Genomic DNA, 64,085 nt, shown 5'->3' with positions numbered 1-64,085 from the left:
GCTATATACAAGGGGTACCAGTACAGAGTCAGGCTATATACAGGGGGAGTCAATGTCAATGTGGAGGCTATATACAGGGGTACCGGTACAGAGTCAATGTGGAGGCTATATACAAGGGGTACCAGTACAGAGTCAATGTGGAGGTTATATACAGGGTGTACCAGAGTCAATGTGGAGGCTATATACAGGGGTACCAGAGTCAATGTGGAGGCTATATACAGGGGGTACCGGTACAGAGTCAATTTGGAGGCTATATACAGGGGTACCGGTACAGAGTCAATGTGGAGGCTATATACAAGGGGTACCAGAGTCAATGTGGAGGCTATATACAGGGGTACTGGTACAGAGTCAATGTGGAGGCTATATACAGGGGGTACCAGTACAGAGTCAATGTGGAGGCTATATACAGGGTACCAGTACAGAGTCAATGTGGAGGCTATATACAGGGTGGACCGGTACAGAGTCAATGTGGAGGCTATATACAGGGGTACCAGTACAGAGTCAATGTGGAGGCTATATACAGGGGTACCAGTACAGAGTCAATGTGGAGGCTATATACAGGGGGTACCAGTACAGAGTCAATGTGGAGGCTATATACAGGGGTACAGTACAGAGTCAATGTGGAGGCTATATACAGGGGGTACAGAGTCAATGTGGAGGCTATATACAGGGGTACCAGTACAGAGTCAATGTGGAGGCTATATACAGGGTGTACCGGTACAGAGTCAATGTGGAGGCTATATACAGGGGGTACCAGTACAGAGTCAATGTGGAGGCTATATACAGGGGTACCAGTACAGAGTCAATGTGGAGGCTATATACAGGGGGTACCGGTACAGAGTCAATGTGGAGGCTATATACAGGGGGTACCAGTACAGAGTCAATGTGGAGGCTATATACAGGGGGTACCGGTACAGAGTCAATGTGGAGGCTATATACAGGGGGTACCAGTACAGAGTCAATGTGGAGGCTATATACAGTGGGGCAAAAAAGTATTTAGTCAGCCACCAATTGTGCAAGTTCTCCCACTTAAAAAGATGAGGCCTGTACTTTTCATCATAGGTACACTTCAACTATGACAGACAAAATGAGAACATCACATTTAATGAATTTATTTGCAAAATTATGGTGGAAAATAAGTATATATATATATTAATTATTTGTTACTTTTTTCATATTTATTATTCTTATTAATATTGTATTTTAGGTACACCACATAAGTACAACAAGCTGGCAACATGATCAATAAACAGGAAAAGGACTGTTCTGTTTTAGACCACACTGCAAATCATAGACTTCAAAACAATGAGCTGAAGTCTTGGTGGATAAAGCAACAAAGGCCCAGAGGCAGGGCCCCCAGAGGCAGGGCCCCCAGAGACAGGGCCCCCAGAGACAGAGCCCCCAGAGACAGGGCCCCCAGAGACAGGGCCCCCAGAGACAGGGCCCCCAGAGACAGAGCCCCCAGAGACAGAGCCCCCAGAGACAGGGCCCCCAGAGACAGAGCCCCCAGAGACAGGGCCCCCAGAGACAGGGCCCCCAGAGACAGAGCCCCCAGAGACAGAGCCCCCAGAGACAGAGCCCCCAGAGACAGGGCCCCCAGAGACAGGGCCCCCAGAGACAGAGCCCCCAGAGACAGAGCCCCCAGAGACAGAGCTACAGCAGCTGTGAAGGGATATTACAATATTACAGTCCTACAGAAGCTCTCTAAATCACTCACAGTGATGTGGAACACACACACACATTACTCATTACAGTGATGTTCACACACACACACACACACACACACACACACACACACACACACACACACACACACACACACACACACACACACACACACACACACACACACACACACACACACACACACACACACACACACACACACACACACACACACACACACACACACACACATTACTCATTACAGTGATGTGGAACACTGTGCTATCTGTTACCAAGTGCCTAGAGCTCTTTAAAATACAGGAGACCTTGTTTTCCTCATGTCTCTCCCTCTCTCATTCCTTCCTGTCTCTCCCTCTCTCATTCCTTCCTGTCTCTCCCCGTCTCATTCCTTCCTGTCTCTCCCTGTCTCATTCCTTCCTGTCACTCCCTGTCTCATTCCTTCCTGTCACTCCCTGTCTCATTACTCCCTGTCACTCCCTGTCTCATTACTCCCAGTCTCATTCCTTCCTGTCACTCCCTGTCTCATTACTCCCTGTCTCATTCCTTCCTGTCACTCCCTGTCTCATTCCTTCCTGTCTCTCCCTGTCTCATTCCTTCCTGTCTCTCCCTGTCTCTCCCTGTCTCATTCCTTCCTGTCACTCCCTGTCTCATTCCTTCCTGTCTCTCCCTGTCTCATTCCTTCCTGTCTCTCCCTGTCTCTCCCTGTCTCATTCCTTTCTGTCTCTCCCTGTCTCATTCCTTCCTGTCACTCCCTGTCTCATTCCTTCCTGTCTCTCCCTGTCTCATTCCTTCCTGTCTCTCCCTGTCTCTCCCTGTCTCATTCCTTTCTGTCTCTCCCTGTCTCATTCCTTTCTGTCTCTCCCTGTCTCATTCCTTCCTGTCTCTCCCTGTCTCATTCCTTCCTGTCACTCCCTGTCTCACTCCCTGTCTCTCCCCGTCTCATTCCTTCCTGTCTCTCCCTGTCTCATTCCTTCCTGTCACTCCCTGTCTCATTCCTTCCTGTCACTCCCTGTCTCATTACTCCCTGTCACTCCCTGTCTCATTACTCCCTGTCTCATTCCTTCCTGTCACTCCCTGTCTCATTACTCCCTGTCTCATTCCTTCCTGTCACTCCCTGTCTCATTCCTTCCTGTCTCTCCCTGTCTCATTCCTTCCTGTCTCTCCCTGTCTCATTCCTTCCTGTCTCTCCCTGTCTCATTCCTTCCTGTCTCTCCCTGTCTCATTCCTTCCTGTCTCTCCCTGTCTCTCCCTGTCTCATTCCTTTCTGTCTCTCCCTGTCTCATTCCTTCCTGTCACTCCCTGTCTCATTCCTTCCTGTCTCTCCCTGTCTCATTCCTTCCTGTCTCTCCCTGTCTCTCCCTGTCTCATTCCTTTCTGTCTCTCCCTGTCTCATTCCTTTCTGTCTCTCCCTGTCTCATTCCTTCCTGTCTCTCCCTGTCTCATTCCTTCCTGTCACTCCCTGTCTCATTCCTTCCTGTCACTCCCTGTCTCATTACTCCTGTCTCTCCCTGTCTCATTCCTTCCTGTCTCTCCCTGTCTCATTCCTTCCTTCCTGTCTCTCCCTGTCTCATTCTCTTCCTGTCTCTCCCTGTCTCATTCCTTCCTGTCACTCCCTGTCTCATTCCTCCCTGTCTCCCCTGTCTCATTCCTTCCTCATTGTCTCTCCCTGTCTCTCCCTGTCTCTCCCTGTCTCATTCCTTCCTGTCACTCCCTGTCTGTCTCTCCCTGTCTCTCCCTGTCTCTCCCTGTCTCATTCCTTCCTGTCACTCCCTGTCTCTCCCTGTCTCTCCCTGTCTCTCCCTGTCTCATTCCTTCCTGTCTCTCCTGTCTCATTCCTTCCCACTCCCTGTCTCTCCCTGTCTCATTTCTTCCTGTCTCTCCTGTCTCATTCCTTCCTGTCTCTCCCTGTCTCATTCCTTCCTGTCTCTCCCTGTCTCATTCCTTCCTGTCTCTCCCTGTCTCATTCCTTCCTGTCACTCCCTGTCTCATTCCTTCCTGTCTCTCCCTGTCTCATTCCTTCCTGTCTCTCCCTGTCTCATTCCTTCCTGTCTCTCCCTGTCTCATTCCTTCCTGTCACTCCCTGTCTCTCCCTGTCTCATTCCTTCCTGTCTCTCCCTGTCTCATTCCTTCCTGTCTCTCCCTGTCTCATTCCTTCCTGTCACTCCCTGTCTCATTCCTTCCTGTCTCTCCCTGTCTCTCCCTGTCTCATTCCTTCCTGTCTCTCCCTGTCTCATTCCTTCCTGTCTCTCCCTGTCTCACTCCTTCCTGTCTCTCCCTGTCTCATTCCTTCCTGTCACTCCCTGTCTCATTCCTTCCTGTCTCTCCCTGTCTCATTCCTTCCTGTCTCTCCCTGTCTCATTCCTTCCTGTCACTCCCTGTCTCATTCCTTCCTGTCTCTCCCTGTCTCATTCCTTCCTGTCTCTCCCTGTCTCATTCCTTCCTGTCACTCCCTGTCTCTCCCTCTCTCATTCCTTCCTGTCTCTCCCTGTCTCACTCCTTCCTGTCTCTCCCTGTCTCTCCCTGTCTCACTCCTTCCTGTCTCTCCCTGTCTCTCCCTGTCTCATTCCTTCCTGTCACTCCCTGTCTCATTCCTTCCTGTCTCTCCCTGTCTCATTCCTTCCTGTCTCTCCTGTCTCTCCCTGTCTCATTCCTTCCTGTCTCCCTGTCTCATTCCTTCCTGTCTCTCCTGTCTCATTCCTTCCTGTCTCTCCCTGTCTCTCCCTGTCTCATTCCTGTCTCATTCCTTTCTCCCTGTCTCTCCCTGTCTCATTCCTTCCTGTCTCTCCCTGTCCTGTCTCATTCCTTTCTGTCTTCCTGTCTCTCTCTCTCCCTGTCTCATTCCTTCCTGTCACTCCCTGTCTCATTCCTTCCTCTCTCATTTCCCTGTCTCTCCCTGTCTCATTCCTTCCTGTCTCTCCCTGTCTCATTCCTCTCTCCCTGTCTCTCCCTGTCTCCCTGTCTCATTCCTTTTCCTGTCTCTCCCTGTCTCATTCCTTCCCTGTCTCTCCCTGTCTCATTCCTTCCTGTCTGTCTCTCCCTCCCTGTCTCATTCCTTCCTGTCTCTCCCTGTCTCATTCCTTCCTGTCTCTCTCCCTGTCTCTCCCTGTCTTCCTGTCTCTCCCTGTCTCATTCCTTCCTGTCTCTCCCTGTCTCATCCCTTCCTTCCTCCCTGTCTCTCCCTGTCTCATTCCTGTTCCCTGTCTCATTACTCCCTGTCTCATTCCTTCCTTCCCTGTCTCATTCCTTCCTGTCTCTCCCTGTCTCATTCCCTTCCTGTCTCTCCCTGTCTCATTCCTTCCTGTCACTCCCTGTCTCATTCCTTCCTGTCTCTCCCTGTCTCATTCCTTCCTGTCTCTCCCTGTCTCTCCCTGTCTCATTCCTTCCTGTCTCTCCCTGTCTCATTCCTTCCTGTCTCTCCCTGTCTCATTCCTTCCTGTCTCTCCTCCCTGTCTCATTCCTTTCTCATCTCCTGTCTCTCCTTCCTGTCACTCCCTGTCTCATTCCTTCCTGTCTCTCCCTGTCTCATTCCTTCCTGTCTCTCCCTGTCCTGTCTCATTCCTTTCTGTCTCTCCCTGTCTCATTCCTTTCTGTCTCTCCCTGTCTCATTCCTTCCTGTCTCTCCCTGTCTCATTCTCCCTGTCTCTCCCTGTCTCTCCCTGTCTCATTCCTTCCTGTCTCTCCCTGTCTCATTCCTTCCTGTCACTCCCTGTCTCATTCCTTCCTGTCACTCCCTGTCTCACTCCCTGTCCTCCTGTCTCATTACTCCCTGTCTCATTCCTTCCTGTCACTCCCTGTCTCATTACTCCCTGTCTCATTCCTTCCTGTCACTCCCTGTCTCATTCCTTCCTGTCTCTCCCTGTCTCATTCCTTCCTGTCTCTCCCTGTCTCTCCCTGTCTCATTCCTTCCTGTCACTCCCTGTCTCATTCCTTCCTGTCTCTCCCTGTCTCATTCCTTCCTGTCTCTCCCTGTCTCTCCCTGTCTCATTCCTTTCTGTCTCTCCCTGTCTCATTCCTTCCTGTCACTCCCTGTCTCATTCCTTCCTGTCTCTCCCTGTCTCATTCCTTCCTGTCTCTCCCTGTCTCTCCCTGTCTCATTCCTTTCTGTCTCTCCCTGTCTCATTCCTTTCTGTCTCTCCCTGTCTCATTCCTTCCTGTCTCTCCCTGTCTCATTACTCCCTGTCACTCCCTGTCTCTCCCTGTCTCATTCCTTCCTGTCACTCCCTGTCTCTCCCTGTCTCTCCCTGTCTCTCCCTGTCTCTCCCTGTCTCATTCCTTCCTGTCACTCCCTGTCACTCCCTGTCTCTCCCTGTCTCTCCCTGTCTCATTCCTTCCTGTCTCTCCCTGTCTCATTCCTTCCTGTCACTCCCTGTCTCTCCCTGTCTCATTTCTTCCTGTCTCTCCCTGTCTCATTCCTTCCTGTCTCTCCCTGTCTCATTCCTTCCTGTCACTCCCTGTCTCTCCCTGTCTCATTCCTTCCTGTCACTCCCTGTCTCATTCCTTCCTGTTCCCTGTCTCATTCCTTCCTGTCTCTCCCTGTCTCTCCTTCCTGTCTCTCCCTGTCTCTTCCTGTCTCTCCCTGTCTCATTCCTTCCTGTTCCCTGTCACTCCCTGTCTCCCTGTCTCTCCCTGTCTCATTCCTTCCTGTCTCTCCCTGTCTCATTCCTTCCTGTCACTCCCTGTCTCATTCCTTCCTGTCTCTCCCTGTCTCTCCCTGTCTCATTCCTTCCTGTCTCTCCCTGTCTCATTCCTTCCTGTCTCTCCCTGTCTCACTCCTTCCTGTCTCTCCCTGTCTCATTCCTTCCTGTCACTCCCTGTCTCATTCCTTCCTGTCTCTCCCTGTCTCATTCCTTCCTGTCTCTCCCTGTCTCATTCCTTCCTGTCACTCCCTGTCTCATTCCTTCCTGTCTCTCCCTGTCTCATTCCTTCCTGTCTCTCCCTGTCTCATTCCTTCCTGTCACTCCCTGTCTCTCCCTGTCTCATTCCTTCCTGTCTCTCCCTGTCTCATTCCTGTCTCTCCTGTCTCTCCCTGTCTCATTCCCCTGTCTCTCCCTGTCTCATTCCTTCCTGTCACTCCCTGTCTCATTCCTTCCTGTCTCTCCCTGTCTCATTCCTTCCTGTCTCTCCCTGTCTCTCCCTGTCTCATTCCTTTCTGTCTCTCCCTGTCTCATTCCTTTCTGTCTCTCCCTGTCTCATTCCTTCCTGTCTCTCCCTGTCTCATTCCTTCCTGTCACTCCCTGTCTCATTCCTTCCTGTCACTCCCTGTCTCATTACTCCCTGTCACTCCCTCTCCCTGTCTCATTACTCCCTGTCACTCCCTGTCTCTCCCTGTCTCATTCCTTCCTGTCACTCCCTGTCTCTCCCTGTCTCTCCCTGTCTCTCCCTGTCTCATTCCTTCCTGTCACTCCCTGTCTCTCCCTGTCTCTCCCTGTCTCTCCCTGTCTCATTCCTTCCTGTCACTCCCTGTCTCTCCCTGTCTCTCCCTGTCTCTCCCTGTCTCATTCCTTCCTTCCTGTCACTCCCTGTCTCTCCCTGTCTCCCTGTCTCATTCCTTCCTGTCTCTCCCTGTCTCATTCCTTCCTGTCACTCCCTGTCTCTCCCTGTCTCATTCCTTCCTGTCACTCCCTGTCTCTCCCTGTCTCATTCCTTCCTGTCTCTCCCTGTCTCATTCCTTCCTGTCTCTCCCTGTCTCATTCCTTCCTGTCACTCCCTGTCTCTCCCTGTCTCATTCCTTCCTGTCACTCCCTGTCTCATTCCTTCCTGTCACTCCCTGTCTCATTCCTTCCTGTCTCTCCCTGTCTCATTCCTTCCTGTCTCTCCCTGTCTCATTCCTTCCTGTCTCTCCCTGTCTCATTCCTTCCTGTCACTCCCTGTCTCTCCCTGTCTCATTCCTTCCTGTCTCATTCCTTCCTGTCTCTCCCTGTCTCATTCCTTCCTGTCACTCCCTGTCTCTCCCTGTCTCATTCCTTCCTGTCTCTCCCTGTCTCATTCCTTCCTGTCTCTCCCTGTCTCACTCCTTCCTGTCTCTCCCTGTCTCATTCCTTCCTGTCACTCCCTGTCTCATTCCTTCCTGTCTCTCCCTGTCTCATTCCTTCCTGTCTCTCCCTGTCTCATTCCTTCCTGTCACTCCCTGTCTCTCCCTGTCTCATTCCTTCCTGTCTCTCCCTGTCTCATTCCTTCCTGTCACTCCCTGTCTCATTCCTTCCTGTCTCTCCCTGTCTCATTCCTTCCTGTCACTCCCTGTCTCATTCCTTCCTGTCACTCCCTGTCTCTCCCTGTCTCATTCCTTCCTGTCACTCCCTGTCTCTCCCTGTCTCATTCCTTCCTGTCACTCCCTGTCTCATTCCTTCCTGTCACTCCCTGTCTCATTACTCCCTGTCACTCCCTCTCCCTGTCTCATTACTCCCTGTCACTCCCTGTCTCATTCCTTCCTGTCACTCCCTGTCTCTCCCTGTCTCATTCCTTCCTGTCACTCCCTGTCTCATTCCTTCCTGTCACTCCCTGTCTCTCCCTGTCTCATTCCTTCCTGTCACTCCCTGTCTCTCCCTGTCTCATTCCTTCCTGTCACTCCCTGTCTCATTCCTTCCTGTCACTCCCTGTCTCATTACTCCCTGTCACTCCCTCTCCCTGTCTCATTACTCCCTGTCACTCCCTGTCTCTCCCTGTCTCATTCCTTCCTGTCACTCCCTGTCTCTCCCTGTCTCTCCCTGTCTCTCCCTGTCTCATTCCTTCCTGTCACTCCCTGTCACTCCCTGTCTCTCCCTGTCTCTCCCTGTCTCTCCCTGTCTCATTCCTTCCTGTCACTCCCTGTCTCTCCCTGTCTCTCCCTGTCTCTCCCTGTCTCATTCCTTCCTGTCACTCCCTGTCTCTCCCTGTCTCTCCCTGTCTCTCCCTGTCTCATTCCTTCCTGTCACTCCCTGTCACTCCCTGTCTCTCCCTGTCTCTCCCTGTCTCATTCCTTCCTGTCTCTCCCTGTCTCATTCCTTCCTGTCACTCCCTGTCTCTCCCTGTCTCATTCCTTCCTGTCACTCCCTGTCTCTCCCTGTCTCATTCCTTCCTGTCTCTCCCTGTCTCATTCCTTCCTGTCTCTCCCTGTCTCATTCCTTCCTGTCACTCCCTGTCTCTCCCTGTCTCATTCCTTCCTGTCACTCCCTGTCTCATTCCTTCCTGTCACTCCCTGTCTCATTCCTTCCTGTCTCTCCCTGTCTCATTCCTTCCTGTCTCTCCCTGTCTCATTCCTTCCTGTCTCTCCCTGTCTCATTCCTTCCTGTCACTCCCTGTCTCTCCCTGTCTCATTCCTTCCTGTCTCATTCCTTCCTGTCTCTCCCTGTCTCATTCCTTCCTGTCTCTCCCTGTCTCATTCCTTCCTGTCTCTCCCTGTCTCATTCCTTCCTGTCTCTCCCTGTCTCACTCCTTCCTGTCTCTCCCTGTCTCATTCCTTCCTGTCACTCCCTGTCTCATTCCTTCCTGTCTCTCCCTGTCTCATTCCTTCCTGTCTCTCCCTGTCTCATTCCTTCCTGTCACTCCCTGTCTCTCCTGTCTCATTCCTTCTGTCTCTCCCTGTCTCATTCCTTCCTGTCACTCCCTGTCTCATTCCTTCCTGTCTCTCCCTGTCTCATTCCTTCCTGTCACTCCCTGTCTCTCCCTCTCTCATTCCTTCCTGTCTCTCCCTGTCTCATTCCTTCCTGTCTCTCCTCTCTCATTCCTTCCTGTCTCTCCCTGTCTCTCCCTGTCTCATTCCTTCCTGTCTCTCCCTGTCTCATTCCTTCCTGTCTCTCCCTGTCTGCACATTGTTAATATGGTATTAGAACTGACCCTGGAACTGACCCTATACAGTATATAGATTCTGCACATTGTTAATATGGTATTACTGACCCTGGAACTGACCCTATACAGTATATAGATTCTGCCATTGTTAATATGGTATTAGAACTGACCCTGGAACTGACCCTATACAGTATATAGATTCTGCACATTGTTAATATGGTATTAGAACTGACCCTGGAACTGACCCTATACAGTATATAGATTATGCACATTGTTAATATGGTATTAGAACTGACCCTGGAACTGGTATAGATTCTGCACATTGTTAATATGGTATTAGAACTGACCCTGGAACTGACCAGTATATAGATTCTGCACATTGTTAATATGGTATTAGAAACCCTGGAACCCTATACAGTATATAGATTATGCACATTGTTAATATGGTATTAGAACTGACCCTGGAACTGACCCTATACAGTATATAGATTGTATCCAGACATGTTGATTTGAAGAGGGACTCACATTGTATCCAGACATGTTGATTTGAAGAGGGACTCACATTGTATCCAGACATGTTGATTTGAAGAGGGACTCACATTGTATCCAGACATGTTGATTTGAAGAGGGACTCACATTGTATCCAGACATGTTGATTTGAAGAGGGACTCACATTGTATCCAGACATGTTGATTTGAAGAGGGACTCACATTGTATCCAGACATGTTGATTTGAAGAGGGACTCACATTGTATCCAGACATGTTGATTTGAAGAGGGACTCACATTGTATCCAGACATGTTGATTTGAAGAGGGACTCACATTGTATCCAGACATGTTGATTTGAAGAGGGACTCACATTGTATCCAGACATGTTGATTTGAAGAGGGACTCACATTGTATCCAGACATGTTGATTTGAAGAGGGACTCACATTGTATCCAGACATGTTGATTTGAAGAGGGACTCACATTGTATCCAGACATGTTGATCTCAATGCGTTGCTCGTTCTCTTTGCTGCCGCCTGGAGCGATCATGTTCAGCAGGTGATAGTAAGCCCTAGAGTCCTGCAGGGGACAGTCAGAGAGTTACTCTCCAGATAGGAAACACAGTGTTATTCTCCTCAGGACAACACACAACACATAAACATGCCGGAATTGAAGTCAGAGAAATACATTCAATTATAAGGAAGGACGTTGATGTCGCTCTGGATAAGAGCGTCTGCTAAATGACTTAAATGTAAATGTAATGTCAAAGAGAGTTCAACATTCATTACAGTACCTTCACTAAGTTAAAGAAGTCTGATACTGTCTGAAGCATGGCAGGAGACAGGTAGACAGGTAGACAGAGACAGAGAAATGATACAGAGACAGACAGGTAGACAGAGAAATTAGACAAAGACAGACAGGGAGACAGAGACAGACAGGTAGACAGAAATTAGACAAAGACAGACAGGGAGACAGAGACAGACAGGTAGACAGAGAAATTAGACAAAGACAGACAGGGAGACAGAGACAGACAGGTAGACAGAAATGAGACAGAGACAGACAGGTAGACAAAGACAGAGAAATGAGACCGAGACAGACAGGGAGAGAGAGACAGAGAAATGAGACAGAGACAGACAGGTAGACAGAGACCGACAGGTAGACAGAGACAGAGAAATGAGACAGAGACAGGAAAGTAGACCTATAAATGAGGCAGAGGGAGACAGACCAGGAGGCAGAGACAGATAAATGAGGCAGAGACAGGAAAGTAGACCTATAAATGAGACAGAGGGAGACAGACCAGGAGGCAGAGACAGATAAATGAGGCAGAGGGAGACAGACCAGGAGGCAGAGACAGATAAATGAGGCAGAGGGAGACAGACCAGGAGGCAGAGACAGATAAATGAGGCAGAGGGAGACAGACCAGGAGGCAGAGACAGATAAAGGAGGCAGAGGGAGACAGACCAGGAGGCAGAGACAGATAAATGAGGCAGAGGGAGACAGACCAGGAGGCAGAGACAGATAAAGGAGGCAGAGGGAGACAGACCAGGAGGCAGAGACAGATAAATGAGGCAGAGGGAGACAGACCAGGAGGCAGAGACAGATAAATGAGGCAGAGGGAGACAGACCAGGAGGCAGAGACAGATAAATGAGACAGAGACAGGAAAGTAGACCTATAAATGAGACAGAGGGAGACAGACCAGGAGGCAGAGACAGATAAATGAGACAGAGACAGGAAAGTAGACCTATAAATGAGACAGAGGGAGACAGACCAGGAGGCAGAGACAGATAAATGAGGCAGAGGGAGACAGACCAGGAGGCAGAGACAGATAAATGAGGCAGAGGGAGACAGACCAGGAGGCAGAGACAGATAAATGAGACAGAGGGAGACAGACCAGGAGGCAGAGACAGATAAATGAGACAGAGACAGGAAAGTAGACCTATAAATGAGGCAGAGGGAGACAGACCAGGAGGCAGAGACAGATAAATGAGGCAGAGACAGGAAAGTAGACCTATAAATGAGGCAGAGGGAGACAGACCAGGAGGCAGAGACCTATAAATGAGGCAGAGGGAGACAGACCAGGAGGCAGAGACAGACAGGTAGACAGAAATGAGACAGAGACAGACAGGGAGACAAAGACAGAGAAATGAGACCGAGACAGACAGGGAGAGAGAGACAGAGAAATGAGACAGAGACAGACAGGTAGACAGAGACCGACAGGTAGACAGAGACAGAGAAATGAGACAGAGACAGGAAAGTAGACCTATAAATGAGGCAGAGGGAGACAGACCAGGAGGCAGAGACAGATAAATGAGGCAGAGGGAGACAGACCAGGAGGCAGAGACAGATAAAGGAGGCAGAGGGAGACAGACCAGGAGGCAGAGACAGAGAAATGAGACAGAGGGAGACAGACCAGGAGGCAGAGACAGATAAATGAGGCAGAGGGAGACAGACCAGGAGGCAGAGACAGATAAATGAGACAGAGACAGGAAAGTAGACCTATAAATGAGACAGAGGGAGACAGACCAGGAGGCAGAGACAGATAAATGAGACAGAGACAGGAAAGTAGACCTATAAATGAGACAGAGGGAGACAGACCAGGAGGCAGAGACAGATAAATGAGACAGAGACAGGAAAGTAGACCTATAAATGAGACAGAGGGAGACAGACCAGGAGGCAGAGACAGATAAATGAGACAGAGGGAGACAGACCAGGAGGCAGAGACAGATAAATGAGACAGAGACAGGAAAGTAGACCTATAAATGAGACAGAGACAGGAAAGTAGACCTATAAATGAGACAGAGGGAGACAGACCAGGAGGCAGAGACAGATAAATGAGACAGAGGGAGACAGACCAGGAGGCAGAGACAGATAAATGAGACAGAGGGAGACAGACCAGGAGGCAGAGACAGATAAATGAGACAGAGGGAGACAGACCAGGAGGCAGAGACAGATAAATGAGGCAGGGAGACAGACCAGGAGGCAGAGACAGATAAATGAGGCAGAGACAGGAAAGTAGACCTATAAATGAGACAGAGGGAGACAGACCAGGAGGCAGAGACAGATAAATGAGACAGAGGGAGACAGACCAGGAGGCAGAGACAGATAAATGAGACAGAGGGAGACAGACCAGGAGGCAGAGACAGATAAATGAGACAGAGGGAGACAGACCAGGAGGCAGAGACAGATAAATGAGGCAGAGGGAGACAGACCAGGAGGCAGAGACAGATAAATGAGACAGAGACAGGAAAGTAGACCTATAAATGAGACAGAGGGAGACAGACCAGGAGGCAGAGACAGATAAATGAGACAGAGACAGGAAAGTAGACCTATAAATGAGACAGAGGGAGACAGACCAGAGGCAGAGACAGATAAATGAGACAGAGGGAGACAGACCAGGAGGCAGAGACAGATAAATGAGGCAGAGACAGGAAAGTAGACCTATAAATGAGACAGAGGGAGACAGACCAGGAGGCAGAGACAGATAAATGAGGCAGAGGGAGACAGACCAGGAGGCAGAGACAGATAAATGAGACAGAGGGAGACAGACCAGGAGGCAGAGACAGATAAATGAGACAGAGACAGGAAAGTAGACCTATAAATGAGACAGAGGGAGACAGACCAGGAGGCAGAGACAGATAAATGAGGCAGAGGGAGACAGACCAGGAGGCAGAGACAGAGAAATGAGGCAGAGGGAGACAGACCAGGAGGCAGAGACAGATAAAGGAGGCAGAGGGAGACAGACCAGGAGGCAGAGACAGATAAATGAGGCAGAGGGAGACAGACCAGGAGGCAGAGACAGATAAATGAGGCAGAGGGAGACAGACCAGGAGGCAGAGACAGATAAATGAGACAGAGACAGGAAAGTAGACCTATAAATGAGACAGAGGGAGACAGACCAGGAGGCAGAGACAGATAAATGAGACAGAGACAGGAAAGTAGACCTATAAATGAGACAGAGGGAGACAGACCAGGAGGCAGAGACAGATAAATGAGACAGAGGGAGACAGACCAGGAGGCAGAGACAGATAAATGAGGCAGAGACAGGAAAGTAGACCTATAAATGAGACAGAGGGAGACAGACCAGGAGGCAGAGACAGATAAATGAGACAGAGGGAGACAGACCAGGAGGCAGAGACCTATAAATGAGGCAGAGGGAGACAGACCAGGAGGCAGAGACAGATAAAGGAGGCAGAGACAGGAAAGTAGACCTATAAATGAGACAGAGGGAGACAGACCAGGAGGCAGAGACAGATAAATGAGACAGAGACAGGAAAGTAGACCTATAAATGAGACAGAGGGAGACAGACCAGGAGGCAGAGACAGATAAATGAGACAGAGACAGGAAAGTAGACCTATAAATGAGACAGAGGGAGACAGACCAGGAGGCAGAGACAGATAAATGAGACAGAGGGAGACAGACCAGGAGGCAGAGACAGATAAATGAGGCAGAGACAGGAAAGTAGACCTATAAATGAGACAGAGGGAGACAGACCAGGAGGCAGAGACAGATAAATGAGGCAGAGGGAGACAGACCAGGAGGCAGAGACAGATAAATGAGACAGAGGGAGACAGACCAGGAGGCAGAGACAGATAAATGAGACAGAGACAGGAAAGTAGACCTATAAATGAGACAGAGGGAGACAGACCAGGAGGCAGAGACAGATAAATGAGGCAGAGGGAGACAGACCAGAGGCAGAGACAGAGAAATGAGGCAGAGGGAGACAGACCAGGAGGCAGAGACAGATAAAGGAGGCAGAGGGAGACAGACCAGGAGGCAGAGACAGATAAATGAGGCAGAGGGAGACAGACCAGGAGGCAGAGACAGATAAATGAGGCAGAGGGAGACAGACCAGGAGGCAGAGACAGATAAATGAGACAGAGACAGGAAAGTAGACCTATAAATGAGACAGAGGGAGACAGACCAGGAGGCAGAGACAGATAAATGAGACAGAGACAGGAAAGTAGACCTATAAATGAGACAGAGGGAGACAGACCAGGAGGCAGAGACAGATAAATGAGACAGAGGGAGACAGACCAGGAAGAGACAGATAAATGAGGCAGAGACAGGAAAGTAGACCTATAAATGAGACAGAGGGAGACAGACCAGGAGGCAGAGACAGATAAATGAGACAGAGGGAGACAGACCAGGAGGCAGAGACCTATAAATGAGGCAGAGGGAGACAGACCAGGAGGCAGAGACAGATAAAGGAGGCAGAGACAGGAAAGTAGACCTATAAATGAGACAGAGGGAGACAGACCAGGAGGCAGAGACAGATAAATGAGACAGAGACAGGAAAGTAGACCTATAAATGAGACAGAGGGAGACAGACCAGGAGGCAGAGACAGATAAATGAGACAGAGGGAGACAGACCAGGAGGCAGAGACAGATAAATGAGACAGAGGGAGACAGACCAGGAGGCAGAGACAGATAAATGAGACAGAGGGAGACAGACCAGGAGGCAGAGACAGATAAATGAGGCAGAGGGAGACAGACCAGGAGGCAGAGACAGATAAATGAGACAGAGACAACCTATAAATGAGACAGAGGGAGACAGACCAGGAGGCAGAGACAGATAAATGAGACAGAGACAGGAAAGTAGACCTATAAATGAGACAGAGGGAGACAGACCAGGAGGCAGAGACAGATAAATGAGACAGAGGGAGACAGACCAGGAGGCAGAGACAGATAAATGAGACAGAGGGAGACAGACCAGGAGGCAGAGACCTATAAATGAGGCAGAGGGAGACAGACCAGGAGGCAGAGACAGATAAAGGAGGCAGAGACAGGAAAGTAGACCTATAAATGAGACAGAGGGAGACAGACCAGGAGGCAGAGACAGATAAATGAGACAGAGACAGGAAAGTAGACCTATAAATGAGACAGAGGGAGACAGACCAGGAGGCAGAGACAGATAAATGAGACAGAGGAGACAGACCAGGAGGCAGAGACAGATAAATGAGACAGAGGGAGACAGACCAGGAGGCAGAGACAGATAAATGAGACAGAGGGAGACAGACCAGGAGGCAGAGACAGATAAATGAGGCAGAGGGAGACAGACCAGGAGGCAGAGACAGATAAATGAGGCAGAGACAGGAAAGTAGACCTATAAATGAGACAGAGGGAGACAGACCAGGAGGCAGAGACAGATAAATGAGACAGAGGGAGACAGACCAGGAGGCAGAGACAGATAAATGAGACAGAGGGAGACAGACCAGGAGGCAGAGACAGATAAATGAGACAGAGGGAGACAGACCAGGAGGCAGAGACAGATAAATGAGGCAGAGGGAGACAGACCAGGAGGCAGAGACAGATAAATGAGACAGAGACAGGAAAGTAGACCTATAAATGAGACAGAGGAGACAGACCAGGAGGCAGAGACAGATAAATGAGACAGAGACAGGAAAGTAGACCTATAAATGAGACAGAGGGAGACAGACCAGGAGGCAGAGACAGATAAATGAGACAGAGGGAGACAGACCAGGAGGCAGAGACAGATAAATGAGGCAGAGACAGGAAAGTAGACCTATAAATGAGACAGAGGGAGACAGACCAGGAGGCAGAGACAGATAAATGAGGCAGAGGGAGACAGACCAGGAGGCAGAGACAGATAAATGAGACAGAGGGAGACAGACCAGGAGGCAGAGACAGATAAATGAGACAGAGACAGGAAAGTAGACCTATAAATGAGACAGAGGGAGACAGACCAGGAGGCAGAGACAGATAAATGAGGCAGAGGGAGACAGACCAGGAGGCAGAGACAGAGAAATGAGGCAGAGGGAGACAGACCAGGAGGCAGAGACAGATAAAGGAGGCAGAGGGAGACAGACCAGGAGGCAGAGACAGATAAATGAGGCAGAGGGAGACAGACCAGGAGGCAGAGACAGATAAATGAGGCAGAGGGAGACAGACCAGGAGGCAGAGACAGATAAATGAGACAGAGACAGGAAAGTAGACCTATAAATGAGACAGAGGGAGACAGACCAGGAGGCAGAGACAGATAAATGAGACAGAGACAGGAAAGTAGACCTATAAATGAGACAGAGGGAGACAGACCAGGAGGCAGAGACAGATAAATGAGACAGAGGGAGACAGACCAGGAGGCAGAGACAGATAAATGAGGCAGAGACAGGAAAGTAGACCTATAAATGAGACAGAGGGAGACAGACCAGGAGGCAGAGACAGATAAATGAGACAGAGGGAGACAGACCAGGAGGCAGAGACCTATAAATGAGGCAGAGGGAGACAGACCAGGAGGCAGAGACAGATAAAGGAGGCAGAGACAGGAAAGTAGACCTATAAATGAGACAGAGGGAGACAGACCAGGAGGCAGAGACAGATAAATGAGACAGAGACAGGAAAGTAGACCTATAAATGAGACAGAGGGAGACAGACCAGGAGGCAGAGACAGATAAATGAGACAGAGACAGGAAAGTAGACCTATAAATGAGACAGAGGGAGACAGACCAGGAGGCAGAGACAGATAAATGAGACAGAGGGAGACAGACCAGGAGGCAGAGACAGATAAATGAGGCAGAGACAGGAAAGTAGACCTATAAATGAGACAGAGGGAGACAGACCAGGAGGCAGAGACAGATAAATGAGGCAGAGGGAGACAGACCAGGAGGCAGAGACAGATAAATGAGACAGAGGGAGACAGACCAGGAGGCAGAGACAGATAAATGAGACAGAGACAGGAAAGTAGACCTATAAATGAGACAGAGGGAGACAGACCAGGAGGCAGAGACAGATAAATGAGGCAGAGGGAGACAGACCAGGAGGCAGAGACAGAGAAATGAGGCAGAGGGAGACAGACCAGGAGGCAGAGACAGATAAAGGAGGCAGAGGGAGACAGACCAGGAGGCAGAGACAGATAAATGAGGCAGAGGGAGACAGACCAGGAGGCAGAGACAGATAAATGAGGCAGAGGGAGACAGACCAGGAGGCAGAGACAGATAAATGAGACAGAGACAGGAAAGTAGACCTATAAATGAGACAGAGGGAGACAGACCAGGAGGCAGAGACAGATAAATGAGACAGAGACAGGAAAGTAGACCTATAAATGAGACAGAGGGAGACAGACCAGGAGGCAGAGACAGATAAATGAGACAGAGGGAGACAGACCAGGAGGCAGAGACAGATAAATGAGGCAGAGACAGGAAAGTAGACCTATAAATGAGACAGAGGGAGACAGACCAGGAGGCAGAGACAGATAAATGAGACAGAGGGAGACAGACCAGGAGGCAGAGACCTATAAATGAGGCAGAGGGAGACAGACCAGGAGGCAGAGACAGATAAAGGAGGCAGAGACAGGAAAGTAGACCTATAAATGAGACAGAGGGAGACAGACCAGGAGGCAGAGACAGATAAATGAGACAGAGACAGGAAAGTAGACCTATAAATGAGACAGAGGGAGACAGACCAGGAGGCAGAGACAGATAAATGAGACAAAGACAGACCAGAGGCAGAGACAGATAAATGAGACAGAGGGAGACAGACCAGGAGGCAGAGACAGATAAATGAGACAGAGGGAGACAGACCAGGAGGCAGAGACAGATAAATGAGGCAGAGGGAGACAGACCAGGAGGCAGAGACAGATAAATGAGACAGAGACAGGAAAGTAGACCTATAAATGAGACAGAGGGAGACAGACCAGGAGGCAGAGACAGATAAATGAGACAGAGGGAGACAGACCAGGAGGCAGAGACAGATAAATGAGACAGAGGGAGACAGACCAGGAGGCAGAGACAGATAAATGAGACAGAGGGAGACAGACCAGGAGGCAGAGACAGATAAATGAGGCAGAGGGAGACAGACCAGGAGGCAGAGACAGATAAATGAGACAGAGACAGGAAAGTAGACCTATAAATGAGACAGAGGGAGACAGACCAGGAGGCAGAGACAGATAAATGAGACCTATAAATGAGACAGAGGGAGACAGACCAGGAGGCAGAGACAGATAAATGAGACAGAGGGAGACAGACCAGGAGGCAGAGACAGATAAATGAGACAGAGGGAGACAGACCAGGAGGCAGAGACAGATAAATGAGACAGAAGGAGACAGACCAGGAGGCAGAGACAGATAAATGAGACAGAGGGAGACAGACCAGGAGGCAGAGACAGATAAATGAGGCAGAGGGAGACATGGAGAGAGACAGGGAGACAGACCATCACCTACAGAAAGATGAACCTGGAGAAGAGTCCCCTAAGCAAGCTGGTCCTGGGGCTCTGTTCACAAACACAAACACACCCTACAGAGCCCCAGGACAGCAGCACAATTAGACCCAACCGAATGATGAGAAAACTAAAAGATCATTACTTGACACATTGGAAAGAATTGACAAAAAAACAGAGCAAACTGGAATGCTATTTGGTCCTACACAGAGAGTACACAGTGGCAGAATACCTGACCACTGTGACTGACCCAAAATTAAGGAAAGCTTTGACTATGTACAGACTCAGTGAGCATAGCCTTGCTATTGAGAAAGGCCGCCGTAGGCAGACATGGCTCTCAAGAGAAGACAGGCTATGTGCTCACTGCCCACAAAATGAGGTGGAAACTGAGCTGCACTTCCTAACCTCCTGCCAAATGTATGACCATATCAGAGACACATATTTCCCTCAGATTACACAGATCCACAAAGAATTAGAAAACAAAACCAATTTTGATAAACTCCCATATCTATTGTGTGAAATACCACAGTGTGCATCACAGCAGCAAGATTTGTGACCTGTTGCCACAAGAAAAGGGCAACCAGTGAAGAACAAACACCATTGTAAATACAACCCATATTTATGCTAATTTATTTTATCTTGTATACCTTAACCATTTGTACATTGTTAAAACACTGTTTTTTTATAATATGACATTTGTAATGTCTTTATTGTTTTGAAACTTCTGTATGTGTAATGTTTACTGTTAATTTTTATTGTTTATTTCACTTTATATATTCACTTTATATATTATCTACCTCACTTGCTTTGGCGATGTTAACATGTTTCCCATGCCAATAAAGCCCTTGAATTGAATTGAATTGACAGACAGGGAGACAGAAACAGACAGAGACAGAGAGAGAGAAATGAGACAGACATGGAGAGAGACAGGGAGACAGAGAAATGAGACCGAGACAGACACAGAGAAATTAGACAGAGACAGACAGGGAGAGAGAAAAGGAGAGAGAAATGAGACAGACATGGAGAGAGAAAATGAGAGAGAAATGAGACAGACATGGAGAGAGACAGGGAGCCAGAGAAATGAGACCGAGACAGACACAGAGAAATTAGACAGAGACATACAGGGAGAGAGAAAAGGAGACAGAGAACTGAGACAGACATGGAGAGAGAAAAGGAGACAGAGAACTGAGACAGACATGGAGAGAGACAGGGAGACAGAGAAATGAGACAGAGATAAAAAGAGAGAGATAACTAGGTAATTCATCAGACTGACTGAGGCAGTTGACATTTACATACAGGCAGTTGAAGGAGAGGTGAAGGAGAAAGAGAGGAGAGAGATATATACAGCGCATTCAGAAAGTATTCAGACCCCTTGACTTTTTCCACATTTTGTTGCATTACAGCCTTATTCTAAAATTCCTTGAATTGTTTTCTTCCTCAGCAATCTACACACAATACCCCACGATGACATCACAATACCCCACGATGACATCACAATACCCCACGATGACATCACAATACCCCACGATGACATCACAATACCCCACGATGACATCACAATACCCCATGATGACATCACAATACCCCACGATGACATCACAATACCCCATGATGACATCACAATACCCCACAATAAAAAAATATATAAATTAGCAAATTTGTCAAACAGAAATACCTTATCTACATAAGTATTCAGACCCTTTGCTATTAGACTCGAAATTCAGCTCAGATGCATCCTGTTTCCATTGATCATCTTTGAGATGTTTCTATAACTTGATTGGAGTCTACCTGTGGTAAATTCAATTGATTGGACATGATTTGGAAAGGCACACAACTGTCTATATAAGGTCCCACAGTTGACAGTATGTCAGAGCAAAAACGAAGCCATGAGGTGGAAGGAATTATCCGTAGAGCTCCGAGACAGGATTGTGTCGAGAAACAGGAAGGGTAGCAAAACATTGAAGGTCCCCAAGAACACAGTGGCCTCCATCTTTCTGCAGCATTGAAGGTCCCCAAGAACACAGTGGCCTCCATCATTCTTTAATGAAAGCAGGTTGGAACCACCAAGAGCTGGCCGCCCGGCCAAACTGAGCAATCAGGGTAGAAGGGCCTTGGTCAGGGAGGTGACCATGAACCCGATGGTCACTCTGACAGAGCTCCAGAGTTCCCCTGTGGAGATGGGAAAACCTTCCAGAAGGACAACCATCTCTGCAGCACTTCACCAATTAGGCCTTTATGGTAGAGTGGCCAGACGGAAGCCACTCCTCAGTAAAAGGCACATGACAGCCCGCTTGGAGTTTGCCAAAAGGCATGTAAAGATTCTTAGAACACGAGAAACAAGATTCTCTGGTCTGATGAAACCAAGATTGAACTCTTTGACCTGCATGCCAAGCGTCACATCTGGAGGAATCCTGGCACCATCCCTACAATGAAGCATGGTGGTGGCAGCATCATGCTGTGGGCATGTTTTTCAGCAGCAGGAACTGGGAGACTAGTCAGGATTGTGGAAAAGATGAATGGAGCAAAGTACAGAGAGATCCTTGATGAAAACCTGCTCCAAAGTGTTCAGGACCTCAGACTGGGGCAAAGGTTCACCTTCCAACTGGAAAATGACAATAAGCACACAGCCAAGACAACGCAGGAGTGGCTTCGAGGCAAGTCTCTGAATGTCCTTGAGTGACCTGGCCAGAGCCTGGACTTGAACCTGATCGAACATCTCTGGAGACCTGAAAATAGCTGTGCAGCAACACTCCCCATCCAACCTGGCAGAGCTTGAGAGGATCTGCAGAGAAGAATGGGAGAAACTCCCCAAATACAGGTGTGTCAAGCTTGTAGTGTTATACCCAAGAAGACTTGATGCTGTAATCGTTGCAAAAGGTGCTTCAATAAAGTACTGAGTAAAGTGTCGGAATACTTATGTAAATGTGATATTTCAGTTATTTCATAAAAATATAAAATATAATAATGAGCAATTGTTTAAAAAAAATAGTTATTCCTTTTTCATTATGGGGTATTGTGTGTAGATTGACGGGGATGAAACAATGTGTTTTTTTTAGAATAAGATATATATATACATTTGGGTCAGAAGTTTAAATACACTCAATTAGTATTTGGTAGCATTGCTTTTAAATTGTTTAACTTGGGTCAAACGTTTCGGGTAGCCTTCCACAAGCTTCCCACAATAAGTTGGGTGAATTTTGGCCCATTCCTCCTGACAGAGCTGGTGTAACAGAGTCAGGTTTGTAGGCCTCCTCGCTAGCACACGCTTTTTCAGTTCTGCCCACAAACTTTCTAGAGGATGGAGGTCAGGGCTTTGTGATGGCCACTCCAATACCTTGACTTTGTTGTCCTTAAGCCATTTTGCCACAACTTTGGAAGTATGCTTGGGGTTACTGTGCATTTGGAAGACCCATTTGCAACCAAGCTTTAACTTCCTGACTGATGTCTTGAGATGTTGCTTCAAAATATCCATGTAATTTTCATTCCTCATGATGCCATCTATTTTGTGAAGTGCACCAGTCCCTCCTGCAGGCAAAGCCCCCCACAACATGATGCTGCCACCCCCGTGCTTCACGGTTGGGATGGTGTTCTTCGGCTTGCAAGCCTCCCCCTTTTTCCTCCAAACATAACAATGGTCATTATGGCCAAACAGATACATTTTTGTTTCATCAGACCAGAGGACATTTCTCCAAGAAGTACGATCTTTGTCCCCATGTGCAGTTGCAAACCATAGTCTGGCTTTTTTTATGGAGGTTTTAGAGCAGTGGCTTCGTCCTTGCAGAGTGGCCTTTTAGGATATGTCGATATAGGACTCATTTTACTGTGGATGTAGATACTTCTGTACCTGTTTCCTCCAACATCTTCACAAGGTCCTTTGCTGTTGTTCTGGGATTGATTTGCACTTTTAACACCAAAGTACGTTCATCTCTAGGAGACAGAACGCGTCTCCTTCCTGAGCAGTATGACGGCTGCGTGGTCCCATGGTGTTTATACTTGCGTACTATTGTTTGTACAGATGAATGTGGTACCTTCAGGCATTTGGAAATTGCTTCCAAGAATGAACCAGCTTTGGAGGTCTGCAATTTTTTGTTCTGAGGTCTTGGCTGATTTATTTTGATTTTCCTATGATGTCAAGCAAAGAGGCACTGAGTTTGAAGGTAGGCCTTGAAATACATCCACAGGTACACCTCCAATTGACTCAAATGATGTCAATTATCAGATTGATTTGATGAACGTGGTACTTTCAGGCGTTTGGAAATTGCTCCTAAGGATGAACCAGACTTGTGAAGGTCTCCAATTTTGGCTGATTTATTTTGATTTTCAGGTGATGACAAGCAAAGAGGCACTGAGTTTGAAGGTTGGCCTTGAAATACATCCACAGGTTGACTCAAATTGACTCAAATGATATTACTTAGCCTATCAGGATCTTCTAAACCCGTGACATCATTTTCTGGAATTTTCCAAGCTGTTTAAAGGCACAGTCAACTTAGTGTATGTAAACTTCTGACCCACTGGAATTGTGATACAGTGGATTATAAGTGAGATAATCTGTCTGTAAACAATTGTTGGAAATATTACTTGTCATGCACAAAGTAGATTGCCAAAACTATAGTTTGTTAACAAGACATTTGTGGAGTGGTTGAAAAACATGTTTTAATGACTCCAACATAAGTGTATGTAAACTTCCCGATATCAACTCTCTCTCTCTCTCTCTATATATATATATTTAATACGAGAGAGAGAGAGAGAGAGAGAGAGAGAGAGAGAGAGAGAGAGAGAGAGAGAGAGAGAGAGAGAGAGAGAGAGAGAGAAAACTGAGCAGGGCAGGCAGTAAGGGAGATATTATAACATACTGTTGAGAGCCCTTTGACCATAAAGCAATGAGCAGGTTGGTGAATCAGATCATTTAAAGATGTTGAACTTGGGTTAGGATTGTTTTGGAAAAGAGGTCAGGGAAAAAGGTCAGAGGTTACCTTGATGTCAGTGGAGAGGTTGTTGATCTTGCTGAAGCCAGCATTCTCTAGGTGAAAGTTAGCCCAGCGGAGCAGAAGCTCTTCAGGAGACAACTTCATCAAATCCTCCAGACTCTCTCCCGCACGCAGCAACGCAGCTAGGGCTACACACACACACACCATACACACACACACACACCATACACACACACACACCATACACACACACACACCATACACACACCATACACACACACACACCATACACACACCATACACACACCATACACACACACACACCATACACACACACACACCATACACACACACACACACACCATACACACACACACACCATACACCATACACACACACACACACACCATACACACACACACACACACCATACACACACCTCACACAGCACACACAGCATACACACACACAGGGCATACACACACACACACCATACACACACACACACACACCATACACACTCCACACACACACACACCATACACACACACACACACCATACACACACTCCATACACACACACACCATACACACACACACACACACACACACACACACACACACACACACACACCATACACACACACACACCATACACACACACACACACACCATACACACACACACACCTTACACCATACACACACACACACACACCATACACACACACACACACACCATACACACACACACACACACACACCATACACACACACACACCATACACACACACACACCATACACACACACACACACCATACACACACACCCATACACACACACACCATACACACACACACACACCATACACACACTCCATACACACACACACACACACACACACACACACACACACACACACACACACACACACACACACACACACACACACACACACACACACACACACACACACACACACACACACACACACACACACACACACACACACACACACAGAGATGTTATCACTACCCTACCTGTGTCTGTGTCTGTGTGTGTGTGTGTGTGTTTGTGTGTGTGTGTACCTTCGTTCCTACTGAGTTCTATATCAGCGAACAGCCCTATCTTGATGATTTGCCACAGCAGGCCCAGTACCAGATGTGGTTTCCCCTCTCTCAGATCCAGAGCTCCGATGTTCACTACATGACAACCAATAGCAGAGGCAGAATTCAGAGCCAGGTTGAGATTCTCCTGTAGGAGAAAGGAGTGAGAGAGAGACAGAGAGAGAGAGAGAGACAGAGAGAGAGAGAGAGAGAGAGAGAGAGAGAGAGAGAGAGACAGAGAGAGAGAGAGAGAGAGAGACAGAGAGAGAGAGAGAGAGAGAGAGAGAGAGAGAGAGAGAGAGAGAGAGACAGAGAGAGAGAGAGAGAGACAGAGAGAGAGAGAGAGAGAGACAGAGAGAGAGAGAGAGAGAGACAGAGAGAGAGAGAGAGAGAGACAGAGAGAGACAGAGAGAGAGAGAGAGAGACAGAGAGAGAGAGAGAGAGAGAGAGAGAGAGAGAGAGAGAGAGAGAGAGAGAGAGAGAGAGAGAGAGAGAGAGAGAGAGAGAGAGAGAGAGAGAGAGAGAGAGAGAGAGAGAGAGAGAGAGAGAGAGAGAGAGAGAGAGAGAGAGAGAGACAGAGAGAGAGAGAGAGAGAGAGAGAGAGAGAGAGAGAGAGAGAGAGAGAGACAGAGAGAGAGAGACAGAGAGAGAGAGAGAGAGAGAGAGACAGAGAGAGAGAGAGAGAGAGAGAGAGAGAGAGAGAGAGAGAGAGAGAGAGAGAGAGAGAGAGAGAGAGAGAGAGAGAGAGAGAGAGAGAGAGAGAGAGAGAGAGAGAGAGAGAGAGACAGAGACAGAGAGAGAGAGAGAGAGAGAGAGAGAGAGAGAGAGAGAGAGAGAGAGAGAGAGAGACAGAGAGAGAGACAGACAGAGAGACAGAGAGAGAGAGAGAGACAGAGAGAGAGAGAGAGAAAAAGAGAGAGAGAAAGAGAAAGAGAGAGAGAGAGAGAGAGACAGAGAGAGAGAGAGAGAGACAGACAGAGAGACAGAGAGAGAGAGAGAGACAGAGAGAGAGAGAGAGGTCATGAACAGATTCACAGAAATTTTCAGCATGTTTTTACAAAAAAAGAAAAAAGATAGATTTAGAATTGGATACATCACAACCTTCACTACAAATCAAAACGCCAAACCGACAACCTGATTTTGGACAAAATGACCTGGAAGGATTCCTCCTACCAAAGACTCTTATTCCCATACAGCAAATGATCTGGCAAACCAAAGACCAGCAAAAGAAGCACAACAGAAACCTGAAAACACCATCCAACCTGGGTCTGAGTGAGTAATGTTTAGTCTGAAACTACTTTTAAACCCAAGGAGAAAAAATATATCACAACAATCAATTCTACTTTATAAGGACTGAATGTTAAGCTAAGGCTACCAAGCTGGCTAGGACATAAAAGATAAGGCTGCAATTAGAGGAGAGGTGTCAAAGCCCTTGAGCCCAACAAGGGCAGCAGAGTTTCCTCCCTCAGTCAGCGGCCCTGCTCCATGGCTTCCCAGAGGTCATCTCAACACGGCGCCCCTTGGATGTAAAAATGAGAAGCTCAGAAAGACGACAAAAAGAAGCTCCTCATAGACAAGAGACATGTTTTCCTGACGACTGCAAAAATGGGAACGTAAGAAACCTCATCTACCAGACCATCCCCTGGTACAGTGTTATATTAACCAGACCATCCCCTGGTACAGTGTTATATTAACCAGACCATCCCCTGGAACAGTGTTATATTAACCAGACCATCCCCTGGTACAGTGTTATATTAACCAGACCATCCCCTGGTACAGTGTTATATTAACCAGACCATCCCCTGGAACAGTGTTATATTAACCAGACCATCCCCTGGTACAGTGTTATATTAACCAGACCATCCCCTGGCATGGCACAGTGTTATATTAACCAGACCATCCCCTGGTACAGAGCTATATTAACCAGACCATCCCCTGGTACAGTGTTATATTAACCAGACCATCCCCTGGTACAGTGCTATATTAACCAGACCATCCCCTGGCATGGTGTTATATTAACCAGACCATCCCCTGGTACAGTGTTATATTAACCAGACCATCCCCTGGTACAGTGTTATATTAACCAGACCATCCCCTGGTACAGTGTTATATTAACCAGACCATCCCCTGGAACAGTGTTATATTAACCAGACCATCCCCTGGTACAGTGTTATATTAACCAGACCATCCCCTGGTACAGTGTTATATTAACCAGACCATCCCCTGGAACAGTGTTATATTACAAATATTAAAAGTTCATTTGTGGAAATTCTTTCCTTCTTCATGCATTTAGAACTCTTAAACCCCCCCCGTATGGTGAAGGGAGTTAGAACTCTTAAACCCCCGTATGGTGAAGGGAGTTAGAACTCTTTAAACCCCGTATGGTGAAGGGAGTTAGAACTGAAGGGAGTTAGAGCTTAAACCCCCCTGTATGGTGAAGGGAGTTAGAACTCTTAAACCCCCCGTATGGTGAAGGGAGTTAGAACTCTTTAACTCCCGTATGGTGAAGGGAGTTAGAACTCTTAAACTCCCCGTATGGTGAAGGGAGTTAGAACTCTTAAACTCCCGTATGGTGAAGGGAGTTAGAACTCTTTTAAACCTGTATGGTGAAGTGAACTCACCTGTATGGTGAAGGGAGTTAGAGCTCTTTAACCACCGTATGGTGAAGGGAGTTAGAACTCTTAAACCCCCCGTATGGTGAAGGGAGTTAGAACTGTATGGTGAAGGGAGTTCTTAAACCCCCGTATGGTGAAGGGAGTTAGAACTCTTTAACCCCCGTATGGTGAAGGGAGTTAGAACTCTAAACTCCCCTGTATGGTGAATGGTGGGAGTTAGAACTCACCTGTATGGTGAAGGGAGTTAAAGCTCCCCCTGTATGGTGAAGGGAGTTAGAACTCTTAAACTCCCTGTATGGTGAAGGAGTTAGGCTCTTTAACTCAGTGGTAGAACTCTGTATGGTAAACCTCCCCTGTATGGTGAAGGGAGTTAGAGCTCTTTAACTCTGGTGAAGGGAAACCTTTAACTCCCTGTATGGTGAAGGGAGTTAGAACTCTTAAACCCCCTGTATGGTGAAGGGAGTTAGAGCTCTTTAACTCACCTGTATGGTGAAGGAGTTAAGCTCCCCCTGTATGGTGAAGGGAGTTAGAACTCACCTGGTGAAGGGAGTTAAGCTCTTTAACCCCCTGTATGGTGAAGGGAGTTAGAGAACTCACCTGTATGGTGAAGGGAGTTAAACCTTTAACTCCCTGTATGGTGAAGGGAGTTAGAACTCACCTTAAACCCCCTGTATGGTGAAGGGAGTTAGAACTCACCTGTATGGTAAAGCTCTTTAACTCCCGTATGGTGAAGGGAGTTAGAACTCTGTATGGTGAAGGGAGTTAGCTCTTTAACTCACCTGTATGGTGAAGGATGGTGAAGGGAGTTAGAACTCACCTGTATGGTGAAGGAAGAGCTCTTTAACTCACCTGTATGGTGAAGGGAGTTAGAGCTCTTAAACTCACCTGTATGGTGAAGGGAGTTAGAACTCTTAAACTCACCTGTATGGTGAAGGGAGTTAGAACTCTTAAACCCCCGTATGGTGAAGGGAGTTAGAGCTCTTTAACTCACCTGTATGGTGAAGGGAGTTAGAGCTCTTAAACCCACCTGTATGGTGAAGGGAGTTAGAACTCTTTAACTCACCCGTATGGTGAAGGGAGTTAGAGCTCTTTAACTCACCTGTATGGTGAAGGGAGTTAGAGCTCTTTAACTCACCTGTAATGGTGAAGGGAGTTAGAGCTCTTTAACTCACCTGTATGGTGAAGGGAGTTAGAGAGTATGGTGAAGGGAGTTAGAGCTCTTTAACTCACCTGTATGGTGAAGGGAGTTAGAGCTCTTTAACTCACCTGTATGGTGAAGGGAGTTAGAGCTCTTTAACTCACCTGTATGGTGAAGGGAGTTAGAGCTCTTTAACTCACCTGTATGGTGAAGGGAGTTAGAGCTCTTTAACTCACCTGTATGGTGAAGGAGTTAGAGCTCTTTAACTCACCTTAACTGGTGTATGGGAGTTAGAGCTCTTTAACTCACCTGTATGGTGAAGGGAGTTGAGCTCTTTATGGTGAAGGGAGTTAGAGCTCTTTAACTCACCTGTATGGTGAAGGGAGTTAGAGCTCTTTAACTCACCTGTATGGTGAAGGAGTTAGAGCTTTAACTCACCTGTATGGTGAAGGAGTTAGAGCTCTTTAACTCACCTGTATGGTGAAGGGAGTTAGAGCTGAAGGAGTTAGAGCTTTAACTCACCTGTATGGTGAAGTTAGAGCTCTTTAACTCACCTGTTAGTTAGAGCTCTTTAACTCACCTGTATGGTGAAGGAGTTAGAGCTCTTTAACTCACCTGTATGGTGGTGAAGGAGTTAGAGCTCTTTAACTCACCTGTATGGTGAAGGGAGTTAGAGCTCTTTAACTCACCTGTATGGTGAAGGGAGTTAGAGCTCTTTAACTCACCTGTATGGTGAAGGGAGGAGTTAGAGTTCTTTAACTCACCTGTATGGTGAAGGGAGTTAGAGCTCTTTAACTCACCTGTATGGTGAAGGGAGTTAGAGCTCTTAACTCACCTGTATGGTGAAGGGAGTTAGAACTCTTTAACTCACCTGTATGGTGAAGGAGTTAGAGCTCTTTAACTCACCTGTATGGTGAAGGGAGTTAGAGCTCTTTAACTCACCTGTATGGTGAAGGAGTTAGAGCTCTTTAACTCACCTGTATGGTGAAGGAGTTACCCCCTGTATGGTGAAGGGAGTTAGAGCTCTTTAACTCACCTGTATGGTGAAGGGAGTTAGAGCTCTTTAACTCACCTGTATGAAGGGGTGAATGGTGGAGTTAGAGCTCTTTAACTCACCTGTATGGTGAAGGGAGTTAGAGCTCTTTAACTCACCTGTATGGTGAATGGTGGGAGTTAGAGCTCTTTAACTCACCTGTATGGTGAAGGGAGTTAGAGCTCTTTAACTCACCTGTATGGTGAAGGGAGTTAGAGCTCTTTAACTCACCTGTATGGTGAAGGGAGTTAGAGCTCTTTAACTCACCTGTATGGTGAAGGGAGTTAGAGCTCTTTAACTCACCTGTATGGTGCTCTTTAACTCACCTGTATGGTGGGAGTTAGAGCTCTTTAACTCACCTGTATGGTGAATGGTGAGTTAGAGCTCTTTAACTCACCTGTATGGTGAAGGAGTTAGAGCTCTTTAACTCACCTGTATGGTGAAGGGAGTTAGAGCTCTTTAACTCACCTGTATGGTGAAGGAGTTAGAGCTCTTTAACTCACCTGTATGGTGAAGGGAGTTAGAGCTCTTTAACTCACCTGTATGGTGAAGGGAGTTAGAGCTCTTTAACTCACCTGTATGGTGAAGGGAGTTAGAGCTCTTTAACTCACCTGTATGGTGAAGGGAGTTAGAGCTCTTTAACTCACCTGTATGGTGAAGGGAGTTAGAGCTCTTTAACTCACCTGTATGGTGAGGGAGTTAGAGCTCTTTAACTCACCTGTATGGTGAAGGAGTTAGAGCTCTTTAACTCACCTGTATGGTGAAGGGAGTTAGAGCTCTTTAACTCACCTGTATGGTGAAGGGAGTTAGGAGTGGTAGAGTTAGCTCTGTATGGTGAAGGAGTTAACTCACTCACCTGTATGGTGAAGGGAGTTAGAGCTCTTTAACTCACCTGTATGGTGAAGGAGTTAGAGCTCTTTAACTCACCTGTATGGTGAATGGTGGGAGTTAGAGCTCTTTAACTCACCTGTATGGTGAAGGGAGTTAGAGCTCTTTAACTCACCTGTATGGTGAAGGGAGTTAGAGCTCTTTAACTCACCTGTATGGTGAAGGGAGTTAGAGCTCTTTAACTCACCTGTATGGTGAAGGGAGTTAGAGCTCTTTAACTCACCTGTATGGTGAAGGGAGTTAGAGCTCTTTAACTCACCTGGTGAAGGGAGTTGAGCTCTTTAACTCACCTGTATGGTGAAGGAGTTAGAGCTCTTTAACTCACCTGTATGGTGAAGGAGTTAGAGAAGCTCTTTAACTCACCTGTATGGTGAAGGGGAGTTGTATGGTGAAGGGAGAGCTCTTTAACTCACCTGTATGGTGAGTGAACCTGTATGGTGAAGGGGGAGTTAGAGCTCTTTAACTCACCTGTATGGTGAAGGGAGTTAGAGCTCTTTAACTCACCTGTATGGTGAAGGGAGTTAGAGCTCTTTAACTCACCTGTATGGTGAAGGGAGTTAGAGCTCTTTAACTCACCTGTATGGTGAATGGAGTTATAGCTCTTGGACCCACCTGTATGGTGAAGGGAGTGAGCTTCTTCTTATTGATTGTCCTCTCATCAATGGTGTCTGGGACTGACAGGTTGATCATTTTACTGCAGGACAACAGGAGAGACAGACATTGCAGTCAACTGGTGGGGATGGTGATGTGTGGCACTTAATTGTTCCTGTAAGTTGCTGTGGATCAGAGCTAAGATGACAGAAAAACCATGTGTTCTCACCAGAGGATGATGCCGTCTCCTACAGCAGTGAACAAACTGTTGGGGGTGTTGGGGTTCATAGGGAGGACGTGTTTACAGTCAGGGTCCTTCTCCAGCGCTGCATTGATCCAGTTAACAAACGCGTAACGCTCCTCCTCTACAAAACACAACCACACTGGGTTAATAACACAACCACACTGGGTTAATAACACAACCACACTGGGTTAATAACACAACCACACTGGGTTAATAACACAACCACACTGGGTTAATAACACCACCACACTGGGGGTTAATAACACCACCACACTGGGTTAATAACACAACCACACTGGGGGTTAATAACACAACCACACTGGGGGTTAATAACACAACCACACTGGGGGTTAATAACACAACCACACTGGGGGTTAATAACACAACCACACTGGGTTAATAACACAACCACACTGGGTTAATAACACAACCATACTGGGTTAATAACACAACCACACTGGGGGTTAATAACACAACCACACTGGGTTAATAACACAACCACACTGGGGGTTAATAACACAACCACACTGGGGGTTAATAACACAACCACACTGGGGTTAATAACACAACCTCACTGGGGGTTAATAACACAACCACACTGGGGGTTATTAACACAACCACACTGGGGGTTATTAACACAACCACACTGGGGGTTAATAACACAACCACACTGTGGGTTAATAACACAACCACACTGGGTTAATAACACAACCACACTGGGTTAATAACACAACCACACTGGGGGTTAATAACACAACCACACTGGGTTAATAACACAACCACACTGGGGGTCAATAACACAACCACACTGGGGGTTAATAACACAACCACACTGGGTTAATAACACAACCACACTGGGGGTTAATAACACAACCACACTGGGGGTTAATAACACAACCACACTGGGGGTTAATAACACAACCACACTGGGGGTTAATAACACAACCACACTGGGTTAATAACACAACCACACTGGGTTAATAACACAACCACACTGGGGGTTAATAACACAACCACACTGGGGGTTAATAACACAACCACACTGGGGGTTAATAACACAACCACACTGGGGGTTAATAACACAACCACACTGGGGGTTAATAACACAACCACACTGGGGGTTAATAACACAACCACACTGGGGGTTAATAACACAACCACACTGGGGGTTAATAACACAACCACAATGGGGGTTAATAACACAACCACAATGGGGGTTAATAACACAACCACTCTGGGGGTTAATAACACAACCACACTGGGGGTTAATAACACAACCACACTGGGGGTTAATAACACAACCACACTGGGGGTCAATAACACAACCACACTGGGGGTCAATAACACAACCACACTGGGGGTTAAGAACACAACCACACTGGGGGTTAATAACAACCACACTGGGGGTTAATAACACAACCACATTGGGGGTTAATAACACAACCACACTGGGTTAATAACACAACCACACTGGAGGTTAATAACACAACCACACTGGGGGTTATTAACACAACCACACTGGGTTAATAACACAACCACACTGGGGGTTAATAACACAACCACACTGGGGGTTAATAACACAACCACACTGGGTTAATAACACAACCTCACTGGGGGTTAATAACACAACCACACTGGGGGTTAATAACACAACCACACTGGGGGTTAATAACACAACCACACTGGGGGTTAATAACACAACCACACTGGGGGTTAATAACACAACCACACTGGGGGTTAATAACACAACCACACTGGGGGTACTACCTGAGAATGAGTGTTGTGTTCCTTCACTGGACAGCTCACTGGTTCCTCCTATAGCCAGAATCCCCTCCTTCCTGTTGATGGCCTTCCGGAAGCTCTTAGCTATGTCATCACCCTTCAGCTCCTTGGCGATCTGTATAAACACACGTTACACATGTCTCATGTCTGATAGGACGACCTCAACACCAGACCATGAGCCTGTCTCATGTCTGATAGGACAACCTCAACACCAGACCATGAGCCTGTCTCATGTCTGATAGGACAGCCTCATCACCAGACCATGAGCCTGTCTCATGTCTGATAGGACGACCTCATCACCTGACCATGAGCCTGTCTCATGTCTGATAGGACAGCCTCATCACCAGACCATGAGCCTGTCTCATGTCTGATAGGACGACCTCATCACCTGACCATGAGCCTGTCTCATGTCTGATAGATCCTCATGCTGTGGATCAGTAGGTAACGGAAGAGCTGAATCACCTTCCGTTTTACCTCTGTGGTCACCCTCTCTTCACATTCCTGTGGTCACCCTCTCTTCACATTCCTGTGGTCACCCTCTCTTCACATTCCTGTGGTCACCCTCTCTTCACATTCTGTGGTCACCCTCTCTTCACATTCCTGTGGTCACCCTCTCTTCACATTCTGTGGTCACCCTCTCTTCACATTCCTGTGGTCACCCTCTCTTCACATTCCTGTGGTCACCCTCTCTTCACATTCCTGTGGTCACCCTCTTCACATTTCTGTGGTCACCCTCTCTTCACATTCCTGTGGTCACCCTCTCTTCACATTCCTGTGGTCACCCTCTTCACATTTCTGTGGTCACCCTCTTCACATTTCTGTGGTCACCCTCTCTTCACATTCCTGTGGTCACCCTCTTTTCACATTCCTGTGGTCACCCTCTTCACATTCCTGTGGTCACCCCTCTTCACATTCCTGTGGTCACCCTCTCTTCACATTCCTGTGGTCACCCTCTTCACATTCCTGTGGTCACCCTCTTCACATTCCTGTGGTCACCCTCTTCACATTCCTGTGGTCACCCTCTTCACATTCCTGTGGTCACCCTCTTCACATTCCTGTGGTCACCCTCTCTTCACATTCCTGTGGTCACCCTCTTCACATTCCTGTGGTCACCCTCTTCACATTCCTGTGGTCACCCTCTTCACATTCCTGTGGTCACCCTCTTCACATTCCTGTGGTCACCCTCTCTTCACATTCCTGTGGTCACCCTCTTCACATTCCTGTGGTCACCCTCTTCACATTCCTGTGGTCACCCTCTTCACATTCCTGTGGTCACCCTCTCTTCACATTCCTGTGGTCACCCTCTCTTCACATTCCTGTGGTCACCCTCTTCACATTCCTGTGGTCACCCTCTCTTCACATTCCTGTGGTCACCCTCTTCACATTCCTGTGGTCACCCTCTTCACATTCCTGTGGTCACCCTCTTCACATTCCTGTGGTCACCCTCTTCACATTTCTCACTGTCAATCGTGAATCATAATTCTTCCAGCTTTACAGTTTAAAATTCCATCTGCATTCCAACCATTTGATTTAATCAGTTTGACGGGGATCTTCTTGAGTTATTCCGTGTATATTCAGTTCTGTTATTTTCAATAATATCTTCAAATATTTCAGCCATGATCTAATTGTATTAAACCAGCACCATTCACCAGAGTAGCCTGTTCTCTACGAGTAGAACAGAGACTGAAGAATTCTGCACAGAAGCTTCAGGACCTTAGCTGTCGGGAACAGGGATCCAGAAAAATGGGATCGGAAGCCACTCTGAAAAAACAAATGCAAATGCAAACTAATGACTATAAGTCTCATGAACCCTGGCTGCTACACTGACAGCCTATAAGACGTGTGTGTGTGTGTGTGTGTGTGTGTGTGTGTGTGTGTGTGTGTGTGTGTGTGTGTGTGTGTGTGTGTGTGTGTGTGTGTGTGTGTGTGTGTGTGTGTGTGTGTGTGTGTGTGTGTGTGTGTGTGTGTGTGTGTGTGTGTGTGTGTGTGTGTGTGTGTGTTTGGAGGTAATCATATTAAGTGGTGCAATGTAAGGACTCAGTCCAAGATGGCAGCCTGCCAGACATCAGATCCTAACTCATCATGACCAACAGAATGGAAGCTGTTTAGTGACTCATCATGACCAACAGAATGGAAGCTGTTTAGTGACTCATCATGACCAACAGAATGGAAGCTGTTTAGTGACTCATCATGACCAACAGAATGGAAGCTGTGTAGTGACTCATCATGACCAACAGAATGGAAGCTGTGTAGTGACTCATCATGACCAACAGAATGGAAGCTGTGTAGTGACTCATCATGACCAACAGAATGGAAGCTGTTTAGTGACTCATCATGACCAACAGAATGGAAGCTGTTTAGTGACTCATCATGACCAACAGAATGGAAGCTGTTTAGTGACTCATCATGACCAACAGAATGGAAGCTGTGTAGTGACTCATCATGACCAACAGAATGGAAGCTGTTTAGTGACTCATCATGACCAACAGAATGGAAGCTGTTTAGTGACTCATCATGACCAACAGAATGGAAGCTGTTTAGTGACTCATCATGCCCAACAGAATGGAAGATGTGTAGTGACTCATCATTCTCAACAGAATGGAAGCTGTTTAGTGACTCATCATGACCAACAGAATGGAAGCTGTTTAGTGACTCATCATGACCAACAGAATGGAAGCTGTTTAGTGACTCATCATGCCCAACAGAATGGAAGCTGTTTAGTGACTCATCATGCCCAACAGAATGGAAGATGTGTAGTGACTCATCATTCTCAACAGAATGGAAGCTGTTTAGTGACTCATCATGACCAACAGAATGGAAGCTGTTTAGTGACTCATCATGACCAACAGAATGGAAGCTGTGTAGTGACTCATCATGACCAACAGAATGGAAGCTGTTTAGTGACTCATCATGACCAACAGAATGGAAGCTGTTTAGTGACTCATCATGACCAACAGAATGGAAGCTGTTAAGTGACTCATCATTACCAACAGAATGGAAGCTGTTTAGTGACTCATCATGACCAACAGAATGGAAGCTGTTTAGTGACTCATCATGCCCAACAGAATGGAACCGGTTTAGTGACTCATCATTCCCAACAGAATGGAACCGGTTTAGTGACTCATCATGACCAACAGAATGGAAGCTGTTTAGTGACTCATCATGACCAACAGAATGGAAGCTGTTTAGTGACTCATCATGACCAACAGAATGGAAGCTGTTTAGTGACTCATCATGACCAACAGAATGGAAGCTGTTTAGTGACTCATCATGACCAACAGAATGGAAGCTGTTTAGTGACTCATCATGCCCAACAGAATGGAAGCTGTTTAGTGACTCATCATGACCAACAGAATGGAAGCTGTTTAGTGACTCATCATTCCCAACAGAATGGAAGATGTGTAGTGACTCATCATGACCAACAGAATGGAAGCTGTTTAGTGACTCATCATGACCAACAGAATGGAAGCTGTTTAGTGACTCATCATGCCCAACAGAATGGAAGATGTGTAGTGACTCATCATTCTCAACAGAATGGAAGCTGTTTAGTGACTCATCATGACCAACAGAATGGAAGCTGTTTAGTGACTCATCATGACCAACAGAATGGAAGATGTGTAGTGACTCATCATTCTCAACAGAATGGAAGCTGTTTAGTGACTCATCATGCCCAACAGAATGGAAGATGTGTAGTGACTCATCATTCTCAACAGAATGGAAGCTGTTTAGTGACTCATCATGACCAACAGAATGGAAGCTGTTTAGTGACTCATCATGACCAACAGAATGGAAGCTGTTTAGTGACTCATCATGCCCAACAGAATGGAAGCTGTTTAGTGACTCATCATGCCCAACAGAATGGAAGCTGTGTAGTGACTCATCATGCCCAACAGAATGGAAGCTGTGTAGTGACTCATCATGCCCAACAGAATGGAAGATGTGTAGTGACTCATCATTCTCAACAGAATGGAAGCTGTTTAGTGACTCATCATGACCAACAGAATGGAAGCTGTTTAGTGACTCATCATGCCCAACAGAATGGAAGCTGTTTAGTGACTCATCATGCCCAACAGAATGGAAGCTGTGTAGTGACTCATCATGCCCAACAGAATGGAAGCTGTGTAGTGACTCATCATGCCCAACAGAATGGAAGCTGTTTAGTGACTCATCATGCCCAACAGAATGGAAGCTGTTTAGAGTGCAGACTCAGAAACAACCTTTTACTAAGCCCTATGCAGACTTATTTTTTATTTAATTTTTTATTTCACCTTTATTTAACCAGGTAGGCTAGTTGAGAACAAGTTCTCATTTGCAACTGCGACCTGGCCAAGATAAAGCATAGCAGTGTGAACAGACAACACAGAGTTACACATGGAGTAAACAATTAACAAGTCAATAACACAGTAGAAAAAAAGGGAGTCTATATACATTGTGTGCAAAAGGCATGAGGAGGTAGGCGAATAATTACAATTTTGCAGATTAACACTGGAGTGATAAATGATCAGATGATCATGTACAGGTAGAGATACTGGTGTGCAAAAGAGCAGAAAAGTAAATAAATAAAAACAGTATGGGGATGAGATAGGTAAATTGGGTGGGCTATTTACCGATAGACTATGTACAGCTGCAGCGATCGGTTAGCTGCTCAGATAGCAGATGTTTGAAGTTGGTGAGGGAGATAAAAGTCTCCAACTTCAGCGATTTTTGCAATTTGTTCCAGTCACAGGCAGCAGAGAACTGGAACGAAAGGTGGCCAAATGAGGTGTTGGCTTTAGGGATGATCAGTGAGATACACCTGCTGGAGCGCGTGCTACGGATGGGTGTTGCCATCGTGACCAGTGAACTGAGATAAGGCGGAGCTTTACCTAGCATGGACTTGTAGATGACCTGGAGCCAGTGGGTCTGGTGACGAATATGTAGCGAGGGCCAGCCGACTAGAGCATACAAGTCGCAGTGGTGGGTGGTATAAGGTGCTTTAGTGACAAAACGGATGGCACTGTGATAAACTGCATCCAGTTTGCTGAGTAGAGTGTTGGAAGCAATTTTGTAGATGACATCGCCAAAGTCGAGGATCGGTAGGATAGTCGTGAGTGAAGGAGGCTTTGTTGCGGAATAGAAAGCCGACTCTTGATTTGATTTTCGATTGGAGATGTTTGATATGAGTCTGGAAGGAGAGTTTACAGTCTAGCCAGACACCTAGGTACTTATAGATGTCCACATATTCTAGGTCGGAACCATCCAGGGTGGTGATGCTGGTCAGGCGTGCGGGTGCAGGCAGCGAACGGTTGAAAAGCATGCATTTGGTTTTACTAGCGTTTAAGAGCAGTTGGAGGCCACGGAAGGAGTGCTGTATGGCATTGAAGCTCGTTTGGAGGTTAGATAGCACAGTGTCCAATGAGGGGCCGGAAGTATATAGAATGGTGTCGTCTGCGTAGAGGTGGATCAGGGAATCGCCCGCAGCAAGAGCAACATCATTGATATATACAGAGAAAAGAGTCGGCCCACTTATAGAGTCCCATCCATAAACAACACTTAGACCGTTTCCCCTTCCCATTGCCCTAAGCCTATAGCCTTTTCCAACTCTTCAAAGCTAGTGTGTGTGTGTGTGTGTGTGTGTGTGTGTGTGTGTGTGTGTGTGTGTGTGTGTGTGTGTGTGTGTGTGTGTGTGTGTGTGTGTGTGTGTGTGTGTGTGTGTGTGTGTGTGTGTGTGTGTGTGTGTGTGTGTGTGTGTGTGTGTGTACTCACCGAGAGGAACTCGTCGAAGCTGATCTGGTTGTCTTTGTTGCGGTCCAGTTTTTTAATGATCTCTCTGACCTTGTATCCCGGCAACGGTAGGTTAGCTTCTTTAAACAGGTCAGTCAGCTCCATGTCACAGATAAAACCATTACTGTTAGTATCTGGAGAGAGAGGGGATATAGGGAGGGATAACGGGAGAAAGGTAGAGGGAGGGAGGGAGGGAGGGGATATAGGGAGAGATAACGAGAGGAGGAGGAGGGAGGGAGAAAGATGGAGGGAGAAAGGTAGAGGGAGAAAGGTAGAGGGAGAAAGGTAGAGGGAGAAAGGTAGTGGGAGAAAGGTAGAGGGAGAAAGGTAGAGGGAGAAAGGTAGAGGGAGGGAGGGAGGGAGGGAGGGAGGGAGGGAGGGAGGGAGGGAGGGAGGGAGGGAGGGAGGGAGCGAGGGAGCGAGGGAGCGAGGGAGGGAGAAACAGAGAAGGAGGGAGAGAAGAGAGGGAGAAAAGGAGGGAGAGAAGAGGGAGAGAGGGAGAAAGGGAAAGCGGGGAGAGGGGGGAGAGGTGGAGGGAGACAGAAGGGGAGGGAGGGAGGTAGGGAGGGAGAGGGGATATAGGGAGAGATAACGAGAGGAGGAGGAGGGAGGGAGAAAGATGGAGGGAGAAAGGTAGAGAAAGGTGTGGAGAGAGAGAGAAAGCAATGAGCAGTTGTGTTGTTATGGACAGTTGAAGTCAGAAGTTTACATACACTTATGTTGGAGTCATTAAAACTTGTTTTTCAACCACTCCACAAATGTCTTTTTAACAAACTATAGTTTTGGCAAGTCTGTTAGGACATCTACTTTGTGCATGACACAAGTAACAGATTAATTCACTTATAATCCACTGTATCACAATTCCAGTGGGTCAGAAGATTACACACACTAAGTTGACTGTCACTTTAAACAGCTTTACGGCTTTAAAAGCTTCTGATAGGCTAATTGACATCATTTGAGTCAATTGGAGGTACACCTGTGGATAAATGTCAAGGCCTACCTTCAAACTACCTTCAAACTCAGTGCCTCCTTGCTTGACATCATGGGAAAATCAAAAGAAATCAGCCAAGACATTAGAAAAAAAATGGTAGACCTCCACAAGTCTGGTTCATTCTTGGGAGCAATTTCCAAACACCTGAAGGTACCATGTTCATCTGTACAAACAATAGTACGCAAGTATAAACACCATGGGACCACGCAGCCGTCATACTGCTCAGGAAGGAGACGTGTTCTGTCTCCTAGAGATGAACTTACTTTGGTGCGAAAAGTGCAAATCAATCCCAGAAGAACAGCCAAAGACCCTGTGAAGATGCTGGAGGAAACAGGTACAAAAGTATCTATAACCACAGTAAAACGAGTCCTATATCGACATAACCTGAAAAGCCGCTCAGCAAGGAAGAAGCCACTGCTCCAAAACCGCTTAAAAAAGCCAGGCTACGGTTTGCAACTGCACATGGGGACAAAGATCGTACTTCTTGGAGAAATGTCATCTGGTCTGATGAAACAAAAATGTATGTTTGGCCATAATGACCATTGTTATGTTTGGAGGAAAAAGGGGGAGGCTTGCAAGCCGAAGAACACCATCCCAACCGTGAAGCACGGGGGTGGCAACATCATGTTGTGGGGGGCTTTACTGCAGGAGGGACTGCTGCACTTCACAAAATAGGGGATGGAAATCATGAGGACGGAAATTACGTGGATATATTGAAGCAACATCTCAAGACATCAGTCAGGAAGTCGCAAATGGGTCTTCCAAATGGACAATGACCCCAAGCATACTTCCAAAGTTGTGGTAAAATGGCTTAAGGACAACAGTCAATGTATTGAAGTGTCCATCACAAAGCCCTGACCTCAATCCTATAGAAAGTTTGTGGGCAGAACTGAAAAAGCATGTGCGAGCAAGTAGGCCTACAAACCTGACTCAGTTACACCAGCTCTGTCAGGAGGCCTACAAACCTGACTCTGTTACACCAGCTCTGTCAGGAGGAATGTGCCAAAATTCACCCAACTTATTGTGGGAAGCTTGTGGAAGGCTACCCGAAACGTTTGACCCAAGTTAACCAATTTAAAAGCAATGCTACCAAATACTAATTGAGTGTATGTAAACTTCTGATCCACACAGAATGTCATGAATGAAATAAAATCTGAAATTAACAATTCTCTCTACTATTATTCTGACATTTCACATTCTTAAAATAAAGTGGTGATCCTAACTGACCTAAAACAGATAATTTTTACTGGGATTAAATGTCAGTAATTGTGAAAAACTGAGTTTAAATGTATTTGGTTAATGTATGTAAACTTCTGACTTCAACTGTAAATACGTCACATCGTGATCAGAGGGAAGATTTGACAATCTTGTGATTTACTACAATCACAGAATGGATCACTTGCAGTCTGTTTCCACGAGGAAAACACCTCACACTGAATACACTGTATATGCACATATACATTATACACTATCTATACAAAGGTATGACACCCCTTCAAATGAGTGGATTGAGCTATTTCAGCCACACCCGTTGCTGACAGGCCCCTTAGTTCCAGTGAAGGGAAATCTTAACGTGACAGCATACAATGACATTCTAGATGATTCTGTGCTTCCAACTTTGTGGCCACAGTTTGAGGAAGGCCCTTTCCTGTTTCAACATGACAATGCCCCTGTGCACAAAGCCAGGTCCATAAAGAAATGGTTTGTCAAGATCGGTGTGGAAGTACTTGACTGGCCTGCACAGAGCCCTGACCTCAACCCCATTGAACACCTTTGGGATGAATTGGAACGCCGACTGTGAGCCAGGCCTAATCACCCCCAAAATCAGTGCCTGACCTCACTAATGCTCTTGTGGCTGAATAGAAGCAAGTCCCCGCAGCAATGTTCCAACATCTAGTGGAAAGCCTTCCCAGAAGAGTGGAGGCTGTTATAGCAGCAATGTTCCAACATCTAGTGGAAAGCCTTCTCAGAAGAGTGGAGGCTGTTATAGCAGCAATGTTCCAACATCTAGTGGAAAGCCTTCCCAGAAGAGTGGAGGCTGTTATAGCAGCAATGTTCCAACACCTAGTGGAAAGCCTTTCCAGAAGAGTGGAGGCTGCTATAGCAGCAAAGGGGGGGGACCAACTCCATATTAATGGCCATGATTTTGGAATGAGATGTTCGACGAACAGGTGTCCACATACTTTCGGTCATGTAGTGTATTGAATGCACTCACCAACTTTCTGGAAGGCCTCTCTGAGCTCCTCCATCTCATCTTTAGGTATCTTTCCCGCCATCTTTAGTTTCTACCAGAGAAACACTATCTCCTCTGATCACACTGAGTCTGGAGAGCAGGAGAGAGGGAGCGAGGGAGAGAGAAAATGAGAGAAGAGAGAGGGGGGGTTATAGAGCGTGAGGGATGATGAAAGGAAAAGAGAGAGAGTGTACAATGTAAAAGACCATATAATGCCTGCAGAGCAGAATTAGGCCGATACCTGCTAATTATCAAAATCCAGAAAAGAGACGTTCAATTCTACAACCACCTAAAAGGAAGCTATTCCCAAACCTTCCATAACAAAGCCATCACCTACAGAGAGATGAACCTGGAGAAGAGTCCCCTAAGCAAGCTGGTCCTGGGGCTCTGTTCACAAACACACCCTACAGAGAGATGAACCTGGAGAAGAGTCCCCTAAGCAAGCTGGTCCAGGGGCTCTGTTCACAAACACACCCTACAGAGAGATGAACCTGGAGAAGAGTCCCCTAAGCAAGCTGGTCCTGGGGCTCTGTTCACAAACACAAACACACCCCACAGAGCCATCACCTACAGAGTGATGAACCTGGAGAACAGCCCCCTAAGCAAGCTGGTCCAGGGGCTCTGTTCACAAACACACCCCACAGAGCCATCACCTACAGAGTGATGAACCTGGAGAAGAGTCCCCTAAGCAAGCTGGTCCTGGGGCTCTGTTCACAAACACACCCCACAGAGCCATCACCTACAGAGTGATGAACCTGGAGAACAGCCCCCTAAGCAAGCTGGTCCTGGGGCTCTGTTCACAAACACACCCCACAGAGCCATCACCTACAGAGTGATGAACCTGGAGAACAGCCCCCTAAGCAAGCTGGTCCTGGGGCTCTGTTCACAAACACACCCTACAGAGTGATGAACCTGGAGAACAGTCTCCTAAGCAAGCTGGTCCTGGGGCTCTGTTCACAAACACACCCCACAGAGCCATCACCTACAGAGTGATGAACCTGGAGAAGAGTCCCCTAAGCAAGCTGGTCCTGGGGCTCTGTTCACAAACACACCCTACAGAGTGATGAACCTGGAGAACAGTCTCCTAAGCAAGCTGGTCCTGGGGCTCTGTTCACAAACACACCCCACAGAGCCATCACCTACAGAGTGATGAACCTGGAGAAGAGTCCCCTAAGCAAGCTGGTCCAGGGGCTCTGTTCACAAACACACCCTACAGAGAGATGAACCTGGAGAAGAGTCCCCTAAGCAAGCTGGTCCTGGGGCTCTGTTCACAAACACAAACACACCCCACAGAGCCATCACCTACAGAGTGATGAACCTGGAGAACAGCCCCCTAAGCAAGCTGGTCCAGGGGCTCTGTTCACAAACACACCCCACAGAGCCATCACCTACAGAGTGATGAACCTGGAGAAGAGTCCCCTAAGCAAGCTGGTCCTGGGGCTCTGTTCACAAACACACCCCACAGAGCCATCACCTACAGAGTGATGAACCTGGAGAACAGCCCCCTAAGCAAGCTGGTCCTGGGGCTCTGTTCACAAACACACCCACAGAGCCATCACCTACAGAGTGATGAACCTGGAGAACAGCCCCTAAGCAAGCTGGTCCTGGGGCTCTGTTCACAAACACACCCTACAGAGTGATGAACCTGGAGAACAGTCTCCTAAGCAAGCTGGTCCTGGGGCTCTGTTCACAAACACACCCCACAGAGCCATCACCTACAGAGTTCAATTCAGAGTGATGAACCTGGAGAAGAGTCCCCTAAGCAAGCTGGTCCTGGGGCTCTGTTCACAAACACACCCTACAGAGTGATGAACCTGGAGAACAGTCTCCTAAGCAAGCTGGTCCTGGGGCTCTGTTCACAAACACACCCCACAGAGCCATCACCTACAGAGTGATGAACCTGGAGAAGAGTCCCCTAAGCAAGCTGGTCCTGGGGCTCTGTTCACAAACACACCCTACAGAGTGATGAACCTGGAGAACAGTCCCCTAAGCAAGCTGGTCCTGGGGCTCTGTTCACAAACACACCCCTCAGAGCCCCAGGACAGCAACACAATTAGACCCAATCATGAGAAAAATAAACTATAATTGGAAAGTATTAATTAACTAAAAAACGGAGCAACTAGAATGCTATTTGGCCCTAAACAGAGAGTACACAGTGGCAGAATACCTGACCACTGTGACTGACCCTACACAGAGAGTACACAGTGGCAGAATACCTGACCACTGTGACTGACCCTAAACAGAGAGAACACAGTGGCAGAATACCTGACCACTGTGACTGACCCTAAACAGAGAGTACACAGCGGAAGAATACCTGACCACTGTGACTGACCCTAAACAGAGAGTACACAGTGGAAGAATACCTGACCACTGTGACTGACCCTACACAGAGAGTACACAGTGGCAGAATACCTGACCACTGTGACTGACCCAAACTTAAGGAAAGCTTTGACTATGTACAGACTCAGTGAGCATAGCCTTGCTATTGAGAAAGGCCGCCGTAGGCAGACATGGCTCTCAAGAGAAGACAGGCTATGTGCTCACTGCCCACAAAATGAGGTGGAAACAGAGCTGCACTTCCTAACCTCCTGCCAAATGTATGACCATATTAGAGACACATATTTCCCTCAGATTACACAGACACACAAAGAATTAAAAGATAAACTCACATACCTATTTGGTGAAATACCACAGTGTGCAATCATTACAGCAAGATTTGTGACCTGTTGCCACAAGATTGAAAACTTTATTTATTTATTTATCTTCCCTTTTGTACTTGTAACTATTTGCACATCATTACAACACTGTATATATATATATACATATATATAATTACATTTGAAATGTCTTTATTCTTTTGGAGCTTTTGTGATGTTTACTAAATGTGTGTACAGAATATGAGAGATATTTTTGTGCGTATAGAACATTTCTGGGATCTTTTGTTTCAGCTCATAAAACACGGCACCAACACTTTACATGTTGCCTTAATATTTTTGTTCAGTGTAGAATCAAAACTGGGCCGTGTTTTGTATTTTGGGAACATATCTTCTGTGATGGCCTCACAATGTTCTCACCAAAATGCTCCCTACATACAACCTAATGAAACATCTGGGAACCTTTAAAGAACAGATGAAATGTGTCTGGCGAATGTTTTGTACGTGTTATGAGAACATTACCTAACAAATGTTCTGGGAACTTGCTGGGAAAACATTACTTGTAGATTGTGTAATTACATTACCTGAGAACTTTTGGAGAACGTTCGTTCTGTGGTGATTGTTACCGAAGTTGTACACAACATTATAATCAATGTTAGGAGAACATTGACAAGGATATTTAATTTAAAAACGTTTTATTTTATTTTATATATTATTTTGTAATCAAAAACATTATCTGAATGATGCCATCATCCTAATGTTAAATAAAACCCTAATGGGAATCTTAGATAACGTTCTGGGAATGTTCCCGGTTTGCTGGGATATCTCTGACTGTTCCTTCAGTCTGACATCTTACTGAGACAGGAGGTTAGAGTGGAGCATTGAGGATATTAGGAAGTCTGCTTGGAGGACCTGTGGTTTAAGGTGTAGTGGCTAGGAAATAGGATGTAGTGGCTAGGAAATAGGATGTAGTGGCTAGGAAATAGGATGTAGTGGCTAGGAAATAGGGTGTAGTGGCAGAAAATAGCGTGTAGTGGCTAGGAAATAGGGTGTGGAGGCTAGGAAATAGGATGTAGTGGCTAGGAAATAGGAGTGGCTAGGAAATAGGGTGTGGAGGCTAGGAAATAGGATGTAGTGGCTAGGAAATAGGATGTGGAGGCTAGGAAATAGGATGTAGTGGCTAGGAAATAGGATGTAGTGGCTAGGAAATAGGATGTAGTGGCTAGGAAATAGGATGTAGTGGCTAGGAAATAGGATGTAGTGGCTAGGAAATAGGGTGTGGTGGCTAGGAAATAGGATGTAGTGGCTAGGAAATAGGGTGTAGTGCCTATATTGTAGGAATTAGGGGTTGATTTGGAACTCAGCATATCTCTACTGCCTGTTTCAGAGGTCAGGGCTGTGCTGGGTGAGATGTAGAGATTAGTTGAAAAGTCTGTGGAACCAGTTACTGAATCACATTTAGTTGAACAGTCTGTGGAACCAGTTACTGAATCACATTTAGTTGAACAGTCTGTGGAACCAGTTACTGAATCACATTTAGTTGAACAGTCTGTGGAACCAGTTACTGAATCACATTTAGTTGAAAAGTCTGTGGAACCAGTTACTGAATCACATTTAGTTGAAAAGTCTGTGGAACCAGTTACTGAATCACATTTAGTTGAAAAGTCTGTGGAACCAGTTACTGAATCACATTTAGTTGAAAAGTCTGTAGAACCAGTTACTGAATCACATTTAGTTGAAAAGTCTGTGGAACCAGTTACTGAATCACATTTAGTTGAAAAGTCTGAATCATATTTAGGAACCAGTTACTGAATCATATTTAGTTGAACAGTCTGTGGAACCAGTTACTGAATCACATTTAGTTGAAAAGTCTGTGGAACCAGTTACTGAATCACATTTAGTTGAAAAGTCTGTGGAACCAGTTACTGAATCACATTTAGTTGAACAGTCTGTGGAACCAGTTACTGAATCACATTTAGTTGAAAAGTCTGTGGAACCAGTTACTGAATCATATTTAGTTGAACAGTCTGTGGAACCAGTTACTGAATCACATTTAGTTGAACAGTCTGTGGAACCAGTTATTGAATCACATTTAGTTGAAAGTCTGTGGAAAAGTCTGTGGAACCAGTTACTGAATCACATTTAGTTGAAAAGTCTGTGGAACCAGTTACTGAATCACATTTAGTTGAAAAGTCTGTGGAACCAGTTACTGAATCACATTTAGTTGAAAAGTCTGTGGAACCAGTTACTGAATCACATTTAGTTGAAAAGTCTGTGGAACCAGTTACTGAATCACATTTAGTTGAAAAAGTACTGAATCATATTTAGTTGAACAGTCTGGAACCAGTTACTGAATCACATTTAGTTGAAAAGTCTGTGGAGCCAGTTACTGAATCATATTTAGTTGAAAAGTCTGTGGAACCAGTTACTGAATCACATTTAGTTGAAAAGTCTGTGGAACCAGTTACTGAATCACATTTAGTTGAAAAGTCTGTGGAACAAGTTACTGAATCACATTTAGTTGAAAAGTCTGTGGAACCAGTTACTGAATCATATTTAGTTGAACAGTCTGTGGAACCAGTTACTGAATCATATTTAGTTGAACAGTCTGTGGAACCAGTTACTGAATCACATTTAGTTGAAAAGTCTGTGGAACCAGTTACTGAATCATATTTAGTTGAAAAGTCTGTGAAACCAGTTACTGAATCACATTTAGTTGAACAGTCTGTGGAACCAGTTACTGAATCACATTTAGTTGAAAAGTCTGTGGAACCAGTTACTGAATCATATTTAGTTGAAAAGTCTGTGGAACCAGTTACTGAATCACATTTAGTTGAAAAGTCTGTGGAACCAGTTACTGAATCATATTTAGTTGAAAAGTCTGTGGAACCAGTTACTGAATCATATTTAGTTGAACAGTCTGTGGAACCAGTTACTGAATCACATTTAGTTGAACAGTCTGTGGAACCAGTTATTGAATCACATTTAGTTGAAAAGTCTGTGGAACCAGTTACTGAATCATATTTAGTTGAAACAACTAGATTTTCTTTTTTAAAGTGTGGATCGAAAGAACACTGTGAGAGTTACCCCATAATGTTACATTTTAATAATACAGGCAAGTGTAACTCAAAATGTAACAATATAATCAACTACTTTATACACTCTGTAGAGTGTGGCCATGTGTAGTATTATAGTATTAAGTATTATAGTATTCAAATATTATAGTGTTATAATATTATAGTATTAATTATTATAGTATTAAGTATTTGTCATGCAGGTGAAAGAGGACCCAAAAGCGACTTGGCGAAAACAGAGTCTTTAATCCAGTAAAGTAAATACAAACAAAAAACACAACTTTCACTCGAAATGACGAGGACAAACTGGAGACTTGATCTTGAACAGCAGGTGAACAGCAGGTTGCCTCGGGAAGGCACTTGAACCAGACAGACTCAGACACCTGCTCACCACGCAGCATCTGAGGAAAACACGACACGACAGGGCGATACACAAACACAGCACAGTGAATTCTAGACAAGGAACCGACAGGACAGGAACGGAACACAAAGGAAGAAATAGGGACTCTAATCAGGGGAAAGGATCGGGAACAGGTGTGGGAAGACTAAATGATTGATTAGGGGAATAGGAACAGCTGGGAGCAGGAACGGAACGATAGAGAGAAGAGAGAGCGAGAGAGTGAGAGAGGGAGGGGAGAGAGAGGGATAGAAAGAGGGAAAGAACCTAATAAGACCAGCAGAGGGAAACGAATAGAATGGGAAGCACAGGGACAAGACAAGATAATAAATGACAAAACATGACAGTACCCCCCACTCACCGAGCGCCTCCTGGCGCACTCGAGGAGGAATCCTGGCGGCAACGGAGGAAATCATCAATGAGTGAACGGTCCAGCACGTCCCGAGACGGAACCCAACTCCTCTCCTCAGGACCGTAACCCTCCCAATCCACTAAGTATTGGTGACCCCGTCCCCGAGAACGCATGTCCATGATCTTATGTACCTTGTAAATAGGTGCGCTCGACAAGGACGGGAGGGGGAGGGAAGACGAACGGGGTGCGAAGAAAGGGCTTAACACAGGAGACATGGAAGACAGGATGGACGCGACGAAGATGTCGCGGAAGAAGCAGTCGCACAGCGACAGGATTGACGACCTGGGAGACACGGAACGGACCAATGAACCGCGGAGTCAACTTACGAGAAGCTGTCGTAAGAGGAAGGTTGCGAGTGGAAAGCCACACTCTCTGGCCGCAACAATACCTTGGACTCTTAATCCTGCGTTTATTGGCGGCTCTCACAGTCTGTGCCCTGTAACGGCAAAGTGCAGACCTCACCCTCCTCCAGGTGCGCTCACAACGTTGGACAAACGCTTGAGCGGAGGGAACGCTGGACTCGGCAAGCTGGGATGAGAACAGAGGAGGCTGGTAACCCAGACTACTCTGAAACGGAGATAACCCGGTAGCAGACGAAGGAAGCGAATTGTGAGCGTATTCTGCCCAGGGAGCTGTTCTGCCCAAGACGCAGGGTTTCTGAAAGAAAGGCTGCGTAGTATGCGACCAATCATCTGATTGGCCCTCTCTGCTTGACCGTTAGACTGGGGATGAAACCCGGAAGAGAGACTGACGGACGCACCAATCAAACGACAGAACTCCCTCCAAAACTGTGACGTGAATTGCGGGCCTCTGTCTGAAACGGCGTCTAACGGGAGGCCATGAATTCTGAATACATTCTCGATAATGATTTGTGCCGTCTCCTTAGCGGAAGGAAGTTTAGCGAGGGGAATGAAATGTGCCGCCTTAGAGAACCTATCGACAACCGTAAGAATCACAGTCTTCCCCGCAGACAAAGGCAGACCGGTAATGAAGTCTAGGGCGATGTGAGACCATGGTCGAGAAGGAATGGGGAGCGGTCTGAGACGACCGGCAGGAGGAGAGTTACCCGACTTAGTCTGCGCGCAGTCCGAACAAGCAGCCACGAAACGGCGCGTGTCACGCTCCTGAGTCGGCCACCAAAAGCGCTGGCGAATAGACGCAAGAGTGCCTCGAACACCGGGATGACCAGCTAACTTGGCAGAGTGAGCCCACTGAAGAACAGCCAGACGAGTGGAAACAGGAACGAAAAGGAGGTTACTAGGACAAGCGCGCGCGACGCAGTGTGCGTGAGTGCTTGCTTAACCTGTCTTTCAATTCCCCAGACTGTTAACCCGACAACACGCCCATAAGGAAGAATCCCCTCGGGATCAGTAGAAGCCACAGAAGAACTAAACAGACGGGATAAGGCATCAGGCTTGGTGTTCTTGATACCCGGACGGTAAGAAATCACAAACTCGAAACGAGCGAAAAACAACGCCCAACGAGCTTGACGGGCATTAAGTCGTTTGGCAGAACGGATGTACTCAAGGTTCTTATGGTCTGTCCAAACGACAAAAGGAACGGTCGCCCCTCCAACCACTGTCGCCATTCGCCTAGGGCTAAGCGGATGGCGAGCAGTTCACGGTTACCCACATCATAGTTGCGCTCAGATGGCGACAGGCGATGAGAAAAATAAGCGCAAGGATGAACCTTATCGTCAGACTGGAAGCGCTGGGATAGAATGGCTCCCACGCCTACCTCTGAAGCGTCAACCTCGACAATGAATTGTCTAGTGACGTCAGGAGTAACGAGGATAGGAGCGGACGTAAAACGTTCTTTTAGAAGATCAAAAGCTCCCTGGGCGGAACCGGACCACTTAAAACACGTCTTGACAGAAGTAAGAGCTGTGAGAGGGGCAGCAACTTGACCGAAATTACGAATGAAACGCCGATAGAAATTAGCGAAACCTAAAAAGCGCTGCAACTTGACACGTGACCTTGGAACGGGCCAATCACTGACAGCTTGGACCTTAGCGGAATCCATCTGAATGCCTTCAGCGGAAATAACGGAACCGAGAAAAGTAACGGAGGAGACATGAAAAGAGCACTTCTCAGACTTTACGTAGAGACAATTCTCTAAAAGGCGCTGTAGAACACGTCGAACGTGCTGAACATGAATCTCGAGTGACGGAGAAAAAATCAGGATATCGTCAAGATAGACAAAAACAAAGATGTTCAGCATGTCTCTCAGAACATCATTAACTAATGCCTGAAAAACAGCTGGCGCATTGGCGAGACCAAACGGCAGAACCCGGTACTCAAAATGCCCTAACGGAGTGTTAAACGCCGTTTTCCACTCGTCCCCCTCTCTGATGCGCACGAGATGGTAAGCGTTACGAAGGTCCAACTTAGTAAAGCACCTGGCTCCCTGCAGAATCTCGAAGGCTGATGACATAAGGGGAAGCGGATAACGATTCTTAACCGTTATGTCATTCAGCCCTCGATAATCCACGCAGGGGCGCAGAGTACCGTCCTTCTTCTTAACAAAAAGAACCCCGCCCCGGCCGGAGAGGAAGAAGGCACTATGGTACCGGCGTCAAGAGACACAGACAAATAATCCTCGAGAGCCTTACGTTCGGGAGCCGACAGAGAGTATAGTCTACCCCGAGGAGGAGTGGTCCCCGGAAGGAGATCAATACTACAATCATACGACCGGTGAGGAGGAAGGGAGTTGGCTCGGGACCGACTGAAGACCGTGCGCAGATCATGATATTCCTCCGGCACTCCTGTCAAATCGCCAGGTTCCTCCTGAGAAGTAGGGACAGAAGAAACGGGAGGGATGGCAGACATTAAACACTTCACATGACAAGAAACGTTCCAGGATAGGATAGAATTACTAGACCAATTAATAGAAGGATTATGACATACTAGCCAGGGATGACCCAAAACAACAGGTGTAAACGGTGAACGAAAAATCAAAAAAGAAATAGTCTCACTGTGGTTACCAGATACTGTGAGGGTTAAAGGTAGTGTCTCAAATCTGATACTGGGAAGATGACTACCATCTAAGGCGAACATGGGCGTAGGCTTCTCTAACTCTCTGAAAGGAATGTCATGTTTCCGAACCCATGCTTCGTCCATGAAACAACCCTCAGCCCCAGAGTCTATCAAGGCACTACATGTAGCACCCGAACCGGTCCAGCGTAGATGGACCGACAAAGTAGTACAGGATCTTGATGGAGAGACTTGAGTAGTTGCGCTCACCTGTAGCCCTCCGCTTACAGATGAGCTCTGGCTTTACTGGACATGAATTAACAAAATGTCCAGCAACTCCGCAATAGAGGCACAGGCGGTTGGTGATCCTCCGTTCCCTCTCCTTAGTCGAGATGCGAATCCCTCCCAGCTGCATGGGCTCAGACTCTGAGCCAGAGGAGGGAGATGGTTGCGATGCGGAGCAGGGAAACACCGTTGATGCGAGCTCTCTTCCACGAGCCCGGTGACGAAGATCTACCCGTCGTTCTATGCGGATGGCGAGAGCAATCAAAGAGTCCACATCTGAAGGAACCTCCCGGGAGAGAATCTCATCCTTAACCACTGCGTGGAGTCCCTCCAGAAAACGAGCGAGCAGCGCCGGCTCGTTCCACTCACTGGAGGCAGCAAGAGTGCGAAACTCAATAGAATAATCCGTTATGGACCGTTCACCTTGGCATAAGGAAGCCAGGGCCCTAGAAGCCTCCCTACCAAAAACTGAACCAAAAATCTCATCTCCTCTTTAAAGTTCTGGAACTTGTTAGAGCAATCAGCCCTTGCCTCCCAGATAGCTGTGCCCCATTCTCGAGCCCGGCCAGTAAGGAGTGAAATGACGTAAGCAACCCGAGCTCTCTCTCTAGAGTATGTGTTGGGTTGGAGAGAGAACACAATCTCACACTGCGTGAGAAAGGAGCGGCACTCAGTGGGCTGCCCGGAGTAGCAAGGTGGGTTATTAACCCTAGGTTCTGGAGGCTCGGCAGGCCAGGAAGTAACAGGTGGCACGAGACGTAGACTCTGGAACTGTCCAGAGAGGTCGGAAACCTGAGCGGCCAGGTTCTCCACGGCATGGCGAGCAGCAGACAATTCCTGCTCGTGTCTGCCGAGCATGGCTCCTTGGATCTCGACGGCAGTGTAACGAGCGTCTGAAGTCGCTGGGTCCATTCCTTGGTCGGTTCCTTCTGTCATGCAGGTGAAAGAGGACCCAAAAGCGACTTGGCGAAAACAGAGTCTTTAATCCAGTAAAGTAAATACAAACAAAAAACACAACTTTCACTCGAAATGACGAGGACAAACTGGAGACTCGATCTTGAACAGCAGGTGAACAGCAGGTTGCCTCGGGAAGGCACTTGAACCAGACAGACTCAGACACCTGCTCACCACGCAGCATCTGAGGAAAACACGACACGACAGGGCGATACACAAACACAGCACGGTGAATTCTAGACAAGGAACCGACAGGACAGGAACGGAACACAAAGGAAGAAATAGGGACTCTAATCAGGGGAAAGGATCGGGAACAGGTGTGGGAAGACTAAATGATTGATTAGGGGAATAGGAACAGCTGGGAGCAGGAACGGAACGATAGAGAGAAGAGAGAGCGAGAGAGTGAGAGAGGGAGGGGGAGAGAGAGGGATAGAAAGAGGGAAAGAACCTAATAAGACCAGCAGAGGGAAACGAATAGAATGGGAAGCACAGGGACAAGACAAGATAATAAATGACAAAACATGACAGTATTATAGTATGATAGTATTAAAATATTTTAGGATTATAGTATTAAAATATTATAGGATTATAGTATTACGTATTATAGTATTAAGTATTATAGTATTAAAATATTATAGTATTAAGTATTATAGTATTAAAATATTATGGTATTAAAATATTATAGTATTAAAATATTATAGTATTAAGTATTATAGTATTACAGTATTAAAATATTATAGTATTAAGTATTAAGTATTATAATATTATAGTATTATAGTATTAAGAATTATAATATTAAACTATTATAGTATTATAGAATTAAAATATTATAGTATTATAGAATTAAACTATTATTGTATTATAGAATTAAACTATTATAGTATTATAGTATTAAACTATTATAGTATTATAGTATTAAACTATTATAGTATTATAGTATTAAACTATTATAGTATTAAACTATTATAGTATTAAGTATTATAGTATTATAGTATTAAAATATTATGGTATTAAAATATTATAGTATTAAAATATTATAGTATTAAGTATTATAGTATTACAGTATTAAAATATTATAGTATTAAGTATTAAGTATTATAATATTATAGTATTATAGTATTAAGAATTATAATATTAAACTATTATAGTATTATAGAATTCAAATATTATAGTATTATAGAATTAAAATATTATAGTATTATAGAATTAAACTATTATAGTATTATAGTATTAAACTATTATAGTATTATAGTATTAAACTATTATAGTATTAAGTATTATAGTATTACAGTATTAAAATATTATAGTATTAAGTATTATAGAATTAAAATATTATAGTATTATAGAATTAAAATATTATAGTATTATAGAATTAAAATATTATAGTATTATAGAATTAAACTATTATAGTATTATAGTATTAAACTATTATAGTATTATAGTATTAAACTATTATAGTATTAAGTATTATAGTATAAAATATTATAGTATTATGTATTATAGTATTAAGTATTATAGTATTATAGAATTAAAATAGTATAGTATTATAGTATTAAAATATTATAGTATTATAGAATTAAAATATTATAGTATTATAGAATTAAAATATTATAGTATTATAGAATTAAAATATTATAGTATTATAGAACTAAAATATTATAGTATTATAGAATTAAAATATTATAGTATTATAGAATTAAAATATTATAGTATTATAGTATTAAAATATTAAAATATTATAGTATTATAGTATTAAAATATTATAGTATTAAAATATTATAGTATTAAAATATTATAGTATTATAGTATTAAAATATTATAGTATTATAGTATTAAAATATTATAGTATTATAGTATTAAAATATTATAGTATTATAGTATTAAAATATTATAGTATTATAGTATCAACGTATTATAGTATTATAATATTAAATTATTAAAGTATGAATTAATTATAGTATTAAAGTATTACAGTAGTATAGGATTAAAGTATTAAAGCATTATAGTATTAAAGTATTATAGTGTTATAGTATTAACTGTTTATCTACTTATTTAAGGGTTGATTTAAAGGGATAATTTGGGATTTGTGGCTTTAACCTAAGGCCATGTGTTTATCTACTTAGAGTCAGTTGAACTTATGGATACCATGTGTTTATCTACTTAGAGTCAGTTGAACTTATGGATACCATGTGTTTATCTACTTAGAGTCAGTTGAACTTGAGGATACCATGTGTTTATCTACTTAGAGTCAGTTGAACTTGAGGATACCATGTGTTTATCTACTTAGAGTCAGTTGAACTTGAGGATACCATGTGTTTATCTACTTAGAGTCAGTTGAACTTGAGGATACCATGTGTTTATCTACTTAGAGTCAGTTGAACTTGAGGATACCATGTGTTTATCTACTTAGAGTCAGTTGAACTTGAGGTGATACCATGTGTTTATCTACTTAGAGTCAGTGAACTTATGGATACCACATGTTTATCTACTAGAAGAACACTGCAAGGAGGACATGTGTTTATCTCCTGAGCAGTGGTGTGAACTTGAGGATACCATGTGTTTATCTCTTAGAGTCAGTTGAACTTATGGAAAATACTTAGAGTCAGTTGAAAGAATCTACTTAGAGTCAGTTGAACATTTTTCTGGGTATCTAAAAATACTTTAAAGAACTCTACTTCACTATTTATATTTTTGACAACTTTTACTTTACCTTCACTACATTCCTGAAGAAAATATTGTACTTTTTACTCCATATCATTTCCTTGACACCAAAAAGTACCTGTTACATTTTGAATGCTTAGCAAGACAGGAAAATGGTCCAATTCACACACTTATCAAGAGAACATCCCTGGTCATCTCTACTGCCTCTGATCTGGAGGTCGCACTAAACAGAGAACATCCCTGGTTATCCCTACTGCCTCTGATCTGGAGGACTCACTAAACAGAGAACATCCCTGGTCATCCCTACTGCCTCTGATCTGGAGGACTCACTAAACAGAGAACATCCCTGGTCATCCCTACTGCCTCTGATCTGGAGGACTCACTAAACAGAGAACATCCCTGGTCATCCCTACTGCCTCTGATCTGGAGGACTCACTAAACAGAGAACATCCCTACTGCTTCTGATCTGGAGGACTCACTAAACAGAGAACATCCCTGGTCATCCCTACTGCCTCTGATCTGGAGGACTCACTAAACAGAGAACATCCCTGGTCATCCCTACTGCCTCTGATCTGGAGGACTCACTAAACAGAGAACATCCCTGGTCATCCCTACTGCCTCTGATCTGGAGGACTCACTAAACAGAGAACATCCCTACTGCCTCTGATCTGGAGGACTCACTAAACAGAGAACATCCCTGGTCATCCCTACTGCCTCTGATCTGGAGGACTCACTAAACAGAGAACATCGCTGGTCATCCCTACTGCCTCTGATCTGGAGGACTCACTAAACAGAGAACATCCCTACTGTCTCTGATCTGGAGGACTCACTAAACAGAGAACATCCCTGGTCATCCCTACTGCCTCTGATCTGGAGGACTCACTAAACAGAGAACATCCCTGGTCATCCCTACTGCCTCTGATCTGGAGGACTCACTAAACAGAGAACATCCCTACTGTCTCTGATCTGGAGGACTCACTAAACAGAGAACATCCCTGGTCATCCCTACTGCCTCTGATCTGGAGGACTCACTAAACAGAGAACATCCCTGGTCATCCCTACTGTCTCTGATCTGGAGGACTCACTAATCAGAGAACATCCCTACTGTCTCTGATCTGGAGGACTCACTAAACAGAGAGCTGTCTGGTTTGCTTAATATAGGGATTTTTTAAATATTATTTATACTTTTACTTAAATTTACTTAAGTATATTTTAAACCAAATACTTTTAGACTTTTACTCAAGTAGAATTATACTGGGTGACTTTTACTTGAGTCATTTTCTATGAAGGTATCTTTACTTTTACTACAGTATGACAGTTGGGTACTTCTTCCACCACTAGTCCCGAGGTCGCGCCAGGTATGGGCTGAACCAGGGGGAAGTGATGCTCGCTAAGCAAGCAGCATGACATCATTTAAACTAGCATGCTACCAGATACCTTCTTCCACCACTGGTCCCGAGGTCGCGCCAGGTATGGGCTGAACCAGGGGGAAGTGATGCTCGCCAAGCAAGCAGCATGACATCATTTAAACTAGCATGCTACCAGATACCTTCTTCCACCACTGGTCCCGAGGTCGCGCCAGGTATGGGCTGAACCAGGAGGAAGTGATGCTCGCCAAGCAAGCAGCATGACATCATTTAAACTAGCATGCACCAGATACCAATAGACTTCCAGTCCTTATGAAATTACCTCTAAATTCCTTCAAACTGGACACAAAGACATACAAATTCTATCCACAAGTCCATTTGACTCTGGGGAAGTAGATAAAGGGACTCATTGCCAAAATCCTGAAGTATCCCTTTAAACACTGCAAAATGTGTAAAACTGTGTAGAGATTGGCAGCAGTCCAACATCCCCTAGAACATCAAGTTCTCTCGGAGAAGGGTTACGGTTTAGGAATGTGTCCTTGGTTCTGCTGACTCACCGGCTGTCTGTTTCAGGAGCAGCACTAGCTGTAGTAGCAGGCTGGATCCCTTAGAGGGAACACTCACACACAGACACCCACACACATACACCCACACACACCCATACACCCACACATACATCCACATACACACACACACACATACACCCACACATACATCCACATACACACACACATACATCCACACACATACACATACATCCACCACACACACACATACATCCACCCACACACACCATCCACCCACACACACCCACCCACCCACCCCCACCCACCCACCCACCCACCCACCCACACACACACACACACACACACACACACACACACACACACACACACACACACACACACACACACACACACACACACACACACACACACACACACACACACACACAAAGTTGCAGCCAGAGGGGTTAAGTTGCATCACAACCAAATTCAGGCTTTTTTACTGAAGAATGTTTTCATTTCATATGATCGTGTTTTACTTTTGATGTGTAAGTGATGTATAATAGTAATGCATCTAATGAATGAATTACCAGGGAGATGCCCTCGCTCTGAAAGGTGCCAAGAGAAATACATTTAGCTGTAGGCAGTGTCTCATTGATCATTGTTTTCCAAACTGGGAATGTTTTGGCTTTAGGCTATATTTCACTAACCAGGAAAGAATGGACAATGGGCACTAATGATAAAAATAAAACAGAGAGAGAGAGAGAGAGAGAGAGACAGAGAGAGAGAGCGAGAGAGTAAGGGAGAGACAGAGGAGAGAGAGAGAGAGAGAGAGAGAGAGAGAGAGAGAGAGAGAGAGAGAGAGAGAGAGAGAGAGAGAGACAGAGTGAGACAGACAGAGAGAGAAAGAGAGAGACAGAGAGAGAGAGTAAGGGAGAGCGAGAGAGTAAGGGAGAGACAGAGAGAAAGAGAGAGAGAGAGACAGAGTGAGACAGACAGAGAGAGAGAGTAAGGGAGAGCGAGAGAGTAAGGGAGAGACAGAGAGAGAGAGAGAGAGAGAGAGAGAGAGAGAGAGAGAGAGAGAGAGAGAGAGAGAGAAGAGAGAGAGAGAGAGAGAGATTATTATTATTATATTATTATTATATTAAGAGAGAGTGAGACAGACAGAGAGAGAAAGAGAGAAAGAGAGAGAGAGAGACAGACAGACAGAGTAAGGGAGAGAGAGAGAGTAAGGGAGAGAGAGAGTAAGGGAGAGACAGAGAGAGAGGGAGACAGAGACAGAGTGAGACAGACAGAGAGAGAGAGAGAGAGAGACAGACAGACAGAGTAAAGGAGAGAGAGATAGTAAGGGAGAGAGAGAGTAAGGGAGAGAGAGAGAGACAGAGAGAGTAAGGGAGAGACAGAGACAGTAAAGGAGAGAGACAGAGAGAAACAGAGAGAGTAGGGGAGCATATGACTGCTCCTTGTGGCAGAGCATCCACAGACAATACGTCATTCATTCCACACATTGTCACTGACCACGCGCTGTCCTCCCTGTCTGTCCTGCAGACGGATCATATCCTTCTCTCTCTGTAGGCTAGAATACAGACTGATGCGCTGCCTGCCGAGCAACTGAACATCGGCTGTTATGTCTAATGTAATGTTGTGTATCATCTAGCCCTTTGTTGGTGAAACAACACACGTTTTTATGAAACACCCGGTTTTATGAAACAACAAACAGTTTTATGAAACAACACACGGTTTTATGAAACAACACACGGTTTTATGAAAGTTATGATGGGATATAAGAACCGTGCAAGGACAAGTCACTTAGTTCCATGGGAAAATATCCCAGGATAGGGAATCAGGAAAGAACCATTCTTTCTACTGGATGGTACAATTGTGTCCACAACATGTTAACACGCCTCATTTGTAATAACCTTACCTTGATATGCTACACTGGTAAACTGTGAACTAAAATACCAAAGTAATAACGCGATGTCCTGGACAGTGGACAATAACGTTCATTTTGTGTAACTTCGGATTTTCCTTAACAATATGTATTCTTTAGCCTACATTCGGGGTAATGGAAGATTGCGTGTCTAGTTTAGCCTACCTTTGAAAGCAAATCAAGAGAATGAATGCTGGCAACTCAGATTACACCTTCAAACAGATACCCTAACCAAACGCAACATTAGTGAGTTGGATAGATCCTTCAGTCAATAGAATAGAATAAATCAGTCACTTACTTTCTCTCCAACAATGTGTCAATCCGGATGCCTGTCGTCCTGCACCGCTGCCTGTTGCCCTGCACTGCAACCACATCCCTGGTCCCACTCCCTGATCCCGGTCCGCCCACTCGTCCGCCTATTGGCCAGCCTCCATGGGATCCATTCAAATTCAATTCAAAGTGCTTCATTGTCATGGGAAACGGGTTTACATTGGCAAAGTAAGTGAAATAAAAGTGAGAAGACACATCAACAAAAACGATTCGAATTCAACAGTAAATATTGCACTCAAAAAGATAAAGACATTTCCGGTGAAATATAATCAACTATGTCTAGTGTGTTAGTCATGTGCAAATAGTTGTAGCATAAATAGTAGATAAAGGTAAATAAATAAAGGGGAGGGTAAATAAACACATTTCATGAGTGGATCCCAGACCTCACAACCACATAGGGCAATGGGTGTTTTTAGTCAGATCCTTTGTTGAGTTTTGATGGTGTAGAAGGCGCTTCTTGCCTTGTCTCTCAGATTGTTCACATCCTTGTGGAAGTTACCTGTGGTGTTGATGTTTAGGCCGAGGTAGGTGTAATTTTTTGTGTGTTCTAGGGCAATAGTGTCTAGATGGAGTTTGTATTTGTTGTCTTGGCTACTGGACCTTTTTAGGAACACCATTATTTTAGTCTTGAGTCAGGACCCAAGTCTGACAGAATCTGTGCAGAGCTACAGTGCCTTCAGAAAGCATTCATACCCCTTGATTTATTCCATATTTTGTTTAGTTACAGCCTGCACTCAAAATTGACTCAATATATATATTTTTTATCTCACCCATCAAGGACAACAGCCACCCGAACCACTGCCTGTTCACCCCGCTATCATCCAGAAGGCGAGGTCAGTACAGGTGCATCAAAGCTGGGACCAAGAGACTGAAAAACAGCTTCTATCTCAAGGCCATCAGACTGTTAAACAGCCATCACTAACATTGAGTGGCTGCTGCCAACACACTGACTCAACTCCAGCCACTTTAATAATGAAAGAATTGATGTAATAAATGTCACTAGCCGCTTTAAACAATGCCACTTTAAACAATGCCACTTTATATAATGTTTAATGTTTTCAACTCCAGCTCACTTTAATAATGGAAATGGATGGAAATTGATGTAAAAATGTATCACTAGCCACTTTAAACAATGCTACTTAATATAATGTGTACATACCCTACATTACTCATCTCATGTATATACTGTACTCTATATCATCTACTGCATCTTGCCTATGCCGTTCTGTACCATCACTCATTCATATATTTTTAGGTTCATATTCTCATTAATTCCTTTACACTTGTGTGTATAAGGTAGTTGTTGTGAAATTGTTAGGTTAGATTACTTGTTAGCTTCGTCGGAACTAGAAGGACAAGCATTTCGCTATTCTTGCATTAACATCTGCTAACCATGTGTATGTGACCATTATCATCTGCTAACCACGTGTATGTGACAAATACAATTTGATATGATTTGATTGATGAGGTGGAATGCATTTCAATTAAAACCTCGTAAGGATTTGCCCCTTTTTTTTCAATTTTTGCCTAAAATCTAACTGCTTGTAGCTCAGGAACTGAAGCAAGGATATGCATATTCTTGGTACCATTTGAAAGGAAACAATTTGAAGTTTGTGGAAATGTGAAAGGAACATAGGAGAATATAACACAATAGATCTGGTTAAAGATAATACAAAGAAAAAAAAAACTGTTTTTATTTTATTTTTGTTTGTACCATCATCTTTGAAATGCAAGAGAAAGGCCATAATGTATTATTCCAGCCCATGTGCAATTTAGATGTTGGCCACTAGATGGCAACAGTGTATGTGCAACTGTCCAAATGTGCCTAATTGATTTATTAATCATTTTTCAAATTCAAAACTGTGCACTCTCCTCAAACAATAGCATGGTATTATTTCACTGTAATAGCTACTGTAAATTACACAGAACAAGAATTTAAGCTTTCTGTCAATATCAGATATGTCTAAGTCCTGGGAAATGTTTTTGTTACTTACAACCTCATGCTAATCGCATTAGCCTACGTTAACCCACTGTTCCCCGGTAGGCCGTCATTGTAAATAAGAATTTGTTCTTAACTGACTTGCCGAGTTAAATAAAGATTAAATAAAAAAACAATAAAAACATATGCATGAATCTACAGGTACCTGCCCAACCAGGTTTAATGTTAGCTAGCTACAATTAGGCTATAACTAGCCAAAGCAAATGGCTCTGAGATACGAATAATAAGATCATACACATAACGTTAGCTAGCGAGGCAGCCAGCTAACGTTAGCTAGCTAGCTAACAGTACACTAACTTGAAATGAAAATACTTTATTTCAAAATTAGAAATGTGTAACATCTGAAAATGTAGCTAGCTAGACTAACTTTACTAACTACCTCCTGGTTCATCACCTCCTGGTTCATCACCTCCTGGTTCATCACCTCCTGGTTCATCACCTAATCGGCCTGGTTCATCACCTCCTGGTTCATCACCTCCCCGGCCTGGTTCATCACCTCCTGGTTCATCACCTCCTGGTTCATCACCTCCTGGTTCATCACCTCCCCGGCCTGGTTCATCACCTCCTGGTTCATCACCTCCTGGTTCATCACCTCCCCGGCCTGGTTCATCACCTCCTGGTTAATCATCTCCTGGTTCATCACCTCCCCTGTCACGCCTTGGTCATTGTATTTTGTGTTTTCGTTATATATTTGGTCAGGCCAGGGTGTGACATGGGTTTATGTTGTTGTATTTCGTATTGGGGTTTTTGTATTGTTGGGATTGCGGCTGAGTAGGGGTGTTGTATGGGCTTGGCTGCCTGAGGCGGTTCTTAATCAGAGTCTCGTTGTCTCTGATTGGGAACCGTATTTAGGTGGCCTGGTTTCGCTGTGTATTTCGTGGGTGATTGTTCCTGTCTCTGTGTAGTGTTCACCAGATAGGCTGTAATAGGTTTCTTGTTCCGTTTATTGTTTTTGTATATGTAATAGTTATTTCATGTTATGCTCTTCATTCATTAAAGTCATGAGTAACTACCACGCTGCATTTCGGTCCGACTCTCTTTCCACAAACGAAGAACGCCGTTACATCCCCGGCCTGGTTCATCACCTCCTGGTTCATCACCTCCTGGTTAATCACCTCCTGGTTAATCATCTCCTGGTTCATCACCTCCTGGTTCATCATCTCCTGGTTCATCACCTCCTGGTTCATCATCTCCTGGTTCATCACCTCCTGGTTCATCACCTCCTGGTTAATCACCTCCTGGTTAATCATCTCCTGGTTCATCACCTCCTGGTTCATCACCTCCTGGTTCATCACCTCCTGGTTCATCACCTCCTGGTTCATTGCCTCCTCGGCCTGGTTAATCATTCTTTAAAGAGGTGGGGTTTCAGGGTTCATCACCTCCTGGTTCATCACCTCCTGGTTAATCACCTCCTGGTTAATCATCTCCTGGTTCATCACCTCCTGGTTCATCACCTCCTGGTTCATCATCTCCTGGTTCATCACCTCCTGGTTCATCACCTCCTGGTTAATCATCTCCTGGTTCATCACCTCCTGGTTCATCACCTCCTGGTTCATCACCTCCTGGTTCATCACCTCTTGGTTAATCATCTCCTGGTTCATCACCTCCTGGTTAATTACATTTACATTTTCATTTAAGTCATTTAGCAGACGCTCTTATCCAGAGCGACTTACAAATTGGTGCATTCACCTTATGACATCCAGTGGAACAGTCACTTTACAATAGTGCATCTAAATCTTAAAGGGGGGGAGGTGAGAAGGATTACTTATCCTATCCTAGGTATTCCTTAAAAAGGTGGGGTTTCAGGGTTCATCACCTCCTGGTTCATCACCTCCTGGTTCATCACCTCCTGGTTCATCACCTCCCCGGCCTGGTTCATCACCTCCTGGTTAATCATCTCCTGGTTCATCACCTCCTGGTTAATCATCTCCTGGTTCATCACCTCCTGGTTAATCATCTCCTGGTTCATCACCTCCTGGTTCATCATCTCCTGGTTCATCACCTCCTGGTTAATCATCTCCTGGTTCATCACCTCCTGGTTAATCATCTCCTGGTTCATCACCTCCTGGTTCATCACCTCCTGGTTAATCATCTCCTGGTTTCACCTCCCTGGCCTGGTTCAT

The 64,085-nt window shown here is 45.6% G+C and overlaps 1 protein-coding gene across 1 annotated transcript; it reads right to left on the bottom strand.

Annotated features, from left to right (window-relative positions):
• Nucleotides 1-10,326: 10,326 nt before the first annotated feature.
• LOC123994236 (plastin-3-like) lies at nucleotides 10,327-60,033 on the bottom strand. Its single transcript, XM_046296776.1, has 9 exons — nucleotides 59,932-60,033; nucleotides 42,404-42,511; nucleotides 39,180-39,331; nucleotides 33,420-33,549; nucleotides 31,638-31,773; nucleotides 31,430-31,511; nucleotides 25,126-25,291; nucleotides 24,083-24,225; nucleotides 10,327-10,515 (listed from the first exon to the last, which is right to left on the bottom strand). Exons 2-9 carry the CDS (start codon nucleotides 42,462-42,464, stop codon nucleotides 10,342-10,344), a joined length of 1,044 nt encoding a protein of 347 aa, XP_046152732.1. The 5' UTR covers nucleotides 42,465-42,511; nucleotides 59,932-60,033; the 3' UTR covers nucleotides 10,327-10,341.
• Nucleotides 60,034-64,085: the final 4,052 nt, after the last annotated feature.

Source organism: Oncorhynchus gorbuscha, linkage group LG13 (assembly GCF_021184085.1).
Source record: "Oncorhynchus gorbuscha isolate QuinsamMale2020 ecotype Even-year linkage group LG13, OgorEven_v1.0, whole genome shotgun sequence".
Taxonomy (NCBI): domain Eukaryota; kingdom Metazoa; phylum Chordata; class Actinopteri; order Salmoniformes; family Salmonidae; genus Oncorhynchus; species Oncorhynchus gorbuscha.
Note: the sequence above shows the minus strand (reverse complement) of the source record. Positions and strands in the feature narration are given on the sequence as shown.

Bases quoted from the DNA above. Each gene is read 5' to 3' on its own strand.
- LOC123994236 (XM_046296776.1), bottom strand. From the start codon at position 42,464: ATGGCGGGAAAGATACCTAAAGATGAGATGGAGGAGCTCAGAGAGGCC. The intron at 39,332-42,403 runs GTGAGTGCATTC...CTCTCTCTCCAG, and splicing joins AGAGGCCTTCCAGAAAGTTG to ATACTAACAGTAATGGTTTT. The intron at 31,512-31,637 runs GTGAGAACACAT...GTTGTCCTGCAG, and splicing joins GGAGACGGCATCATCCTCTG to TAAAATGATCAACCTGTCAG.